The sequence below is a fragment of the Oncorhynchus gorbuscha genome, linkage group LG09, assembly GCF_021184085.1.
Source record: "Oncorhynchus gorbuscha isolate QuinsamMale2020 ecotype Even-year linkage group LG09, OgorEven_v1.0, whole genome shotgun sequence".
In the NCBI taxonomy this organism is placed as follows: domain Eukaryota; kingdom Metazoa; phylum Chordata; class Actinopteri; order Salmoniformes; family Salmonidae; genus Oncorhynchus; species Oncorhynchus gorbuscha.
The window spans coordinates 57,774,748-57,832,767 of NC_060181.1; the positions used below are offsets into that span (position 1 = coordinate 57,774,748).

The 58,020-nt window shown below is 42.3% G+C and overlaps 2 protein-coding genes across 2 annotated transcripts; one reads left to right on the plus strand and one right to left on the minus strand.

Annotated features, from left to right (window-relative positions):
- The first annotated feature begins 29,550 nt into the window (after positions 1 to 29,550).
- On the plus strand, positions 29,551 to 44,294 carry LOC124043817 (polypeptide N-acetylgalactosaminyltransferase 5-like). Its single transcript, XM_046362809.1, has 10 exons — positions 29,551 to 31,238; positions 31,376 to 31,542; positions 31,878 to 31,997; positions 32,160 to 32,295; positions 33,604 to 33,723; positions 36,366 to 36,483; positions 40,188 to 40,517; positions 41,058 to 41,138; positions 42,674 to 42,826; positions 43,205 to 44,294. The coding sequence occupies exons 1-10, from the start codon at positions 30,097 to 30,099 to the stop codon at positions 43,343 to 43,345; spliced, it is 2,508 nt and encodes an 835-aa protein (XP_046218765.1). The 5' UTR covers positions 29,551 to 30,096; the 3' UTR covers positions 43,346 to 44,294.
- A 5,682-nt stretch (positions 44,295 to 49,976) lies between these two features.
- Positions 49,977 to 55,767, minus strand: LOC124042877 (cytohesin-interacting protein-like). The gene is made up of 8 exons (XM_046361012.1): positions 55,204 to 55,767; positions 54,620 to 54,669; positions 54,356 to 54,410; positions 54,142 to 54,244; positions 52,375 to 52,468; positions 51,994 to 52,060; positions 51,586 to 51,652; positions 49,977 to 51,357 (listed from the first exon to the last, which is right to left on the minus strand). Exons 1-8 carry the CDS (start codon positions 55,534 to 55,536, stop codon positions 50,903 to 50,905), a joined length of 1,224 nt encoding a protein of 407 aa, XP_046216968.1. The 5' UTR covers positions 55,537 to 55,767; the 3' UTR covers positions 49,977 to 50,902.
- Positions 55,768 to 58,020: the final 2,253 nt, after the last annotated feature.

Below are 58,020 nucleotides of genomic sequence, written 5' to 3' on the forward strand. Positions count from 1 at the left end.
TGTCAGCAACAGGTGTGGCTGAAATAGCCATAATTTTCTATATATAGTGTATGTAATAAATATAAGAACAGTATATACAAGGATAATTGATGGTGATAATAAATAGTGGGATACTTGACGCATTTTTAAAAAAAGGTTAAAATGTTTGTCGTTGCATTTCAACATGTCCATTTAAAAACAGGGATTATAAAGAAGGATTAATTGAGCCATTGTAATGTATAAATAAGACAATACTGGTTTATTGAACAATTGTAAGAGCTTTGTAATTTGAGAGAAGATATTTTGTGCCTTTGTGAAACATTATATTTTGTACATCTGTAAATGCTTGAAGAATTTATTTTAAAAAGCACTCATTACAAGTGACTTAAAGCCAAATCTACATCTCTGTGTAATTTATATCTATGTTTCTGTAACGGTTCTCTTGTGGTGAAGGAGAGTTGGACCAAAATGCAGCATGTAGATTGCGATCCATGTTTATTCAACTAACGTAACACGAATCTAAATACAAACACTACAAAACAATAAACGTAACGAAAACCGAAACAGCCTAATACTGGTGCACATACACACATAACAAGGACATCAAGACACTAAGGACAATCACCCACGAAACACGCAAAGAATATGGCTGCCTAAATATGGTTCCCAATCAGAGACAACGATAAACACCTGCCTCTGATTGAGAACCACTTCAGACAGCCATAGACTTAACTAGAACACCCCACTAAGCTACAATCCCAATACCAACACACCACATACAAAAACCCCATGCCACACCCTGGCCTGACCAAATAAATGAAGATAAACACAAAATACCTCGACCAGGGCGTGACAGTTTCTCCCTTTCAAGGGTATAACACAAGCAGGTCAGATCTGCTGGCTATCCTCCCACCAGCAAAAGAAATGTGTAGGTAACTGCCAAAATAATGGAAACACTTGAGTAAATAAGGGATACAAAGTATATTAAAAGCAGGTGCTTCCACACAGGTGTGATTCCTGAGTTATTTAAGCAATTAAAATCCCAGGATGATTATGGTAATGTGTAAAAATGCTGGGCCGGGCCAATATTTTGGTCATAATTTGGCTACCATGTCTATGCCCCTATAGGATGTCAATGCCCCCATCCACAGGGCACGAATGGTCACTGAATGATTTGATGAGCATGAAAACGAAGTAAACCATATGCAACAGCCGTCTCAGATTTCCAACCAATTGAAAAACGTATGGAGATTCTGGAGCGTGATTCTGGAGTCGCACCTGAGAGAGTGTTTTCCACCACCATCAACAAAACAACAAATGATGGAATTTCTCGTGGTGGAATGATGTCGCATCCCTCCAGTAGAGTTCCAGACACTCTTAGAGTCTATGCCCAGGTGCATTGAAGCTGTTCTGGCTTGTGGTGGCCCAATGCCCTACTAAGACACTTTATGTTGGTGTTTCCTTTATTTTGGCAGTTACCTGTATATATCTAGCTTCACATTCATAGTACCACTGTTTGGCTTCATGTGGATCTCTACTATCGAGTATTGTTGACATTACGGCTAAACAGTCGCAGAAGGATCTTGTGAGAAAGAAAGTAGGACGGCGACGCACGTCAAATTGGCCTGGCATTTTCAGGGGTTTTCAGTGGAAATGTAACAAATAATTATCCAGAAGAAATCAATAATATTAGAAGACAAAAAAACCCTATGGAAGAAGAAAAGAGAGCTAGAGAACTGGCACAACGCTAGCACATCCCGAATTTGCCTAAACGGCTGCAATGGGAGGTTGAGCTGTGCATGAAATGCAATTGCGAATGGATGCAGTGAAAGGGGAGGACTGAGGAGGGAAGGCATGAATGTAATTAAAGTGTCTGACACTTTTATACTGGGTAATGGGAGTCCAGGGCCGGGCTATTCCCACACGTGCTCCCCTCGTAGTATGAAGTGCATTTTAATATCACCCCCTACACAACTACTTAAATGCCACTCTCATGGCCTTCATAGAGAGGTAATATTGATGTGTAAATGGGATAAATACCAACATCCAAGGGTTTAAGGGATATAGTAAATAAACATGACCTAATACATAACAGACATAAAACCTCTGGAGCGTCCGCGGCGTCTCAAGCAGGCCAGAGGTAGGACTGCCTCACATCACAACGCCATCCCAAGGCTTATATGAAGATTATGAAACCCAATGAGCTAAATGCTTATCTTAAAAGAGCCACATGAACATGGGAACGAAATACAACGCTCTATATTCAAATATGTATTTGAATATTCATCTTAATAATATCAGGTAATAAGAATGAGGATCTTTCACGTTGTACATTCACCAAATTGTGTTTCTTTCTGTTTTAGACTGTGTACGTTATGATCCCAAAGCATATCCTAACATACATGGACATTGCAATGTATTTTATGAACCTTATTGGTTTTCATAACATTGAGGCAGTCGGATAAAAAAAAAGAAGGCAATTCACCTCTCCTCTGGCATTTTCCATCTCTCCTATGACTTTGCTGGATTAGGGATAGCTAGGGGACCAAAGTACAGGATCTCTTTGTAAATCCAAGCACGTACATCTGGCCATGCATAGTGTCCCTCCTGAGAGTTCTTTCAAACTTGCATGAAGTAATTTAAGGTGCTGTCTGAGTTATGATAAACACAACATTTTTTTAAATATTTCTAACACAACTGCAGGTTACATTCCAGCATCAAGCTGGATCATGCAACTCTATAAAATCACAAATATGTTTTAACTGTAGTAGATTAACATAGGATGGTTTATACCTTGCAATAAAACATACCCGAAAACATGGGGCTGTGCACAAAAGCAGTTGACAGTTCAAATAAAGACCTGCAAATACACTCTCTTTAAAAGGATAGGGTGTACTGACACTAGCAAAGAGTCTGGTTAGGAATCTTAGTGCATTGGGTGAAAAAGTGGATTTAAAAAAAAAAAAATTCCGATAGGCAACCTGGTCTCAGAGCATTCCATATTATTCTGTACGTAAATCGGGACATTCCATTTAGTGTGATATGTTACGTTTCGTATGGTTACATAAGACAGATGGTTACTTAAGGCAAAAACGAAAGGAGGGTTAGTTGGTGGGGTGGATTTGGTAGGCATATAATCTGATTGTCGAGCAACCCAAAGGATGTGTGTTCAAATCTCATCACGAACAACTTTAGCATTTTAGCTAATTAGGAATTTTTCAGCTATTTACAACTTTTTTGCTACTTTGCAACTACTTAGCATGTTAGCCCTTTTAGCTAACCCGTCACCTAACCCTAACGTTAACCCTTTAACCTAACTCCTAAACTTAACCCTAATCCCTAACCCCTAAACCATAGTTTAGGTAATTTTTGCCAGCTAGTTAGAATCTGTAACATATCATATGTCTGCAAATTCATAAACATATTGTGCGTTTTGCACATTCGTAACATATTGTACGTTTACAAATTCATAACAAATCATACAAATTGTAATTCGTAACATATCATAAGAAATGGGTGACGGACATCCACAGACTAATACGTACCATACAAAATGCAACATATCATACTAAATGGAGCGCACGAAATGCTCTGAGAGCAGGTTGCGAAAGGGGCTTCTGTTCTGAACATAGTCAGCCTCAGTTAGATAATGAAGACGTCATTAAGAGAAACGATACGCTGAAATCTTTCTCAACCACCCAGGTCGTACAATTTAACCTGTAATAAATAATCTGGCATCATTGGGAGATGGCATCTCATAATGGCAAATGAAATATGCTGGTAGGATAGGTTCAATAAATCGTGATACTCCTATGGTTGCCTCGGGCTAGTACAATTTGTAACTACAGTGCTCTCTGTCAGGAAAGGCAGATCTCTGTGCCATCATAAAATCTAAATGGGCACTAATTAGGCAAGCCTTCCCTCTCTCAGACTTACTATTTCTATTGACATTTTCGGCAGCGCTCCCTCCCCTCCCCTCCCCTCCCCTCCCCCACAACCCCATAAGTCACGAGATGAGAAGAAGGAGTCCCAGGATTGTCGGGGAACCAGAAAGCTGTTATAAGGAAGTTCAACTCTGAGATAATGACCACGTTTTCCCTCAGATTGCAGGAGTGTTTCTTCTGTGTTGGACCCCCTGTTCACCATCACTGCACTTCATGCATCTGTGGTGGGGTCATTTGTTACATAAAAACTAATGCCATAATTAGTTACATTATGCCAGCTAAATTATGCATGGCTAAATTATGCATATCCAACATCTACAATTTTGGGGAAGGGAATCCATCACAGTTCACATTGTTCATTCATGTGTCTCTATTAAGCAAATCAGGCCTAGTAACTATGAGAGGGGGTTCCTGGAAATGTTGGTGACATGTTGGATAACGCAACTTGCCGATTGGTTTACAACTAATTCACTTTAATCTGTCTCGTGTGACTGCAGTCAGAGATCCACTAAGAAGACTGGGTTTCTTCCCTTGTCAGTGGTTTCCTTTATATCGCTACGTACGTAGCCTTTCCCATAGGGAACATAGAAGGGGAAGGCGTCAGCTAAATATATATGCATCCCTCGCTGGTTGAAATTAATAAAACTGTGACGTGTGCTCGGCACAGGCCTGCTTGTTGAACATATGCTGAAAGCACGGCTAAGCTATGTGGCTCAGAGTCAAGTATTCCCACCAACTGCAGTCTTTCGCTACCTGACAGTGGAAAAGCTCTATTCCCCTGGTATCCAGGGCACAAATGGAGAAATATTATTGAAATGATTATCTGCATCAAGACTCAGATTTGGGCTGACATTTCGACGGCTCTGTATAATCCGAGGGGTTGTCTAGGAGAGGGGGAGAGAGGGCGGAGAGGGGGTTTGCCGGTAAGCCTTGGCGGGATGATTAATGAAGCTGGAATACTGGGTGGACCCAGCCCACCTCCACCCAGACCCAGGGGCCAAGGCCCGCATATCAAATTGGCCCTGCACGCTCGTCTCCCTCAGGGAGATAGGGCCACTGATGATCCCCTAGCACAGTCCAAACACAGTCCAAGCCACCAAACAGGCGTACTGTATAGGCTCCTACTGATCTACTCCACTCACTGTGTGGCTGCTGCTGGAGGGGAGGGCTACACACTACACAGTAGACCAACATAACCACACCTGCCTGACACCACATTCCTGCAGTCCATCATTATCAATCGTGATCATGTGTTCAGATCGCTGCAAGATCTTCATGTATGGTTAATGTGTATGTGGTGTATTTTATCATAACGGGGCTATGAAATATGAGCAGGGCACGTTACCGTCACATTCTGTCTGTGAGACCAACATACGCTGTGCCGTGGTTTCGTCTACAGCTGTACATTAGTCATATGTGGAATAGACAACGGCTGGACTGCGGTTTTAACTAATCAGCAGTCCGGATTATATCCACCCGTTGTATAAAGGAACACAGTGGGCGTGTTTCTACAGTTTAAGGGTCAAAAGTCATCCGGTCCCTTCATAGAGTGTGCCCGTGCAAAATGGAGAACATAAGGGAACGGTGTACTACGTGTAGTCACTTAATATATGGTGTTGGTCTGCTCTGCATGTACAGTGTGGAGGTCCCCAGTGCTTTACATCATTGTGCCAGCCATGTCCAAGCTCTCCCACAGGCCCTTAGGCGTGATGGATGGGACTGTGAAAAGCCTCTTAGGACGCCCATAATCGGATAACAGTAAACTGACTTCTAGACCATGTGGAAAAACACTGTGTTGCCATGTACTGTAGCCCTTGAATGAACACAGCCCAGTATAGAGCCAAGTAATTCAAGAAAGGGGAGTCTCGCTGCGTCGATGATTAGTCATTGACGATGTCGCTTTGTTCAAAGTGTAGCGTAGTTAATAAGTGAGAGGGGAGAACAATGGAGGGAAAGCGTGTCAAGTGATGTGCAACACTGGCGTGGGGATTTCTAAATAGTGTAAATGATTACGTGTTTACCTATTGTGATCAAGCTAGAGATACTGAAGCACTCTCTTCTTCTTCCCTGAGAAGAAGAGCAGAGAGCATGATTTAGGGTGAGGCTTACCTCTCCCTAACCCTCTTCTTCTTCCCTGAGAAGAAGAGCAGAGAGCATGATTCATTGCAAGCTCACAGGTTTTACAGCTTCAAGAGTAAATCAACTGGTAAGAAGTGCTAACTCGCTAAAATATAAACTAATTTTAGGCCCCCAGATATTAAAATATAATCCATCTTCTTCCTCCACGGGGAAACCTAATTAGAAAATGTGACTGGCATAAGGGAGAAGAGGTGGGAGAACAGTTGGATTAGGTTCAGGAGCAGAAAATCAGAGCTTCCTACTAAATCTCTGGATTTCTAGAATCAAGTAAATGCTCCATATGACTTTATGTTCTAAGAAATTAGATACCTCTACAAAAAGGCAACATCTATAAACAATTGATATGGATTTTTCTCTTCTCTCACAATACAAAAAAAAAACACAACAATGTTTGTAACAAAAAAATACAAATACTGTACAAACGAGCAATGTACTGCATGTTTATGCCCTCAGAAGCAATACTAGACTCTAGTGGTGAACATGATGATGCATGATGTCCCACATGCAATTCAATATACGTTTTCTCCCAGAGAAATATTTATACCACTGTATCTTTTCCTGTACAGGGTTTTATTTGAATATCTGCCTGCGTGGCGCTAGTCTCCTTCTAATACCTGCAACCGATACACAACAATAGTTGCCTGAGGCTGAGAGGCTGGCTACCTGACTGTGGTTCAGCCTGCCTGCGTTCAGCTCTTGTGTTCTTCATATGCATTTGACCTTATGCGGTAAAACGTCCACAGCCTATTGTACATTGCAATTTATACCCCTGAGGAACAGTTCAAAACAGTGCCGGTCACACCAGTTCAACTCTGAGGGAACCTTCTAGTCAGATGAATGTCTGATTCTAGACGTACAGCAAATGCAGAGAAGAAGAAGAAGAAGAAAACGTCTTCTTTTTACACAATCCTGCACAACACAGATCAGTGGCTGGTGGAGACATGGTAGAGGTTGAAACGTGTGTAAGTGTGAATGATCCTTGTCAGAGTGCTGTGTAAACATACCGGCGCAGACTGCACATGCAACAGAGTGGTGAGAGTCCGTGCCAGCGTCAGGCAAGCTCTCTATGTCCCCGAGGAGAATCCCATGGGAGATCCACCATGGGTCCGTCTGAGTGGTGACAGTTTAGAGGCAATAAGCTTGATGTGGCCCGAAATAACACAGCAAAGTAAAATGGCGTTGGGGAAGGGAGTGTGTTCTATTCCTGGTACTTTTGAAAAACGGCGGAGCCAACAAGTCCCACTGGGCACACACTGGTCGAATCAACGTTGTTTTCACGTCACCTCAATGAACGTAGGTTGGACCAACGTGGAACAGACGTGGAATTGACGTCTGTGTTTAGTGGGGTGTCACTCTGGTACTCTGGTTCCATCGAAAGGGGGGGCCCGAAGCTTAGGTGATGTCATTTTTCTTTTCTTTTATGTGGGGGGGGGGGGGTGAACTCCCCTTATTATTAATGGAAACGTGAAGTCTTTTCAGTTTTGGGGTTTCTCTCGATCACCTCTGCAAGCATCTCAGAAGGATGTAATTTAGTTGAGAGTGGCAATTTATCTTTGGCAGACCCGGTTCTGTTAACCCTTTCACTGTAGGATATGTCTCCTTAATCCATTAAGATGAGCACATTTCCAGGTATTTTAGTCCTATAATAGCTACCGAATTGCTAGCCTGCTGAGTGTCCATTTGGCTACTCTAAAAAAAATATCATCGCAATGCCTTTCTCCTAGCTGTAATTACCCAGGAACACTCAGGAGAGAAAGGAATACGTTTTATATGGATAAAGACCTGTTTCTAACATCATGGGAAAAGAAGAATTTAAATAGTGGTGCATTGATCCAAATTATGTCAATAGTTTGAAGAGTCATTTCTTTACTTTACTTGACTATATTTACTGCCAAAAATGTAGTAAAAAAAAAAACAAATTTGGAAAGTATTGGAAGCGAACAGATCTACTTATTATGTCATTTCAGTATAGTTTCTCACACGTATTGTTAACATTTCCCCTATCATTTACTTTGGCAAAGCAAGCTTTTGTAACTTCAAATTGATATCAGACAATATTGACAAATTCATCCAATCAGATATATTTCTAATCTGTTCAGAAAATATTTTTTAACACATTTTGCCACTATTCTCTTTTAGGAGGCACATATGTAGTGATGGATTTTTATTTTGTCTTTAAAAGCTATTCCTAAATCGAGTTACTTTGACGGTTGACTGTCATGCTATGTCTCTAGTGCAGTTGTTGTAATCCTGTCTGTATGGCAGATTTCTGGGCCAGTTTGGAGAAGTGTGTGCTGCTGGGGAAATCTGTGGCCAGTCTATCAGGGTACAGTGGAGGGTCAAGCAGTAGATGGCTCATTTGGAATTCAGCACTGCAACATTGCCATCTTTTGGCCAGCCGCTGTAATCTAGGCTCCCAGGTATACTGGTGGAGATGATGCTTACATCCACACAGATGTCTGGGGAATGCTTTTGTTAAGGGATAAATGGAACAAATACACTGTTTGGGTATATTTGTTTAGTCTATTTGTTAATACTAATTTATGTCTCTTGTAAAAAACATAAACTGAGAAGACAAAAAATAGTTTCTGATCAAATAAAATCTTCATAAAATATACAGTACATACCGGTATATATTTTTCGAAATACTACAATAGGTTACATATAAACATACTCCCGTTCCAATTTAATTTCACACATCAAAGACAACACTGTAAGATGGAGGCTTGTGTGCAATACGACTATTGTTAATTGTCTTGTAGAACTGAATAACAAGTCAAATTCTCAAAATGTATGTATTGAACATATCATAACAAATGCTCATATTCTTCACCTCAACCTACCATATAACCTGTTAAACAGTCGCTTTTACTGCAGGGTTTGTATAAACACAAATAGCCTGCCAAGCACTCATTGGATGCATCCTTTGCTCCTCGTCAGGTGAGAACACAGCAAATGTGTAGCTGACAAAACGTGAGTGAGTGAAGGAGAATACTTGTCCTCTATCGGAATACTTGGATGAAAAGCATATGCTGCCCCATTTTCCCACGGTGGTGTATGGGACATCAGGGATAAGAAAATGTATCCGCTCTGACAGAGTGACAATTCATCCTTCCGTCCCTCTAAATGACATGTCACATTTTCTGATGACTTTATTGTGCGCCCTGTCAGTGCACTTCATCTGTGTGTCAGTCAAGCCCAGGCTGTCCACACCACCTCCAAAGGACTGCTTATACCCACTCTTTTAATGACATTAGATTTGGTGTAATGTAATTCAGCAAAGCCAGATATTATCTTTTATTTGCATCATTCAGTTGCTGATACATGGTCGGGTGTCCGCGTGCTAGGGCGATAGAGAGCTGGTCATTTCCCCATCCATTTCCAGCAAGATGACAGATGTCAAGATGGCTATTATTTAGGCTGTTTCTTTTTTTTTATCAGAGCCAGACATGATGTCTCACTTTACTCCAGCCAGCCTTAGGGTGCCTTGAGTCTCTCCCTCTATTCCCATTTCACATCTACAAGGTGATTTTGTTATTTGTTTATCGGTGAACTATAAACAAGGTTTCCTAATTTGTTACTAACACAGAGGGCAATTTCAGTCGTGACACTAAAGTGCTCAAAGAAAATTACTAGTGAACAATACATGCTCAGATGTTCGTAAACTAAGTCTCAGATATCTCAGACCTGGTTATTTCCTACCAGTAAGAGGCAAACGGTATCATAGCGATTCTCTTTCGAGAGATAATTCAAAACGTTCTACGGTGACCAACATACGTGTTACTAAGAAGCCTCGGATGATTCCACCTGTCCTGCCACTTTCTCCATCTATGATACTTTAATAGTACCCAGACCACAAACAAAATGATTCAAATTCTCTCTGCGTTATGTTTAGTTGACATGTCATTCTGAGTGAGTAAGCGAGCGCACCAGCCTGCAAGCATCAAAAGGTAACCAACATCATTTTTTTATATATTTTTTTTACTGACAATGCACTTTCTCCCATCAGAGCTCCAGCTCCTAATTAAATGTATTTAGCATCATAAATATTCCAGGGGGACAAGTTGACACAGTGAATTAATGCATCGCCTTGATACAAGAGCCTCTCGGTTACTGGCTGTGCTGAGAATGTGAGAGCTGCATCATGCCCCACTGCAAGGTAAATGGTACTGAAGGGGTGTCTTATTTTTTCTCCGGAAAGACTTTGTTTCACTGCAAAACTGGTTCAAATGACATCTTTTCAACGAGCTTTGCTCACTGGGGCTCGCAGTGGACGACGCATAAATCTTTAAGGAGAAATCTCAAAACTTGATAGGCAGAGAGTACTATAGCTGTGAACATTTACCATTGACTATTTATTCCCGCCCGAGGACATCCCTGAGGAACAGTAGGAAGAGGTGCTCTTCTTTAATATCATGTTTAACACATTGCCTGCTGTATCCCAATTGGGTTTGTGACTCACTTATTTCAGATGACTTTATAAGTCACAAGGAAACTCTTCAGACATGGCAGTGAGTGATATATCAACACTCACAGAGATGCTGATCGGGTAGAGAGGTTATCGAGAGACGGTGGGTGGACAGGCATGTCCAACATTCAGTGTGTCTTAGTGCTGCAACTTACTCTCCCAAACAGGGCCATGTTAACTCAAGGTCTATACTGGCCTCTCAGCTCCACTCTCCATCTTTTGATCTTTAGTGGAAAGGAAGTGACTGGGAGCAAACTGTCCAGGCGGAGCGTTCAGCCAGTCTCAGCCAAGCAGGGTAAGCCCATCCAGGCTGTCACCCAAGCCCTAGTACTCCAGCCTTACCTCACCTTGCTGCTACATTCAGAATGGAGAATTCAGAATTCTCCACCCCCATCGCCATAATGCCTCCCGCAAGCCCCTTAGGAGGACAGACAGACTGGGGGATTTTGGATGACTTCCTAGGGCTTGAAGCCCTTCCCAAGTTTTTGCCCTTGAAGAGGACGATGCTTCACAGCTTATTTGTTGTGCATTTTCTGTGGCTGACTGGTGTGTCGAAGCGTGCAAGTCTGCTTCCCCCCTCCACCATAACAAACAGGTATGGCTGCCAAACAGAGCTGAAGGGGTAGAGGACCGAATGATACATTATTATGTTCCATTTGAATTCCGGATATTTTTCTCATTTTCACAACTCTCGCTGCCTGGGAATCTGCACGGAGATCAATTCCCCTCCTCAACACTTGTAATTGCAATTTGTGAGAGCTGAACTAATTTTACGACACAGGACACCTGTATTCATCTCCATGTTAATCGAAAACAGGAAGTATAAATCCCAATTCTCTAGCAGCCAATGTCACTTGAGATGTTCCTTGAGGGAGTGGGCTGTCCTCTGCATTAAAACATCAGTGCTCTCCCCTCGCCTCTCCCTGTAGAGCTCTTGAGCTTTTGAGTCCAAATCAGAAATGATAATTATGAACGTCACCACATCTACATCCCTACGTTTGACACTTGTAATATCCATATACTGCATGCCATTGCACATTTAAGTTCCACCCGTAAAGGTGTTCTCTCTGCTGAGTTATAGTATCCGGTTGAGCCATCGCGGAATACAACAAGCTCCTGTGAGCCTCATTTAACCGTAGAACAGAGTGCTATGAGTGATAGCCTCATTTAACCGTAGAACAGAGTGCTATGAGTGATAGCCTCATTTAACCGTAGAACAGAGTGCTATGAGTGATAGCCTCATTTAACCGTAGAACAGAGTGCTATGAGTGATAGCCTCATTTAACCGTAGAACAGAGTGCTATGAGTGATAGCCTCATTTAACCGTAGAACAGAGTGCTATGAGTGATAGCCTCATTTAACCGTAGAACAGAGTGCTATGAGTGATAGCCTCATTTAACCGTAGAACAGAGTGCTATGAGTGATAGCCTCATTTAACCGTAGAACAGAGTGCTATGAGTGATAGCCTCATTTAACCGTAGAACAGAGTGCTATGAGTGATAGCCTCATTTGGATTAAGCACAACCACATTGTCCTGAAATATCCCAAGAAAAGAGAAGAAACTTACCTACCACACTTGGAAGCCACCCGAGTAGCGGACAGCTTTTTCAAATACAGTCAAACACTACAGAGTCTGTATAAGAGAACATCCTTCAGTAGCTATAACGCCACAAACAACACAACACATGTTCCATTAATCAATGCAGACCTAATAACGCAACTTGAAAAAAATGCAGCGCTTTCCAAATCAATGAGTGTAAAAGGGCCGACTGTGAAAACTCCTGCAGGTTGCAGCGTTCCTCGGTGTGTGTCATTTCACTGTGAACGGGAATGCTAAGACAGAGGCAGTGTTAGGTCAGACGCTACAAAGCCCAGGACGTTGTAGGTGGGCCATGCCGCCTCATTAGAAACAACACGAGCCCTGCTATAATGAACTTAAGACAACGCTAATTAACGTACGAGAATGAAGGCAATGGTTTTACTTCTTTTTTTCTTTTTTTAAGTTCATGGCGCTGAGCCTGCTTGTATGGACAGCGTTTAAGCCACCTTAATCCATTTGTGATGCCGAGCCCGACCCGGAGTGGCGCCGAGCAGTTCAGGGGGTGCAGCTCCCCAGCACTGCTGATACATTCACCTGTGACAACCCTTTATGGGCCGATAAAGTAAGGGAAGTCTCTCAAGGAGCGACGGCACAGTGACTTGGCTGCGGGAGTCCCCGAGGACCAGGTGTCAGTGTTGTCTATCAGAAGGCTGAAAGGAGAAAAGGGACGTGTTACTGGGCTCTATTGTGCCACAGTTGTCACTGACTGATCGGGTCCATTTAGCTGCCTTTCACAGTGAATGAAACCACCCGAATAGATGAAAGCGAGACAGGCCTCCCCGACAAACAAGGAGCCGCGGAATATTCATGGAGGATCTGCACGGGAAAGATTAATGTATTAGAAATTAAAATGGGGCCCGGACGTATGATCTTGCTCTAACACTTGGCCAGACCTGTGTCACCCGTCGCTAGCTGCCTGAAGTCGGCACACAGCGCTGCCAAGGTGGAGAGGAATCATTAAGTACCCTGCCATTGTGTGAGCAGAATAATCAAACTTCACCCTCCTATTCTTCCCAGCCACGCCGACAATGAATAATTCCGGAGCCATTTGCAATGTTAACGGCACCTATCTGGGCCATCCGTGGCTTTATGATAAGAGCTCCAAATATGCATTTCAACAGTCTGAACAGAAGCTGGTTCAGCGGTATTTCAAAGGACACCTGTCAGTCAACTGAAAGACCTGTCAGTCTCTGTCATGCACCGGTGCCAGGGAAATGGTCGAAAAGATCATCTGTACTCTCTCTCTCTCTTTCTCCCCCTCTTCTCTTTCAGATTGTAACAGTTACATTTGCAAAAGAGTGACAAGTGATTTACAGTGGAAAATAGATTTTGTTTAAACTGAAAAAAAAGTTTATTCTCTTAGGTATGCTTATTCTTTGCTGGTTTACAACTGTATCAAATATACTATCATAAATGTGATCTGGGCTACACTGAATGTCATTATGCTTGATACTATGAACACCAGGGCGGGCTTTCGGAGCTCCTACGTGTGAGACGCTGACTATGAACTGTATATGTGTTGATCAAAAACATGTTTATATCTCTGAGACTTACTGAACGTTTTACTATTCTAACCTGTGTTGACTCTACAGGACAGATCACGAGCAGGAAGTAGGTCATGCCAAACATAGAAGTAATTACATCAGTATGCTGAGAAAAAAAAACAATAACATTTCAGTTTTGTTGAGTGAAAATTCGGGCAAAAATGTTGTCAAATGCAGTTTCAAAACACGCCTCCAGGTCAACAGTGCCCTGTACATCACTGGAGCCAAGCTTCCTGCCAACCAGGACCTCTACTAGGCGGTGTCAGAGGAAGGCCTGAGAAATTGTCAACGACTCCAGTCACCGAAGTCATAGACTCTCATAGACTCTCTGCTATCACACTGCAAGCGGTACCTGAGCGCCAAGTCCAGGCCCAAAAGGCTCCTTAACAGCTTCTAACACCAAGCCATAAGACTGCTGAACAATTAATCAAATGACTATCTGGATTATTTGCATTGACCCCCCCCCCCTTTGTTTTTGCACTGCTGCTACTCGCTGTTTATTATCTATCACTTCAGTCCTACATGTACAAATTACCTCAACTAACCTTTACCCCCGCACATTGACTCGGTACCAGTCCCCCTGTATATAGCCTCGTTATTGTTATTTTATTGTCTAACTTTGTTTTACTTTAGTTTATTTAGTAGAAAATGTTCTTAACTATCTTTTTATAACACTACATTGTTGGTTAAGGGCTTGTAAGTAAGCATTTCACAGTAAGGTCTACATCTTGTATTCGGTGCATGTGACAAATATAATGTGATTTGAACACTTCTTGACTCCTACTGTAGAACTGAGAATGTCTACATTTTCCTGATCCAAATCTTTGAGAAGGCCACAACATCATTTAAGGGGTGTTTCTGCCTACTCTGGGGGCTCTACTGGACAGGGGCACTGCAGTTCCTGTGTTCAAATCTAGACTGACAAACGACCTTACTGTCTATAGCACTAAATAAATGATCTTTTGCCTTGTCTTGATGGTACGATATGGTACAATATAGCCTAAGTGGCAAGTAACTATGGCTGAAGCTGTTTGTTCATGTAGGCCAATCATTTGTTAAGCACGAGTAACTTGTGTGCCACTAGCTGCCACTGGCATTTACAGTCCAATGCAGAGGAGGATGTATGTTTAGACCTCAGCATGCAGACTGGACTGGGCCTGCTCCCAGTTCCCTATAGGCACTCCATGGGCCAGGACACCCTCCATCCGCCACATCCTACAGCACATCTATTACCTAGAAGGCTCTTTATCAGGGCCAAGAAATAAAGATATTGTTAATTATGTTACAATGTTAAAATGACATTGTTAGGGTGACGCACAGACGTGCAAATACACATACCATTGTATGGATGCAGGACATACTTGTTTGCTTTGTTAACTCGTGGGAAGTGCCTAAAGTGGCTTGAGAAAGAAAAGCATCATTTTACCCCAAAATAAAATAATAAATATGCATTATCCAAGATATTGTAAGCTCATTCCAGACTGATAAATGGCCTAACCAATCACAGCCCGGATAGGGACCATAACAAACAAAATGTCAAGATCAAATGCTGAACTATATTAAAAGTCAGTGAAGCAGTGCCTCAGTTTGCCTACTGGAACACAACCAATGACCAGTGTCATTTTAGGTCATCTACCACAAGAATATGCAGAGCTTTGTGAAACAGTAGTGAAAGAGGCTGAATACCCATCTGCTTACCCCTCCAAAATTCCTAGTTGTTTTCCAGCAAATTGGTCAATCTTCGAACAGGACGAACACAGATTTTGTGAATTTTGGACACTCCTTTCTCTCACATAGTTTCCACACCATGTCCCTCCTCTTAACAATCTTCTCATTGTGACACAGGATGACATGGTTCAACAAGTGACTCAGTCCATGAATGTTCACTTTCATTTCAGACTCCAGTAGGCCGGCATAATCACTGATATTGAGCCATGACTCACGTTTCCTGCTCTGTGTTGTGGTGTTTTTTGTTCTCTTTGCTTTTTTTTTGTCCTTTTCATTGCCTGAAAATGGCTCGCAACCAGGCTTTCAACGTGAAACTAGCTAACATCGCCGCAGATAATCAAACTGCCACGTGATTAAGGCTTTACAAAAACGCTAAACATTTTGGTTGTGAACAAAGAAACATAATAACGAAACAAAACAAAGATATATGTTCAGATATTACAACGTCTTACTGCCGGTGTAAACCAAACTAACTGAATATGAGAACAAAAGCAAATTGGTTCTCATCTTCTGTTCTTTTATTAGGCATTTTTCTACACAAATGAATGTCAATAGATGTGCCTGTACTACATCTTTCTTACAAATTATTCAGTGGCTTCCGTTTCGCCATTGTGGAAGTCAACAGGAACAGCATATACCTGAGTGACAAATGAGTGTGTAATTGGGTCCTCTGGGAAAATAATTCAGCTTAACTACTGGAAATAACGTGTAAATTCAATACATTTCCTAATGAGCTAATTTGAGTTTGCTGCAATTATATTGGCTAGTCTGGGTACAGAGAGACATTCTGCGGCCGAGTTAAGGTAAATTAAACCACAGCCCTGTTGTATTCATTAAAATTAGCATATGGACCTGTCAACACTTCTCGGAGGTGCGTTGTAACAATGCCATTTAGCCCCACATCAAGCCATGCCATTGGAATGAATGCATGTGGTGGGTAAATGCTTCCCTACCCCCAGCGACAGGGAGGACTGGGACTGGCAAGCATGGCTCTGACGCACAAAAGACCAAGCCTTTTTACAGCCAGGCCCTGGCTCCTGACCAGAGGCCATCCACATCAACACAACTTACACTCCACCATTGCTCTGAGCTACTGTCTCCTTCTGCTCCATGCTACGGCTGCTTTCCCGTTCCCCAAACAACACACAAACAGCTAGAGAGAGGCAGAGGGTGAAGGAGGAAGGGAGGGTAGGAGGGAAGGAGAGCCCTGAGTGTGTTGTCAAGCACAATGTGATTTTCATATTGTTATTCAAAGCTTTTGCTATTGTCTTGGGATCGATTGTTTTTTTCACATTTTGTGGTGTTACAGTCTGAATTTAAAATTGATTCAATTTAGATTTTTGTCACCATTTTTGTCATACACAATACCCCATAATGTCAAAGTGGAATGATGTTTTTAGGCATTTTTACAAGTTAATAAAAAATGAAAAAGCTGAAATGTCTTGAGTCAAAATGTATTCAACCCCTTTTTTAAAGGCAAGCCTAAATAAGTTCAGGAGTAAAATATTTTTGGCCTGAATACAAAGTGTTATGTTATGCATCATGTTATGGGTATTATTGTAATTGTTAAGGACAGGGGAGTTTTTCAGGATAAAAATAAATGGAATGGAGCTGAGCACAGGCAAAATCCTAGAATAAAAACGGGTTCAGTCTGGTTTCACCTTTCAGCAGGACAGTGACCTAAAACACAAGGCCAAATCTACACTGGGGTTGCTTACCAAGAGGACAGTGATTATTCCTGAGTGGACGAGTTACAGTTTTGACTTGAATCAACTTGAATATCTATGGCAAGACCTGAAAATGGTCTATCGATGATCAACAACCAATTTGACAGAGCTTGAATAATTTTGAAAATAATAAATGGGCAAATGTTTCACAATCCAGGTGTGGAAAGCTCTTAGTGACTTACCCAGAAAGACTCATATCTGTAATCGCTGCCAAAGGTGCTTCTACAAAGTATTGACTCAGGGGTGTGAGTACCTACGTAAATGAGATATTTCTGTAGTTCATTTTCAATAAATTAGCAAAAAAAACATGTTTTCACTATTGTATGTAGATGGGTGAGAAAATAAATACATTTTTAAAGAACATTTAAAATACAGGCTGTAACAACAAATTGTGGAATAAGTCAAGGGGTATGAATACTTTCTGAAGGCACTGTAGCCAATACAGGCTTGACAGTTTTAAGCAGGTACAACATTTGGGAATATATATATATATATATTTATTTTGACAAAATATGACTATCCAAACATGCCAGAATAAAAAGAAAAGAGCGCTTTTGTTGTTGTTGTTTTTGTTGTTTTTCATCTTTACGTTTGAACCCTCTAGTGAAAACAGGTATTGTTACTCAGCGGAGCACAGCAGGCCTTGGTTTCATTGTTCTGCCAGGGTTTTAAAACAGGCTGCTAGTTATCAATACAACACAGACTATTCCAGTCATTCAGCTGTGCCTCTCGATACACTTCAGAACCTCGCATGCTGAACAGCCAGCCATGATCTCACACAATTGGGCATCTTCACTGACAGATCCTTTCCTTCCAGATGGATTCATTTTTTTTTGTTATCTGTTTCAAATGGATTGGCCAGGCCCGTGCCTAAGCTCTGGGCTTCCTTCGGCTCGCATATTATCTGACTGAACACTATTTCAATTAATTAAATCCCATTAGAGAATGTGCCGTTCTATATATTGATAGCTACTCTGGATTAAGACCTAATTAACCCTGCGATTTGCTTGTGACAGCAGAAATGGAGCGTCTGAATTCAGCCCTATAGAGGGGGGGGGGGGGGGGGGACAGGCCATGAAGAAGAAGACCATCCCTCCCTTCGTCACTACCTCGGCTGATCTCCCCACTCCGACTACTTGGAGCAGAAGAGCAAATGTAAAGGCCTTGGGCAGGCTTTGATATTTCAGCTGTTCGTCTGCTATGACCTGGACTATGTCTAACAGACCTAGACTAGAGGTCAATGGGAATCAGAGGAGAAGGGATGGGAGAAAGAAAAAATGAAGGAACAAAAGAAACGAAAGACAGAAAGACAGAGGCCCGTGTCCGAATATCCATACTTGCATTCTAAATAGTAGACATTTTAGGTATGCGAAAATATTTATTTTATAGTCTGTGAAATTTAGAAAATCGAGGATGCTTTAAATGCCAGGATGCTATGCTAATTTGATTTTCATCTTGTAGGAACGGCGTGTTTGACAACAACTGATAATCAGCTGATAATGAGAAAAGGTGACACAAAAATATATATATTTTTTCTGCATAAGCATACCTCTTGAGCTGTCTGCATCCTCCTGACTGGTGGTTATTTTATTTTAAGAATCTTAATATGCTTCTCTGCATCTCTGCTAAAACCTGGGGGAAAGATGGAACGTGAGTCTTATTCAGTACATTTAGTCATTCCTTGCTTTTCTAAAGTCAACCTTGCCAGCAGGCATGCCAGCTAAGATACTGTTACCTGCCAAAATGATGGAAACACTTGAGTAAATGAGGGATACAAAGTATATTGAAAGCAGGTGCTGAGTTAATTAAGCAATTAACATCCCATCATGCTTAGGGTCATGTGTTGTTTTGGCTACCATGAATATTCCCCCATAGGATGCCAATGCCCCCATCCACAGGACACGAGTGGTCACTGAATGGTTTGATGAACATGAAAACGATGTAAGCCTGGGCAGTTTCAGTCACCAGATCTCAACCCATTTGAACACTTATGGGAGATTCTGGAGTGGCGCCTGAGACAGCGTTTCCCTCCACCGTCAATGTTGGAATTTCTCGTGGATGAATGATGCCGCATCCCTTCAATAGAGTTCCATACACTTGTAGAATCCATGCCAAGGTGCATTGAAGCTGTTCTGGCTCGGTGGCCCAACACCCTATCGGTGTTTCCCTTATTTTGGCAGTTACACATAGTTAGACAAGCTAGCTCCTCTAACTTGATTGATATCCTGAAATGGCTTCTTTGTATCTCGTTATGAGGTCGGGAGACTGGGAACCAATCTGGGCTAGCTAAAGCTTACTTCATAAAATTGCTAGGTGGCTAGTAGCATTACAGAGAAACAACAACAACAAACATGTTTTATTTTACAGGACAAATCTGAGGGGGCACGTGCCCCTGTGCCTCTTATGGGCATGACGCCTCTGGCAGGGATCAACGCAATTAAACAAGAGATGACACATTCTCAGGATGGTGGAGCCTAGTATGTTGATATTTCTTGCCTACCGTATTCGTTTTACCAAACAGTATGCTTGAAATTGTATGCAGTATGGTTTGTAAACAGCATGTAGAAATAAAAGAGAAAGAAAGAACAAACAAATGAAAGAAAGAAAGAAAGAACAACCAAAGAAAGAATGTTGAAGATACCCTCCTCCCTCTCTCACTAGTCGCACCCCTGTGACGGCAGCATCGGGAGAGATTTAGGAGACACAGGACGCATAGCGGCCTCATTACGGACACCTTTGTCCAGTATTGTGTTCTATTACCTCTCCCTCCCCCGCATTAAAACCATTAGAAGCACCTTCATCCTGCCACAGTCCGTATTGGAACATTACATATGCACACCTCTGTAGGACAGCGCTTTAATGAGGTTGAAGGGAGACTAATAGAGTTTCTTCTGTCCCCTTTTTATGACATAAAGTATGGGCAATAATGAGCTGGGGGAGTGGAGACAGGGAAACAGCTCCCCTCTTCCCCGAGTCAAAGCCAACGTTTATGAGAAGGCTACAAGTCTGGCACAACGAGAAAACTGAGGGTCTGAAAACATTGTGAATACCGATAAATAAAAGGTTGAGAATGTTTTCGAAAATGTTCACCTGCCCTGTACAAATGATACACAGAATTATTTAGAGTAGGGTGGGTACATGCTACTCACTCAAAGTGGTCAAGGGCTAATCCTCAAAATTCGGCTTAGTGTTCAAGCTCAACGATTTCAAAAGACCAGTGAAAGTAAAACTTTGAGTGTGAGTGTGAGTGTGAGGTCAGAGCCAGTATGCAGTGTGGTGACCGGCAGGGGACGTTAAAACGGACTGTAGCCCAGATACAACAGCTCCCTCTGCAGTCTCACCCCCTCTGATTGAAAATATGCAATAGAGACACATATGCCATGTACAATATTTTCCAGTTCATTTAAAAAAATAGTATCAATAATAAATAGATAGCTCAAGATCTATTGTCTCATAAAATCGGTGGCCAGAACAATGATAATACCAAAGCACACTATAAGGTTAGCAGTTAAAGAATAGAGCATAGGGCAAAACCGCAGCAGTGGGATTGTATAAATCCCTACATGACATACAATTCTAGTCAACAATCCTACAACTGTACATAAAGTGAAATGGGATGTACATCCATGGGACCAATCTTATTCCTGATGGAGAATCCAACAGCGTTTTAACTCTGCTACTTCACACGACCGCTTACAATGCTTTTCTGAAAACATTTTTTTCTTCTTATCATTTGAAGTAATACAGCTAAGCTCAAATTTCTCTCCTCCCTTCAAGCGCAAAATACAAAAAGGCCTAGGCTGCCACTACCTGATTCAATCATGTGTGCCACAATGTATACCCATGGGCTACAGGGCGACTTGTATTTTAATTAATCATGTGATACCCTTTTCTCAATGGCTAGGTCTGTGGTGTTCTGAGCTGCCTGTTCTTTTTTTCCTTCTTCTTGTAAACACTTTGAAGAAAGCAAAAAAATATGCCAGGAAGCACATTCTCCCTCATGCAAATTGTATGTGATCCACATTTTAACACCTTGTGCCCCGACTCTTTTGTGACTAAAAGACGTATCAGCAAACCGGAAGTCGTTTCTTTAACAACAAATTGTGTTAGCCTGTAAACCAACAACGGCGATGAATGAAAATGCAAAAAGGTACATTTGTCGAACAATATGCAGGCATTCAGCGGCAAAGCCCATGGAAATGTTCCGGGGGAGGAAGAGGAGGGCGAGAAGAAGAAGTAGAAGGAGCAGAAGAAGAACAAGAATAATGGAAGGACCTCAAGGAAGGATTTTTTTTTTAAAGCAAGAAAAATAAGGGTGGTGGAGGACAAAAGGCCTAAGTACAGTACATGCCATGTACTACATGGTGTGACTAACTTCCTGTTTGAGGCTATTACCACAGAGACTTGGCTGTGGGTGCCAAGATTTGAGGAATAACAAGCACAGTGAAGGGTGAAAAAGCACGCTCGTGTGGAGAAGCTGACCCGGGAAGGAGCTCCGGGGGAACCCTGGGGTTTTGGGAGATGGGGTGCATTCAACCTTTCTCTCTCTTTCTCCAGACCCACAACTGATGTGACTTGTTTTACTGCTGAAGGAATGACTCATTTCATATCCTCTTATCAATGCACGTGTGATAATGGGAAAATATGCAGTCACCCTACGAGTACAAAACGATACAGACAAGGCGTTAAGACAGCGTGTGAAAATAGATGACGTTCTGTAACTTGAATACAGGTATTTGACTTTGAACATGGCATGCTCTCCTGCTCTCCACATGAAATATCAAACATTCTGTTCCTTTACAGACCATTATCTGTTGAAGGATGCAGTTTTAACATAGAAACAGAGCTTGTGTTATAATTCATTCGGATGAGAAATTCTAAATGATTTTTGAAATCGTTCTTATTTTCAACCCAATCTGTGACAAAACATTTTCATTGCCTTGGATGAGCACGGCTCCCAGAGAATCTAACGTGATTATTCCTGCCCTGGGAGAAGGGCTGTCTCCCTGCGCTCTGTCAAAAGGTCAATTATGGCCCCAAACCGCCATGCAGTGACACTGACCTGGAAAGAGTACTGATGACCCCACATCCAGGGGCCCCAAAGAGTTGATCATCTAACATGCACGCTGCCTGCAGCCATGGAAATCTGACATTTGTCCTTATTCAAATGAACACAAACAATATGCATCTCAGGCCTTTCCCTAACCTGTGCCAAACACAAGACATGAATGAGGACCAGCAATCTGTTTCGCAGATGTCCTCCATACATGTTCTAGTCTTTCCCTCCGAATGAAACCAACCCATGCAATCACACTGATACAGAACGATACATGGTGCCCGTTTTTACACTTTCGATAAAAGGTTCTAGGTGGATTTGCTTACATCAGACAATGTTATGAGCAGGATTGAATAAGTATTGAGTGCAACGTTATTTTTCACGTTAATGTGGTAGCCTATAATATACTACTAATGGAATGCACACTTGCAAGCACAGCACTCTCACGCTGTGGTGGGCTAAGTATTGTACAGTACCACATTTAGCTGGTAATAACGAAACAGATATAGCACAGAGTGCTGGTGCCATAATACAGGTTTATACACAGTACATTCCCTCTGAATTGCGTTTGCCCGGAGCATTACCTTCCACTGTAAATGTTTATCCATGTAGACTTTCCATCTCATGCTGTTTGGTCTCTGTGCTGAAGGTAAAGGGGCGGCTGATGACCGTATGACACAGAGCAAGGGCTCTCATGTCTTCGGGGCGTTTCACCGAGCATGATCATGGAAATGCAGAAACATGGAGCAGACGGTAAAAGGTTGAGCACGGGACCCATATTTCTCCGGGCACGTCAGTTAATTTCCTTTCCTTTTTGTTCCACATCACTTTTCTATTACGCTTTGGCCACATTGGCAACATCGTACAAATCATTATTTTGCTCACAAAATCTAATCATTACCCTCAAACGGAAAAATGGATAGCCAGTGAGGGGAATGTGGGGGGGGGTTGTTCTTTTTCACATTCTAATTCACATCACAAGGAACCCAAAAGAAACACATATATCAGATTGGTTTGGCGCCTTTCGCCCGCAGCGATGCAGCACACACTGATATTAGTTTTAAATACAGATTGCTGGCAATGACACAGCAGAGGGGTCCCTGTCTGGTACACAAACCACAGCCAGGATTGCTTCACATAGCCGCCTCTCTGTAAGTGAGGCACCTTCAATCAAAAAGCTCAAATAAATGTCGTTCTTTGGCTCTGTCAACCGTAAACTGTTATTGATCCCAACCAATTAAATTGGTTCACGCTGATCGATCAAACACATTATCTGTTTTTTTTCTTCTCTTCAGTCTATTACCAGCAAGTGGAAACTCAAGAGGCATCAATAAATACAGCCGGGTCACCCAGGATAGATTCTCTATGCAGCCAGAGGCCTGTAAAAACAGTAGACCAAACCTAAGCACTTGTACTTAAAAGGTAATGGACCTGTATCGTGACTAAACGTTAAGTGCCTGAGGTAAGATACAGGACGGAGCTTTGTGGCACCTCCAAGGTCTGCTAGCAGACACTTGTATTTGTTTGTCTCTTTTTGCCCCTGCTAATATCTAACTCCCCCCCCCCCTTGTGTAAGCCTTCCAGCTGGCATGCTGCTGTGCTTGGCAGGTTGGGGGGAACATGAGAATTAAACCTATATCGCACCAGCTACCAGTTCTCAAATATCAGCGGAGTCCAGCACTTCACAGGGGACTAGCAGGAGGAAAGCATGTCAAACGGCATAAACAACCAGCTCATCCTCACAGAGCTTCAAGAAAAAAAAAGTTTTCAGAAGAAAGTTTTCATCCTTCACAGGCATTTGTCAAAGATGGATTACATAGATGTAAGCATCGGACCACAACTCATATTTGTGCACTAATTTGTGGACCAACGGGATGACTACGGGTACAGTTGTGGGAAAGGCACAAGGCAGGACAGGTTTTGGTTTCTCCAAAATAGGAGGAGGGGGGGGGGACAGCTACTCCCCATAATTCCTGTCACTAACAGGTTTTCCCATTTCATAATTTCAATACTAACATCCTGAACTGCTAGAGTTGAACCACTGCCAGGTCTATTACACTGACCAGACAGGGAGAAGCGTGATGTCGTACTGTAACCCCACTAAAGCAGCCTTCTCAACTATTGGGTGTTCCCCAGCCCCCCTTTCAGTACAACCATGGCTCACGGCCCAGAAATGCATTCATTCCCTTCCCTTCTAAACAAACAGAAGCCATTAAACCCAAATATCAGAAGTATCAAAGTCATTCATACAGTACTAGTAAAACTCAGAGGTTGAAGAGGAAATTCATAGAGTAAAAAACACGATTCAGTTGACATTCTTATGAAATTCCATTAGGCTATTCTTTGTGATCATGACCTTAAATGCCTGAATGAGCTTAAAGACAGATCCAGATACCGTAAACAGAGATACAGACTAAACCACAGGAAATGACACGTTTAGTTGACGTGACCGCACAGAAGGTGCATTTGCCTGATGCTCGAGAAGAGCTGCGGGTCTAATTATTCAACCCTTTGGAATAAGTCCAATGTTCTCGATACTGACTGTAACCCCTTTATGACTGTCTAGGTCCATGGAAATGAAACCCTTTCACCTCCAGTGTGTCGTGTTAAAGTCAACCCGAAACTAGTTTCAGTTTTGGCCATTTCCTCTGAATACCATGAGAAGAATGACAGCTTGTCCACAAACGAAAGGGAGACTTCTAGAAATAAGACTATCCGCCCCTCCACTGTGATAGAGCACGGCTGATAAGTCTTTTATTATGGAAATTCATTTTAAACAGTGTAAAATGTGGGAGGCTCAGTTTTTTTGCCCATGTTTCTCCCACTATCACTCCAGCTATTGATAAGATGTCTAAATGTATTGCAGAATAATTCTGCAGGAAAAGAGATAAAAGGTTGCTGAATAAAATATGAGGTGAAGGCTGTAAATTGTAGCAATGCATATCATTTCATTCAAATGTAGGACGCAATTACCATCTGCTACACTCATCAGTTCCCTCCTTTATGACTTAATTATATGTTTAATGCTATCAGATCAAGGAAAGGGCAAAACAGATGAACGAGGGAGAAGAGAGAAGATTCCGCAGCAAGACAAAAGGCAGATGAAAAGTAACATAAAGGATAGAATTGATTTCATTTACCGGGAAATAGAAAAAGCTCATTTAGATACAATGTTCCCTCATCCTCTTTGCCATTGTGAGATAATAAAGAAGCGTGTTTGCCAAAAGGTCTGGTAGAAATGGAACAGAAAGAGTCAAGTTCCTCAAAACCAGATCGGCCCGCATTCATTTCTAAAGTACTGTGACTTTGTGACATTTTTTGAAAACGTTGTTGTGTGATCACGGACAAGAACCAATCTCTAATTGACATCAGTGCGGGATTTACGTAAAAGTCAATCCCGCACAATGTGTACCTTCAATTAACTCTCTCACTGATGGAAACCCAGTCTACACAACCTTATACGATACACATCATTAATAACAGTATTGATGGTGCACTGTCCATATATTCAAGCAGATCATATCTTTTCACCTGCGTTTTATATCGCATGACATAACACTATGTGTTTCTGCATATGTACCAAGATGTTCAAATAAACTTCACCAAAGCCAGACCGCGAAATCATAATGAAATTGACTAAAACTTTATTTGGATGCATGTGTAGTCCAAATGGCTGAGGGGTATGTGGCTGCCTGGCCAGTGTCATCCCAGGTGCCAGCGGGCTCCATCTCCTAACTGTGTACCTTTGGCCAGAACTCATTACAGCCTGACATTTAGGACTCGCTGCCCATGCCAAGTCAGCCCACTGGATTGAGACAAATGATGTAGTTATTTTTTTATGTCACACATTAACTCACGTCCAGTGGGAGCCAAATCTGTATCACCTTCATATCAACTGGTGAAGGGATATGGATTTGACCATGGTGTTTATGCTCCTTGCTTCCTTCTTGCTGGATGATGTGCGTGAGGTTTTGTTCACCAATGCAGAATAATTATGTTACCCTCTCATCCTCATATACACATCCATGGGTCATGCATGGTGTTCATAAAGTTCTGGTAGAGAGTCAACAAAACATTCAACCTCTATGGTGTGGTTTCCCAGACACAGAGAAAATCTAGTCATGGACTACAAAGCAACCTCAGTAGAGAATCTTCATTGAAAATGAAGGATTAGGCTTTATCGGTGTTGGGAAGCCGACCCTAAGAGTGGTAAATGCCTATTGTTATGTGACAAACCCCATAGTGTCTGTTAATAAAGTTCATCATCATAATTTACCTATCTTGTATAGTTACTAATCTTTGATAGAAGGCAACTAAATATTCCACACAAATATTTAAAAAAATATATATGACTGACAAGTTGCTCAACTTTACCTGGGTAGAATGCAGCGATGTTCCCTGTGCTGTTCTGTCCCCACAAATGCTGAGAAGAAATGAAAAAGAGACAGAAGAAAGAGTGAATCAATAAGAATACATTTCATTGTTTCACCCCTGACAGCATATTCTATCTGATCTTTAACTACATCTTAATTGAAGCATAATGATAACGAATAGTTTTGGACTATTCTATTCCAGATTATGAAATGAGTCAAACTATTCACATCAAGAGAAATGCCTGAGATGAGAGAATGAGACAGATCTATTTGAAGAAGAAAAAAATTGTTTGAGTATTTCTGTGGGTAACAATGAGATTATGCTTTAAATGTATCAAATCATGTTTGGAACTTATTCTCTTTCAATCTTAGGAAATGTCCAATGAATGGTAGGGGTTTGATTTTGGACTACTAGACCAAAGGAAAGGACATGAAGAGAACAAAAGCTCCATCTTGTGGTGTGAAAGGAAATGGAACTTCAGAACAAGCAAATACATTCCTAGGTACTCTACACTACAGCACTGTGCTATACTATACTATACTATACTATACTATACTATACTATACTATACTATACTATACTATACTATACTATACTATACTATACTATACTATAGTAAACCTCTCATAATATAACCATTAGAATTCAATAAGGTAACAAATACTAGATGCAGGCAAGACATTGGTTAATATCAAGAATCTGTGAGATGGAGTACCAGAAAACATATTGGTTTGAAATATCATTCAAACCAATGATACGGTTTTGGGGGAAACAAATACAATGATACTGAATAGCAAATTAATGAGACAAATTAAGTGGGAATTAAATATCCCCTGGGGAGCAAACAATATATCATATGTAGTGGACCCTTGTCTTGTGAATGATATGGCAGACAATATTCTACCTGGTTGAAGGCCTAGTTTCATCATTATGGTACCTTTGGTGATTGAGATGTCCATAGATGAGAGGGTCTATGACACAGGGTGTGTCTCAAACGGCACCCTATTACCTATATAGTGCACTACTTTTGACCAGAGCCCTATGTGCCCTGGTCAAAAACTAAAGTGAATGCTGTAAAGGGAATAGGATGCCATTTGAGACACAGACATAGTGTCCCTTACAGAGATTTGATGGACTAGAGATCTAGGGATGCTCCATGACAATTGAGTAGCAGGACTATATTGCTATGTTATATGAAATGCTTAATTGCTGATTAAAGCTAGACAACCTCTGTATGTGTAAACATAGTATGCAGGAGATTTACAATATATTGAGTTTACAGCCATTGAGTGAACTATCAGTGCTTAGTTAAGAGCTAAACTGAAAACTTTAATTGAGTCTGGCTCATTTATCTGACTTGTACATTGTTAGGGGAATTGTAGATAATAGACCATTAAATTAAGCTGAAGTAAAAACCCAGTTGATGCATGTGCCATGGATATTTTTCACACAAATGGAAAATATGTTCCAAAAAGAAAAAAGGGAAGTAATTGATTTCAAATTAATTGTGCAAAGGTCTCCCTGATGGGTACCATCTGTCAAAACAAGCTGTACATTCAGCAAATCTAATCGTAATTAATTAAATGGCTAACAAATTACATACATCATAGTTAACACTGGGAGAAACTACCGCAGGAAATGTTATGAAACAAATTAGCTTTAAGAATTAAAGAAAATTACATCACATAACTAAATATTACACTCATTTCCGCCAGCCATATTTCTTAATGAATTCCGTAATTAATTTAATTCACACATTGTGCATAATTTGGCACTGAAAATGTCAGTGGGTCAGACTTAACCACCATTCTTGCTGGCTGTCGGTTCCAAAGAGAGACATATTAGCAAAACATGACCTCTTATGTAAATGACAGAGACCGAATGTTGTCATTTTAATTCCAAGGTCTGATTAGCATGTCCTAAAGATATCCTACAACTACATGTTGTCCATTTTACACGTGCCCGTGTCAAATTAAGAGCTTCAATTGTCAGTCATGTTTTTTTTTCATAATCCCTCTCAATTTCAAAAGAAAATGGCTACCGGTAAACAAGGACAATATACAGCATATTGAGAATTCAGTACCTATCCCTATAACACAACATATGATGTAGATTTATTCACCTTAAACCAAAAAGCTGATCTATCCACTCAATAAGCGCTGCATGTTTGTGGGTGCCACAATAGATAAATGATATTGAATACATGAATAACTTGTCCAATGAATAGGATATATAAACTGACACATGCATTGTGAGGCTTCAGGGCTTTCCTGAGGCCAATCATTTAGCCAAGCCACTAATGAAAGCCCATGTACTGTGGCTAAGGGCAGCCACCAGGAGAGACAACACAACATCCACCCCGCCTGCCTGCCTCCCACTCTCGCTCTCTCTAAGTGTTGGGGGGCACTTAATGGTCTGGATGGAGCCAACAGGGCTCCCAAGAGATGACTGCTGATGAAGTGAAAACCTGTTGTGTCCTCTCTTAATCACTGGCTAATGGCTATTGCAATACAGCTTTTATGACGCTCGTGTGTGTGTGTGTGTGTGTGTGTGTGTGTGTGTGTGTGTGTGTGTGTGTGTGTGTGTGTGTGTGTGTGTGTGTGTGTGTGTGTGTGTGTGTGTGTGTGTGTGTGTGTGTGTGTGTGTGTGTGTGTGTGTGTGTGTGTGTGTGTGTGTGTCACTGAGTGACAAACACTCAGTTGAACGTTTTACCTCAATTGTGAATGTACGCATTGCAGACACCAAAGTAAGCGACACACCTGTACTGGTTACACCGGTTATGCTTGATTTACCCTATTATCACCATATTGACACGTCACACTTTGCTATAATTTCAAAGTTTAAAAAACGGATGTGCAAAGGTCCATTACTGACCCCAAAAAACTGTCGGGGGAAAGAAAAAAAAAAGAAAAATCAGTTTTTGTTCAGGCCTACACTGTGCGACGCATCATGCCTTCTTTTGTTTACATTAGACAGGCCACATCCACTTTCACGCCACCTTCGACGTACCCTAAAACGGTTTGCATAAAATGAAGCTGTCTATCCAGTCACTGTGTGTGCGTTCAACGTTGAAATATGTCGTTGATGGGCGCTACCTCCACGACAGAACAGGGCGCAAATGTGTCAAAGAACTCAAATGGATGTCTGTGGTTTTGCATTCTCCTCAATGGAATATGATATTTTCCTTTCTCATTCAAAGACATTAGGTGAAGGCAAGTAAGTGAACAACAAATTGCAAGATAATTGCCTGTGTACTTCCATATTAGTGGGCAGCGCATGATACACATTGTACCGATCAGGGAAGTAAATGGGCAACGCGGAGGTAAGTTTTATTGATACATGCATTGCGTTTCGCTAAAAAAAATCAAAATAGTTCAACAAACTGTTGTTTGGCCAAAACCGTGTGGAATGCCACGCAGGCAATAGCCTACTAAAACTGCCCCAAAGTAAAGAGAAGTTGAACGGGGAGGGGGAGAAGTATGACTCGTGCATGCATTAATAAGATACTGTGACCTTGTATTTCCAGACGTACTGAAAATGAAGGCTGTAAGGAAATACTTTAGGGGTAGTGGGAGGGCACTTGCATTTGTTTTCATAGCATCTGTCATTTGGCTACTGTTTGATATGGTAGCACTTCGCATGTCAATGAATGATGTTAACAGCCAACTTCTGAAAGAAAGTGTAGCGAAGGAAAGGCTGACTGTCACACCGCAGGCCACGGAGCGTACACAGTTAGACTTAGACCTGGACGAGGCAGGTAAAGGTCCACTCCAGAATGAAAAGAAAGTCCTTGAAGTGGGCAGAAAGCGAGGACCTGCTGCCAAAAAGGCCCCACAGTTGAAGGACAAAGTCAATTCACATGAGCAACCAGGGGGGAATGCCCAACCAAAGTCAGAACAAGGAAATTATGTCATTTTTATGCCTAACCAAATCGAAACGGTGAATCTTGTCACAGGACAGTTGAGTGTGCCTTTGAATACGAAAACGCCCGTCAAAGATCCTTTGCCTGTCAAAGACCTGTCAAAAAAGGCAGTGGACTTGATGCTAAATGTGGTGAAGTCCGAGGATGAGAAAGTGGCAGTGCTTTCGAACTTCACCAAAGTGCCACCTGGTGTTCAAGAAGGAAAACATGTGGAAACATTGACCTCAAAAAAGACAGAGAAAGCAGAGGAAAATATAGACCTAATGCAAAAAGCCAAAGCAAAAATGTACCAAAAGAAGAATACGAGAGTCCGAGATCCACTGGAGCCTGGCATACAAGAAAGCTTTATAAAATACAAAGTTGCCGTGGACCGCACAGTTAAATCTGTCAAAAAGGATGTACTGAAAGGAAAGGAGGTGGTCGTCAATAATAAGGACAAACGGATCAATGTCGTTGATAAAGGTAAGCCGTATGCCTTAAAGGAGACCGTACTTCCTAGAGCAAAGTTTAAACGTCAACCAGGAGTTCCCACAAACTCCACAGACATTCGAGACACAGGCGTTCACAAAGTGCTGGCATTAGACATGACCGAAGCCCCCAGAGATGCCGACGCAATTGGGCAATTTGGGAAAGCAGCCATGGTGCCCAGTGACAAAGAGCAGGAGGTGAGGAACCGGTGGAATGAGGGCCATTTCAACGTGTACCTGAGTGACCAGATCCCTGTGGACCGAGCCATCCCAGACACCAGACCGCAGACGTGAGTCACACTCTGGCCTTGACCACATCATGCATAGTCACGTATTCCCACACTTGTATTCCTCATACAGACCCCCATATAGTGATATAGTACAGTTAGCATTAGATAACCTCTCTTGTTACTGTGTTGTTCTCCAGGTGTTCTGAGAGTGTGGTCCATGATGACTTGCCCACCACCAGTGTGATCTTCTGCTTTGTGGATGAGGTATGGTCCACTTTGCTCCGGTCCGTCCACAGTGTCCTCAATCGCTCTCCACCACACCTTCTCAAAGAGATCATCCTGGTGGATGACTTTAGTTCCAAAGGTAAGAGGGAGGAGGAGCTTTCCTGGTAAACAGTAGAGGATGGGTTCAGAGTTTTTCCCTGCCGTCTGTTGTGTCCAGGGAAATTCTGGGCCCAACGGAAGACAATTTCATGACTCTAGGACCAAGAAAATGTGTTCAAACTAGCTACTGAAGTTTTGTAAATGTATATTCTTAATTGTAGAATATGGATTTTTTTTTTGCAATATACCGTAAAGTTACAGATTTGGAGATCTACAGACAGCAACGATAGCTTTATAAATAGGGCCTGGAGTTTTTCTTGGGCAGGTCACATAGTCTGAATGAACCTGGGGCCCTAAACACATCTACTCTTTCAGAATATCTCAAGAACCACCTGGATGTGTACATGTCCCAGTTTCCCAAAGTGCGGATCGTCCGTCTGAAGGAGAGGCAGGGCCTGATCCGAGCTAGGCTGGCAGGAGCCGCCATTGCCAAAGGTAACCAACCACATCCTGCTATGTCTTATGACCACTCTCGCATACATTATATGCTGTTTAAACTAAATATTAAATGCAAAGAAATCTCAGTCTTGTCCTCCCGTACATGTGGCAGTCAAAGGGTTTGTCTGTCTTCAGTGGTTTGTTTGCATTTCCCTTCAGGTGATGTTTTGACTTTTCTTGACTCGCATATTGAATGCAACGTGGGCTGGTTGGAACCTCTGCTGGAGAGAGTGTACATAGACAGGAGGAAAGTGGCCTGCCCAGTCATCGACGTCATCAGTGACAAGGACATGAGGTAATGTATCATTACCATAATACTAAATGCTTGCGTCTCAAATGGTACATTTCCTGTATACTGTCCATTTGAAAAGTATTCAGACCCATTTGACTTTATATAGACAGGTGTGTGTGCCTTTCCAAATCATGGCCAATCAATTGAATTTACCACAGGTGGACTTCAATCAAGTTGTAGAAACATCTCAAGGATGATCAATGGAAACGAGATGGACCTGAGCTCATTTTTGAGTCTCTTAGAAACGGGTCTGAATACTTACACTACCGGTCAAGAGAACACCTACTCATTCAAGGGTTTTTATTTCATTTTGACTATTTTCTACATTGTAGAATAATAGTGAAGACATCAACTATGAAAAAACACATATGGAATCATGTAATAACCCAGAAGGTGTTAAACAAATCAAAATATATTTTATATATAGCCACCCTTTGGCTTGAGAAGTGTTATTTCAAACTTTTGATTTCTTCACTATTATTCTACAATGTAGAAAATAAAGAAAAACCCTTTAATGTATAGGTGTTCTAAAACATTTGACCGGTACTGTATGTAGATAAGGTATACCTGTTATTATTTTGTATAAATTTGCACTACTACTAAACTACTACTACTTTAAAAGCTGTAGCTATCAATTGTCCTGTTAGCAATCGCCCATATTAGCGTACTTATTTCATTTCAAACTTCACATTTCTCTAGTGTAGGCTACTTTATCGGACTTATCAGTAACATTTTCTCAAGAAGTGATTATTTCGGTCGGTGTTACATTTTGGTTTATCGCCCCAGCTCTAATTTCAGAGTTATTATTCAACCTTATTGTCAAGGAGTTAGACCCCCCAAATTTGGTCTGTCAGTATCTTCTGGGGGCACAATGTCTCTTTATTTACCTAGACTGGGCCGTTCTGGCTCGGACACTGCTTACTTATCTGACTATATCCCTAGAGTTGCAAAATGTCTGATAACATTGCGGCAATGGAAGCTTTATGTGTTACCTACAAATCCTACATCATTAGAAATATTACATTCACAGCTATCCATCTGATACATTTTCTGAATATTTGAGTCAACGGCCTTCTGACTTCTAGGGTTCATGTTGGACTTACCTGTATACATTGCTGTGAAAAGAAACCCCGACGACCAGAATTGTATCAACTTGTTTTTATGCAGCCAGGTTTGATGCAACATCCTGTTTACTGGATGTTGTTGATTATATGTGATTCGTCGGCGCTATCTTGAGTTTCGCACATTTCATTACCTCACGCATTGTTAATCCAGGAATGTAATATTTGTTTAATGATATTCTGTTTACAGCTATGCGTTGGTTGACAACTTCCAAAGAGGGGTATTCAAATGGCCCTTGGTGTTTTGGTGGCGCAGGTTATCAGAGGACGTCATTAAGAAGAATCACATGAAGGCTTCAGATCCCATCAGGTAGTTCTGGATTTCATTAGGTCCCTCATTACTGTATGTTTACAAACACGGCAAATTGGCTAGTGTTTATTTTTCCTTCAGTGTAGCATTTCTAGTGTTGATTCAGGGTGTTAAATTAACTCTAAGAGTGAGAATTACACATCACTCTGCAAGCCAACGTAATGGGATTTGCTGGCCTGTAAAGCAGGAGGTTCCTAACACCACTGTTAGGGTAAAACATGGCTTTCAAAGTAAGTAATTTTCACTGGGCACACACTGGTTGAATCAATGTTATTTCCACATCATTTCAATGAAACTACGTTGAACCAACATGGAATTGAAGTTGAATTGACTTCTACGCCCAGTGGGTTATGATATATGTCATGTATTGTCATAAACAGTTGCATGATAACATAGGAGGAACGGTAGGAACTCACTTGGTGAAGTCCCCAGGATTGAAAACTGGCTAATTAAAAAAAATCTAAATGTATTGGTCACATACGCAGATAAGTTTCTAGCTTCAACAGTGCTCCCTCTTCCTCCCTTTATCTTTCACCCCCTCCACTTCCCTTCTAATTCACCAAGTTACTCTCACTTTAACTAAACTAGACAGGGCTTTCACTCTTGTGCCTAATAGGTACACAAGAATACGCACAACAATCCAAAAATAAAAAAATATCAGAACGAGCGATGTCATAGTCCGGAATATACACTACCGTTCAAAGGTTTGCGGTCACTTAGAAATGTACTTGTTTTTGAAAGAAAAGCCCTTTTTTTTCCATTTAAAATAACATCAAATTGATCAGAAATATAGTGTAAACATTGTTAATATTGCAGCTGGAAATGGCATTTTCATTTTTTTTTTTTATTATGGAATATCTACATAGGCATACAGAGACCCATTACTCCTGTGTTCCAATGGCATGTTGTGTTAGCTAATCCAAGTTAATAATTTTAAACGGCTAATTGATCATTAGAAAACCATTTTGCTATTATGTTAGCACAGCTCAAAACTGTTGTGCTGATTTAAAGAAGCAATAAAACTGTCTGCCTTTAGAGTAGTTGAGTATCTGGAGCATCAGCATTTGTGAGTTCGATTACAGGCTCAAAATGGCCAGAAACAAAGACCTTTCTTCTGAAACCCGTCAGTCTATTCTTGTTCTGAGAAATGAAGGCTATTCCATGTGAGAAATTGCCAAGAAACTGAGGATCTCGTACAACGCTGTGTACTACTCCATTCACAGAACAGGCAATCTGGCTCTAATCAGAATAGAAAGAGAAGTGGGAGGCCCTGGTGCACAACTGAGCAAGAAGACATGTACATTAGCGTGACTCGTTTGAGAAACAGACGCCTCACAAGTCCTTAACTGGCAGCTTCATTAAATGGTACCCGCAAACATCCGTCTCAAAGTCAACAGTGAAGAGGCGACTCCGGGATGCTGGCCTTCTTGGCAGAGTTCCAATGTCTGTTCTTTTGCCCATCTTAATCTTTTATTTTTATTGGCCAGTCTGAGTTATGGCTTTTTCTTTGAAACTCTGCAAACTTAACATTGTCACTAACCAGGTTTCCATCCAAACTGTTTGTGTGTAAAGTGCATGATGGATAAACAAATGTCATGCCAGGCCTGATGGAAACAACATTTTTGGGTAAATGTTGGAAAAATACGCTAGACAAGGTAGGCTCTCTATGTATTTGTAAAAGGAATGATGGGAGATGTCGTTGGAAACGCTTTTATGTGCAAATATTGTTATAATAACCATAATATTGAAGTAAACATGGAGTCATGTGATGACAATGTTGTGTGGTCCTCCCACTATGACTCATTGGGAAAGCATGCAAGTTATTTAACTACAGATTAACTTCACAGTGCAAGGTGATGAGCTTGATGCTCCTTTCCAGTAAATATTGAGGGTGTTATTGTGGTGACATGATGATCGATGCTTGGCTGCCATTTGACTAATAAATTGAATCTGTCTCTTTTGCCCATAATAATCTCTCTCATATGTGCTCTCTAGCCAACCATATATATATTTTTTTAATTTGGTACATGGGAATTTTAACCGCAAGAGGTATTTTTTTATGTGCACTACGCCATCACGCACAGCCTTTATCTGCAAGTCAATTTGATGGAAACGCATCTGTGGTGGGAAAATGAGCATATTGTTTTTATGCAGATTTTTGGGAATATTTGCATGAAACCTAGCTAGTGTTGATTTAACACTGGATAATTTGTTTTGTAGTAACAGTTGCGGATTAGTTCAAGTACATAAGTATTGAGGCCCTCTTCTAATACTTTGGAAATTCATCCTTCATTCCTCGTTTCCTCCAGTTAATCATCGATCTATACACGATTGGATAGGTCAATGCTAGTTTACGCCAACCTAATTACTTTCACCAATCAGTTGAGGTCAGCGACTGCTTCAAGGAAAGGAGGAAGGAAGGATGCAGGATGGAAGTATTCCAACAGGGCCAAGTTTTGACTCATCCGAATTACTCTTAAGTTAATAAGACCAAGGAGGAATGTTGTGTTTTGAGAGAAACTGAGTAATTCAATCTCCAGGAAATCTCAACAGAAAAGGTTTCGCAGCAAAACAAATGGTACTTATTGCATAAGTTCAGGTTACTCCCTCCCTTGTGTATGACTGTGTACTTTGTTTCTCAGGTGTCCCATCATGGCAGGAGGACTTTTCTCCATCGATAAGAAGTACTTCTATGAACTGGGCTCTTATGATCCTGGCTTGGATGTATGGGGTGGAGAGAACATGGAGATCTCTTTTAAGGTCAGTGACTCATTTCTTCTGGGTTTTATTTATTTATTTATTTATAGAGATTGAACTATTTGCAGGTTTTGTTATTCTTCAACCTGTTCCAGGAATACACACTTAACTACGCTCATGATCAAGGCCACCTCTTAAATTTACATTTACATTTACATTTACATTTAAGTCATTTAGCAGACGCTCTTATCCAGAGCGACTTACAAATTGGTGCATTCACCTTATGACATCCAGTGGGACAGTCACTTAACAATAGTGCATCTAAAACTTAGGGGGGGTGGGGTGAGAGGGATTACTTAACCTATCCTAGGTATTCCTTAAAGAGGTGGGGTTTCAGGTGTCTCCGGAAGGTGGTGATTGACTCCGCTGTCCTGGCGTCGTGAGGGAGTTTGTTCCACCATTGGGGGGCCAGGGCAGCGAACAGTTTTGACTGGGCTGAGCGGGAGCTGTACTTCCTCAGTGGTAGGGAGGCGAGCAGGCCAGAGGTGGATGAACGCAGTGCCCTTGTTTGGGTGTAGGGCCTGATCAGAGCCTGGAGGTACTGAGGTGCCGTTCCCCTCACAGCTCCGTAGGCAAGCACCATGGTCTTGTAGCGGATGCGAGCTTCAACTGGAAGCCAGTGGAGAGAACGGAGGAGCGGGGTGACGTGAGAGAACTTGGGAAGGTTGAACACCAGACGGGCTGCGGCGTTCTGGATGAGTTGAAGGGGTTTAATGGCACAGGCAGGGAGCCCAGCCAACAGCGAGTTGCAGTAATCCAGACGGGAGATGACAAGTGCCTGGATTAGGACCTGCGCCGCTTCCTGTGTGAGGCAGGGTCGTACTCTGCGGATGTTGTAGAGCATGAACCTTTGATGTTAGTTGAGAACGACAGGGTGTTGTCCAGGATCACGCCAAGGTTCTTGGCGCTCTGGGAGGAGGACACAATGGAGTTGTCGACCGTGATGGCGAGATCATGGAACGGGCAGTCCTTCCCCGGGAGGAAGAGCAGCTCCGTCTTGCCGAGGTTCAGCTTGAGGTGGTGATCCGTCATCCACACTGATATGTCAGCCAGACATGCAGAGATGCGATCACCTGGTCATCAGAAGGGGGAAAGGAGAAGATTAATTGTGTGTCGTCTGCATAGCAATGATAAGAGAGACCATGTGAGGTTATGACAGAGCCAAGTGACTTGGTGTATAGCGAGAATAGGAGAGGGCCAAGAACAGAGCCCTGGGGGACACCAGTGGTGAGAGCGCGTGGTGAGGAGACAGATTCTCGCCACGCCACCTGGTAGGAGCGACCTGTCAGGTAGGACGCAATCCAAGCGTGGGCCGCGCCGGAGATGCCCAACTCGGAGAGGGTGGAGAGGAGGATCTGATGGTTCACAGTATCGAAGGCAGCCGATAGATCTAGAAGGATGAGAGCAGAGGAGAGAGAGTTAGCTTTAGCAGTGCGGAGCGCCTCCGTGATACAGAGGAGAGCAGTCTCAGTTGAATGACTAGTCTTGAAACCTGACTGATTTGGATCAAGAAGGTCATTCAGAGAGAGATAGCGGGAGAGCTGGCCAAGGACGGCACGTTCAAGAGTTTTGGAGAGAAAAGAAAGAAGGGATACTGGTCTGTAATTGTTGACATCGGAGGGATCGAGTGTAGGTTTTTTCAGAAGGGGTGCAACTCTCGCTCTCTTGAAGACGGAAGGGACGTAGCCAACGGTCAGGGATGAGTTGATGAGCGAGGTGAGGTAAGGGAGAAGGTCTCCGGAAATGGTCTGGAGAAGAGAGGAGGGGATAGGGTCAAGCGGGCAGGTTGTTGGGCGGCCGGCCGTCACAAGACGCGAGATTTCATCTGGAGAGAGAGGGGAAAAGAGGTCAGAGCACAGGGTAGGGCAGTGTGAGCAGAACCAGCGGTGTCGTTTGACTTAGCAAACGAGGATCGGATGTCGTCGACCTTCTTTTCAAAATGGTTGACGAAGTCATCTGCAGAGAGGGAGGAGGGGGGAGGGGGCGGAGGATTCAGGAGGGAGGAGAAGGTGGCAAAGAGCTTCCTAGGGTTAGAGGCAGATGCTTGGAATTTAGCGTGGTAGAAAGTGGCTTTAGCAGCAGAGACAGAGGAGGAAAATGTAGAGAGGAGGGAGTGAAAGGATGCCAGGTCCGCAGGGAGGCGAGTTTTCCTCCATTTCCGCTCGGCTGCCCGGAGCCCTGTTCTGTGAGCTCGCAATGAGTCATCGAGCCACGGAGCGGGAGGGGAGGACCGAGCCGGCCTGGAGGATAGGGGACATAGAGAGTCAAGGGATGCAGAGAGGGAGGAGAGGAGGGTTGAGGAGGCAGAATCAGGAGACAGGTGGGAGAAGGTTTGAGCGGAGGGAAGAGATGATAGGATGGAAGAGGAGAGAGTAGCGGGGGAGAGAGAGCGAAGGTTGGGACGGCGCGATACCATCCGAGTAGGGGCAGTGTGGGAGGTGTTGGATGAGAGCGAGAGGGAAAAGGATACAAGGCAGTGGTCGGAGACTTGGAGGGGAGTTGCAGTGAGGTTAGTGGAAGAACAGCATCTAGTAAAGATGAGGTCGAGCGTATTGCCTGCCTTGTGAGTAGGGGGAAGGTGAGAGGGTGAGGTCAAAAGAGGAGAGGAGTGGAAAGAAGGAGGCAGAGAGGAAAGAGTCAAAGGTAGACGTGGGGAGGTTAAAGTCGCCCAGAACTGTGAGAGGTGAGCCGTCCTCAGGAAAGGAGCTTATCAAGGCATCAAGCTCATTGATGAACTCTCCGAGGGAACCTGGAGGGCGATAAATGATAAGGATGTTAAGCTTGAAAGGGCTAGTAACTGTGACAGCATGGAATTCAAAGGAGGCGATAGACAGATGGGTAAGGGGAGAAAGAGAGAATGACCACTTGGGAGAGATGAGGATCCCGGTGCCACCACCCCGCTGACCAGATGCTCTCGGGGTGTGCGAGAACACGTGGGCGGACGAAGAGAGAGCAGTCGGAGTAGCAGTGTTGTCTGTGGTGATCCATGTTTCCGTCAGTGCCAAGAAGTCGAGGGACTGGAGGGAGGCATAGGCTGAGATGAACTCTGCCTTGTTGACCGCAGATTGGCAGTTCCAGAGGCTACCGGAGACCTGGAACTCCACGTGGGTCGTGCGCGCTGGGACCACCAGAGTAGGGTGGCCGCGGCCACGCGGTGAGGAGCGTTTGTATGGTCTGTGCAGAGAGGAGAGAACAGGGATAAACAGACACATAGTTGACAGGCTACAGAAGAGGCTACGCTAATGCAAAGGAGATTGAATGACAAGTGGACTACACGTCTCGAATGTTCAGAAAGTTAAGCTACGTAGCAAGAATCTTATTGACTAAAATGATTAAAATGATACAGTACTGCTGAAGTAGGCCAGCTGGCAGTGGGTGCGTTGTTGACACTACACTAATCAAGTCATTCCGTTGAGTGTAATAGTTTCTGCAGTGTTGCTATTCGGGGGCTAGCAGGCTAGCTAGCAGTGTTGTTTACGTTACGTTGCGTTAAAAGAACGACAATAGATGGCTAGCGAACCTAGAAAATCGCTCTAGACTACACAATTATCTTTGATACAAGGACGGCTATGTAGCTAGCTAAGTAGCTAGCTACCCTATACCCTATGTAGTGCACTACTTTTGACCAGAGCCCGATGAGCAATAGGGTGCCGCGTGTGACTTCGATCAAATGTTCTGATCACATCCTACTTGTGTTGTTTTTGCAGATTTGGATGTGTGGAGGTGAGATCGAGATCATCCCATGTTCCAGAGTGGGCCATATTTTCCGAGGCGCCAACCCATACAAGTTCCCCAAGGACAGGCAGAAGACGGTCGAGCGTAACCTGGCCAGGGTGGCAGAGGTGTGGCTGGATGAGTACAAGGACCTGTTCTACGGCCATGGATACTACCATCTGCTGGATAGGAGTGTCATCGACATTGGCAACCTCACAGACCAGATCGAGCTCCGGAAGAAGCTCAAGTGCAAGAGCTTCAAATGGTACCTGGATAATGTGTACCCAGACATGGTTGCTCCATTGGTCAAAGCTGAGGGGCTAGTAGGTGTACTTTTTATTATAAAAATAATTGATTTGATATTTATAGCACTTTTCCAGATGCTCAAAACCTTTATGCAGTTTATTCCTGTGGTTTATAAATTTATTTGAAATTCTTAAAATCATTGTCTCTACTGAATTAGTAGGAATCCAGTTTTTGCTTTTAGGCTGTTTATCTTAGAATATATTGCATTTTGGTGCTATTTTTCTGGCAAACAATTGTTACTCTTAGTTTATTTTCCCGTTAACTTATCCCGCATCTCGATGCTGACAGACAATTGTACTTTTTTTATGAGAGGGGGATGTTTACTTGTCTGCTCTCAATACCTCTGCAACACAGAGATTCCAATTGTCCTCTTATCTGAACAAAATAGTGACTGGATTGTGACAGTTGTCTGTCAGGATCTGTTGAAGGCTCAGAATGGAAAGAAATGAAATGCTTTTCTACTGTCAATAGTGCAGTGACGATGCCTACGTAAACTACTGGTATGACTGCTCAACGCAATGACATGAAATGTTATACCTGTGATCCTCCTTTGCTAGGTTTTCAATCGTGGAGTAAGAAAATGCCTCGCTCTGCAGAAAGGCTCCCTTGCCTTTGAGATATGTGATCTCAGCAAGCTGGTAAATACTCCTAAATTCCCCATTTGAAATGAACGGCTGTCTTATGACTATAACCCACTATGGAATCCCTGTTGAGTTCAACACACACCCAAGCGGCATTGAAAACCCCATTGTTATCATGAAGCCTAATTATACAGTGCCAGTTAAAAGTTTGGACACATCTACTCATTCAAGGGTTTTTCTTTATTTTTACTGTTTTCTACATTGTAGAATAATAGTGAACACATATGGAATCATATAGTATCCAAATATATTTTGCATTCAAAGTAGCCACCATTTGCCTTGCACACTCTTGGCATTCCCTCAACCAGCTTCATGAGGTAGTCACCTGGACTGCATTTCAATTAACGGGTGTGCCTTGTTAATTTGTGGAATTTTTTTTCCTTAATGTGTTTGAGCCAATCAGCTGTGTTGTGACAAGGTAGTGGTGGTATACAGAAGATAGACCTATTTGGTAAAATACCAATTCCATATTGTGGCACGAACAGCTCAAATAAGAGAAGAGAAACGACAGTCCATCATTACTTCAAGACATGAAGGTCAGTCAATCTGGGGAAATTTAAAAAAATGTTAACGTTTCTTCAAGTGCAATCACAAACACCATCAAGCGTTGTGATGAAACTGGCTCTCATGAGGACCGCCACAGGAAAGACCGAGAGTTACCTCTGCTGCAGAAGATAAGTTCATTAGTTACCAGGTTCAGAAACTGCAGCCAAAATAAAAGCTTCACTAAGTTTAAGTAACAGACACATCTCAACATCAATTGTTCAGAGAAGAATCAGGCCTTCATGGTCAAATTGCTGCAAAGAAACCACTACTAAAGGACACCAATAATAAGAAGAGACTTTCTTTGGCCAAGATACACAAACAATGGACATTAGACCAGTAGAAATCTGTCCTTTGGTCTGATGAGTCCAAATTTGAGATTTTTTCTTCCAACCGCTGTGTCTTTGTGAGATGCAGAGTAGGTGAACGGTAGGCTGTGTAAGGGCTATTTGACCAAGAAGGAGAGTGATGGAGTGCTGCATCAGATGACCTGGCCTCCACAATCACCCAACCTCAACCCAATTGAGATGGTTTGGGATGAGTTGGACCGCAGTGAAGGAAAAGCAGCCAGCAAGTGCTCAGCATATGTGGGATCTTCTTCAAGACTGTTGGAAAAACATTCCTCATGAAGCTGGTTGAGAGAATGCCAAGAGTGTGCAAAGCTGTCAAGGCAAAGGGTGACTACTTTGCAGAATCTGAAATATAAAATATATTTGGATTTGTTTAACATTTTCGGTTACTACATGATTCCTCATGTTTCATAGTTTTGATGTCTTCGCTATTCAACAATGTAAAAAATAAAGAAAAACCCTTGAATGAGTAGGTGTCTTCAAACTTTTGACTGATACTGTATGTCTGGCATCACAAATTGCACCATATTCCCTAGATATTGCGCTACCCTATGGGTCTCGGTCAAAAGCAGTGCACTATATAGGTAATGGTGCCATTTGGGACACATCTTAACTATCCCCTCTGTCCCTAAACCTCAGAATCAGCACTTCAATTACACCTGGATGAGGCACGTTCGCCAGAAAGATGTCTGTCTCACTGCTCAGGACAAAGGTAGCAGCCTGGCTATGCAGCCGTGCGACAACACCAAGCCACAGCTACGCTGGCTCCACAAGGCCTCCAACTCTGCTCTGGTAGGTTCGCTTTACAGTGGGCCTTTACCTCCTCTACTAGAGTTCTCTGGATATCGATTTTTGTGACGAATAGTTGTTATTCTTATGCCAAGCTACTGTCAGCAACTAGCATACATAAGATGTACAGTGTGCTTGAAGGTTGGAGTGAAGAGGAATTTCAGCAACTCTTGGAGGATAGTGGATGTTGATTTTAAATTGCTTCTTTATTGTTAAAACCATCGCATTTTTGGTCCTTAGCCTCGTCAGGGTTTGCACCTCAATTCGCAACACCTTGGTTGGAGAGCGAGGTAGCAGCAGTGCTCCTTTGCTGATTGAAAGTTAACATTTATGTGCATCGTGGTGCTTATTGTACTATTTCCCTGTGTCGTCTTTGTTCAGGTGGAGCACCTCGTTACGGAGCTTGCTTCCCAGCGTTTGTGTCTTGAGGCTGGGGCTCTGGGTGACCGCATGCAGATGAAGAGGTGTGAGCCTACCAGTCCCTACCAGAAGTGGCAGTTCACACACTACCATGCTGAATGACGGGAGTACAGGGCTACAGCACTATTCATGCATTAGTGATCAACACTCCAGTACTTGACTGTGCTGTGTGTGTTTTGGATGTGGTCTGTTGCAATAGGAATACGCATGGTGTTGGTTTGAGGGTGGTGTTGGGATGTGCAATGTTTTTTAAATCATGATCAACTTTTGAATTTTGCATGACTTATGAGGCCCCGGAAATGATTTGAAAGGGCAGCTATTAGACAATGTAATCAGTGTTTTCGGATGCATTGTTTACTGGAGTTGCACTTTTTATTGAGCTCTTTGGTTTTACACTGTATGTTCATCAGCTTTGCAAAAACAAATGTTCTCTAAAGAGCCGTTGCATATCGACTATTTTTCTACAGATGTTCTCTATATTGTAGCTCTCGGTTTGACCACACAATTTACAATATTTCTTACTGTTTCAGTGCCAAATGGCTGGATATATTATGCCACTTTTCCATTATTCATGTAAATACATATTTTCTGTCCATGTATCATTTTCACTGTTTGAAATACCATTTTATGTACAAATTGAAATTCATGCAGTGTGCATGAGCCTGTGTAGACATTACATATCACAGATAGCTTTGCTAAAGACATTTATTTTTATGAGATTATAAAGAATTGCATTGTATTATGTGAGGTTATGACTCAGCTCCGGGTTGACGTTTCCCATAAGGTACCAATCTAGGTTCAACTTCCCTTCCCCCAATCCTAACCTCAACGATTAGTGGGGGGAAATGCAAAACTGACCCAAGATAGGTGTCTACGGGCCACTTCACCCTACACCTTATGTCTCACTTAAGATAATAAGAGCTGCTTCTTTATTACTATATGGTTATAGGTTTGGTACATACTGTATGTATCTTTCTCTAACACTAGAGGGGACTGTTGTTGATAAAATGATATTCTTTCTCCTTTTTCTGAATAGATATTAAAAATGATCATTTAATGTGGGTTTCTATTTCCAATTTTTTCAACAAATATTTCACGAGAACCTATAGGCCTACACTTTTTCACTGTTCTTATGGAAATATTATGGCATGGAACGGTATGGCTGTTACAGAGAGCTTTAGGGGTTAACTTTAGTAGTTGATCTTATGGCCTAACGGGAACTATATACATTTAAATAGCAGAACTTCTTGGGTTGATCACCTTAAAATAAAAATTGCGGTGGGTTTTAAGATGCTTACATTCATACTTCCAGTGCTTACCAAACTGAATTGAAATCTATACAGGCCAGGTTCCTTGGGAAAGTATTCAGACCGCTTGACTTTTTCCGCATTTTGTTACGTTACAATTACCCCATAATGACAAAGCGAAAACAGGTTTTTAGAAATGGTTGCACATTTTTTTTTTTTAAAGCACCTTAATTACAAACCTATTCAGACCCTTTGCTATGAGACTTGAAATTAAGCTATGGTGTTTCCTTGATGTGTCTACAACTTGATTGGAGTCCACCTGTGGTAAAGTCAATTGATTGGACATGATTTGGAAAGGCACACACCTGTCTATATAAGGTCCCACAAAAACCAAGCCATGAGGTCGAAGAAATTATCTGTAGAACTCCAATACAGGATTGTATCTGGGGAAGGGTACCAAAATATTTATGCAGCATTGAAGGTCCCCAAGAACACAGTGGCTTTCATAAATGGAAGAAGTTTGGAACCAACCAGACTCTTCCTAGAGCTGGCTGCCCGGCCAAACTGAGCAATCGGGAGAGAAGGGCCTTGGTCAGGGAGGTAACCAAAAACCCGATGGTCACTGACAGAGCTCTAGACTTCCTCTGTGGAGATGGGAGAATTCCAGAAGGACAACAATCTCTGAAGCACTCCAGCAATCAGGCCTTTATGGTAGAGTGGCCAGACAGGAAGTCACTCACTTCCAACAGGACAATGACCCTAAGCACACAGCCAAGACAACGCAGGAGTGGCTTTGGGACAAGTCTTTGAATGTCCTTGAGTGGCCCAGCCAGAGCACGGACTTGAACCTGATCGAACATCTCTGGAGAGACCTGAAAATAGCTGTGCAGCGACGCACCCCATCCAACCTGACAGAGCTTGAGAGGATCTGCAGAGAAGAATGGGATAAACTCCCCAAATACAGGTGTGCAAAGCCTGTAGCGTCATACCCAAGAAGACTCAAGGCTGTAATCGCTGCCAAAGGTGCTTCAACAAAGTACTGAGTGAAGGGTCTGAATACTTATGTAAATGTCATATTTCAGGTTTTTATTTTGAATAAATTAGCAAATATTTCAAAAAAAAAAATCTTTATCACTATGGGTTATTGTGTGAAGATTCATGAGTGTAAAAAAAATGGTAATACATTTTAGAATGAGACTATAACGTAACAAAATGTGGAAAAAGCCAAGAGGTCTGAATACTTTTCCGAAGGCACTGTAAATCTGCTTGTAGGATTATTATGTCCCCAAGCCTCTTATTTGTTTTTGATCTACTAATCAAATACCTGCCTTACATAATTACATGTTTCCCACTGTTATTTTCAATTGAAGTGACTTAATTCTGGGGATTATATTATTACCATACTTCTGTGCATATTGAGCTCTTATCAGTGGTCATTCCAAGTCGGTGGGAACTTAGACTTTTTACATGTCAAACATTCATTTGGCTTGAGTAGGGACATAGCATTACAGTAAAACGTCAACATTTGAGATATAATACACAGTCTTTTAAGATTGTGTATTAGACAGATTAACAACCCCCCAACAATAGGTGATCGTTATGCCAGTTTGCATAGTGACTGGTTTAGCATGCCCCTCAGTCCACATCCAGCTCCTTGTAGTTGAAGTAAAGCTGCAGTATAGCCTACTTCAAGGAAACAGACAAATAGAATGTTCTAGATTCTTCATCATGGACTCAAACTCGTCAATCTTTTGGCGAGTGTTACCTTTTGCGTGTCTTCCTGTAGGAGACAATGCTATATTTGGAGCTGATGTTGTAGTTGGAGAATTTCTTATGAGGGGTTCGGCCAGACTTCTGTCCTCATGAAGACTGGGAACTGTTACCTTGACAGGCCAGGGAATCTTGGGAACCTTTGTCTGTCCTCCACCTCATCCCGACTCTCACTGTTGGGCTGTTGGGCTGTTGGGCATTCCCCTCCACCCCATCCACTTCCAGGCCCAGTGGAGGAGCAATGATCTCCTCTGTGTCGACCATGTTTTTGTTTGTTTGTTCAAAATAGTTTTTTTGGAAACGCTCATTCTCGGTCCACGTTATCCTGTTTGATTGTAAGAGAGATTTACCATCCTGCATTTGAATCAATGATACGATGCCAGTTTGTCTTTTTTATGCTTGTGTGCTTGTAGTTCTTCGAGTGTGTGGCCAATAAATGCCTCTGTCTGCGCGGCTTGAACAAGTGAACTGATTGTAACGATGCTTCAGTTTAAACCCTCCTGAGTGACCACCTTCTCCCTGTGACATTCTGAGGCTAGATTGACATTCTACTGTTGATATAGTCAAAAAGCAGGGTAAGCTACAGAGTAGAGTTTATTCCTATAGAGACCCCATCCACATGTTGCATGTTTAAAAGTCCAATGCAGCCGTTTTTATCTCAAAGTCAAATAGTTTCTGGGTAACAATGAAGTACATTTACATTTACATTTAAGTCATTTAGCAGACGCTCTTATCCAGAGCGACTTACAAATTGGTGCATTCACCTTATGACATCCAGTGGAACAGCCACTTTACAATAGTGCATCTAAATATTTTAAGGGAGGGGGGGTGAGAAGGATTACTTTATCCTATCCTAAGTATTCCTTAAAGAGGTGGGGTTTCAGGTGTCTCCAGAAGGTGGTGATTGACTCCGCTGTCCTGGCGTCGTGAGGGAGTTTGTTCCACCATTGGGGAGCCAGAGCAGCGAACAGTTTTGACTGGCCTGAGCGGGAACTGTACTTCCTCAGTGGTAGGGAGGCGAGCAGGCCAGAGGTGGATGAACGCAGTGCCCTTGTTTGGGTGTAGGGCCTGATCAGAGCCTGGAGGTACTGAGGTGCCGTTCCCCTCACAGCTCCGTAGGCAAGCACCATGGTCTTGTAGCGGATGCGAGCTTCAACTGGAAGCCAGTGGAGAGAGCGGAGTACCGTAATGTAATTGTTTTCAATTAAATTTGTCCAATTTTTTTTTTTTAAATAGCATCTTAGAAAATAGCAATTTTGCTTGGACTGTCTGTGTGGTCTGAGTGGGAAGGGGAAAATTAGTTATCATTGGCAGAGAGGTTTGTAACTCCCTTCCTTATTGGTCTATTGTGACTCCCTCCCACCAAAATAGGCTGACATTTCAGGCAGTCTTTTCAAACAGCTCTTACACTATAATGTTCACAGTATATCCCAACCTCAGAATGCAAAGAGTGTGCAAAGCTGTCATCAAGGCAAAGGGTAGCTACTTCGAAGAGTCTCAAATATAAAATATATTTACATTTGTTTAACACTTTTTTGGTTACTACATGATTCCATGTGTTATTTCATATTTTTGATGTCTTCACTATTCTACAATGTAGAAAATAGTATAAATAAAGAAAAACCCTTGAATGAGTAGGTGTGTCCAAACTCCTGACTGATACTGAAAGGGTGTCCAAGAATGTGGACACCCTTTCTAATGAGTGTATTTGGCTATTTCAGCCAAATCCGTTGCTGACAGATTTTTCAAATCGAGTACACAGCCATGCAATCTGCATAGACAAACATTGACAGTAGAATGGCCTTACTGAAGAGCTCATTGAGCTCATTGACTGAAGAGCCACCTTTCCAACAAGTCAGTTCGTCAAATTTCTGCCCTGCTCGAGCTACCCCGGTCAACTGTAAGTAACGTTATTGTGAAGTGGAAATATCTATTAGCAACAACGTAGTAGGCCACACGAGACAGTTTTTTTAGCTTGCGTAAAATGGTCTGTCTTCAGTTGCAACACTCATTACCTATTGTAGTTCCAAATTGTTTCTGGAAGCAACATCAGCACAAGAACTGTTTGTCATGAGCTTCATGAAATGGGTTTCCATGGCCGAGCAGCCGCACACAAACCTACAATCACCATGTGCAATGCCAAGAGTCGGCTGGAATTTTGTAAAGCTCGCTGACATTGGACTACGCAGCAGTGGAAACGTGTTCTATGAGGTGATGAATCACGCTTCGTCATCTGGCAGTCCGAGGAACAAATCTGGGTTTGGGGGATGCCAGGAGAACACTACCTGCTCCAATGCATATTGCTAACTGTAAAGTTTGGTGGAGGAGGAATAATGGTCTGGGGCTGTTTTTCCTTGTTTGGGCTAGGCCCTTAATTCCAGTGAAGGAAAATCTTAATGCTACAGCATACAATGACATTCTAGACAATTACGTCCTTACAACTTTGTGATATATAATATAATAATAAATAGTATAAAATTAAGAAAGACCCTTATCGAAACAGTGCAAATCAGCTGTCAGCTCAACTGGTTTTAATACACCAATGGTAACATGATGGGAGAGTAGTCAGGATTGAGGGAAAGATGAACAGAGCAATGTACAGAGAGGTCCTTGATGAAAACCTGCTCCAGAGCACTCAGGACCCCAGACTGGAGCGAAGTTTCACCTTCCAACAGGACAATGGACCTAAGCACACAGCCCAGACAACGCAGGAGTGGCTTCGGGCTAAGTCTCTGAATGTTCTTGAGTGGCCCAGCCAGAGCCCAAACTTGAACCCAATCAAACATCTCTGGAGAGACCTGAAAATAGCTGTGCAGCGACGCTCCCCATCCAACCTGACAGAGCTTGAGAGGATCCGCAGAAAAGAATGAGAGTAACGCCCGAAATACAGGTGTGCCAATCTTGTAGCGTCAAACCCAAGAAGATTGAGGCTGTAATCGCTGCCAAAAGTGCTTCAACAAAGTATTGAGTAAAGGCTCTGAATACTTATGTAAATGTATATATAATGTGCAGTTTTTTGTTAATGTGCAAACATTAAAAAAAAAACGTTTTTGCTTTGTCATTAGAGGGTATTATGTGTAGACTGATGAGGGGGAGAAAACTATTTCATCCATTTTAGAATAAGGCTGGAAAGTAACTAAATGTGAAAAAATTCAAGGGCTATGAATACTTTACGAATGCACTGTATATTGCTCCAGCCATTATCATGAGCCCGTCCTCCCCAATTTAGGTGCCACCAACCTCCTGTGAGTGCAATGTTGTCTCTTGCTGCGGAGTCCCCAGTCTTGAGGTTCTAATTCAAGTTTTAAAAAAATTTATATCCATTTGAGTCTCAAGTCAGACGTGGGTCAAAGTCATGTGACGTTTGTGCTGCCTATTCTTTAATTTAAGTTATGTTTATGCTGCCTACCCTTTCATTTAAGTTACGTTTATGCTGCCTACCCTTTCATTTAAGTTACGTTTATGCTGCCTACCCTTTCATTTAAGTTACGTTTATGCTGCCTACCCTTTCATGTAAGTTACTTTTATGCTGCCTACCCTTTCATGTAAGTTATTTTTATGCTACCTACCCTTTCATTTAAGTTACTTTTATGCTACCTAACCTTTCATGTAAGTTACTTTTATGCTACCTAACCTTTCATGTAAGTTACTTTTATGCTACCTAACCTTTCATTTAAGCAACAGAAGTAGGCAATATGAGAGTATGAGATAGAGAATATGTAACGAGTGACAGTTTATTTGTGCATTTTTTACAGGTCACTTGTGTTCAGAGAATTTCAAAACATATTTGCTTTGAACCTTAATAAAAGCAGCAATATGAAGACAGCAAGCATAAAACAAATTACATTACACGACACTCCAAGTTACTGAAAAATGTCCTGAATTACAGGAAACTTCAGACGTGTAGTTTATCAAGACAGAAAGTTGTAGATACATAAGCAAGCCAAATGTGGCAATGGGAACAGAAATAGTGAAGAACGTAGCACCTTCTCTGCCCACATCCTGTTTTGAACTGTGCAGTTAACCACGTAGCTAAGAACTCACACTTTTTTACGTGACAAAACTGCCAGACATGCTGTCCAATAACTTGTTTGATCACATGTAAATATGCAACGCATACATGTCTTAAGTTATATACAAGCAAAATGTTTAATTGAGGAAGATCGAGCCTTTTCATTCATAGTCTCTTTTAGTTATCACCCTACATCCAATGGTCACAATTTTAGAAATGGCAAGCACAATCTTTGTTTCATTGGCTGCACACACATGAACTGAGTTCTTGCGTTCCTTATTACAAATAACTGCATTCTTTATTACAAAGAAGTGTTACAATTTTAAGAATTGACGCTGTTTCCTCTAGGATTTTGGTCAAGAACAAATCCTCTGAAAACGGTTGTGTGAAAGTGCAACACCAAAGCAAGTCCATCATGCACACAGTATCAGTAGATAACTGAAGGCTTTTTTTCCAAAGGGAGAATGCTTGCTTCCTCCTAATGCTTCTCATGTCCATAATGCTCATATAGTACGTGTCTCTTCCCGAGTCCAGGTATGGTATCCATATTAGGACTGTCTCAGCGAGAAATGTTTGTATTGAACGTCAAATCACACAAAGACGTACTGTAGTGTTCGTTCATAGCTCAGTTCAGGTGTCCTCCTCCTCCACTGAGTGGTTGAATCCAGGGATGAACTTCAGGATGTGTTTGCGGACGCTGGCTCTTCTGGCCTTCCTGGGGAGAGTCCCAAACAGGGAGGAGACTCTGGAGGCATCCCATGTGGGGGAGGGGGAGGAGAGGGAACTACTGCGGCTGGACAGGCTACCGCTGCGGGTACGGCTGAGGCTGGCTGGGGGCCTGAGGGGCCCCTCCTCGGTGAAGTCACTGGAGAAGAAGCAACTATCGTCTGGACTGGCCACACTGCAGGGGCTCGGGGAGCCCAGGTCGCCAAACACACTGGCCAGGTCACTGTCCTCCGTCATCCCACTCTGGCAGCTACTGTCACTGGAGAAGCGGTGGCCGCGGTGGCCACTGTGTCCTGACAGAGACATTGGAGACATCAGGGAGTCCATAGAGGGGTGTAGAGAACTGTCATTCAGGTTACCTTGAGACAAGAGAAGAGTAGTTAGTTGACAGTGTGAACTTATTCAATCACAGTATTCATGTGCATTATAAAGGATGTGGTTGATAGACAGGATTTTTCTCCCCAGTTCATTTCTCATAATGATGTTCAACAAAGCTCATTAATAGACAGATCAGCGACTCGTCATTTTCACATCAGCTAATGAGAAAGGAAGTTCTGCGGGTTTCAAAGCTGGGCAAAACCCCTCACCTCGCGTAAGACATTTTTCCTGTAATGTGAGCGCTTGCAACTCCACCCTTTTCTCTCTCAGGCTTTGCTGTGTGGACAAAGACGTAGAATGACGATTAGACTCGGTTGACTCGGAGGTCAGCCATACAGTACTTAACATGACCTGTATAATGACGTGTTACCCTGTGACCCAATTCATCTATGTAGGGTCAGTGATGAAATTGTGTTGAGCATACATATATCTATACTGAACCTGTTTCAATACTGTGCTACCGTTGTTCTGTCATGTGTGCTTAGTTGTGCTGTGCTGGGTGGGGTTATGTGGTTGGCTACAGCACAGAGCACACCACCCATATTTTCCACTGTAAGGTCTTATTCAACTAGGGTGTGTTATTGAAGCCAAACATTCGCCCTGTAAGAGAGACACACCTTGAGCAAGCTCATCTTCTTCTTCAGTTCAATCCTCTTCACCACTGTCCCACACACCGTCTCCATCCTGAGATTACACAGGGACTAAATGAGCACAAGCAGCCATAGTTTCTATAAGGTGCGCTAATTCTGACCATGTCCCATAGGGCACTTTATAGTGCACTACTTTGACCAGGGCCCATAGAGCTCTGTTCAAAAGTTGTGCACAATATTGGGAATAGGGTGCCATTTGAGATGCTCCCAAACAAATGTCACAAATAATTCTGACACCGTGATACAATATCAAGGTTCATCAGAATGTTTCTATGCTCAATGTTTTTCTCATTCTTTAGAGTTAGACAGTAACCCTTTGGCTTGGGTCTCATTGCAGGTCTTACTCACCGTAATAGGTTGTTGGATTCTCGAATCAGGTCAACGATGCCCTGATGGCTTGACCCCTCAATGCTGACCCCATTGATGGTGACGATAACATCACCTATGTGAACAGAGCAAGGGGAAGAGGGACAGAGTGAGCAAGAGAGAGAGAGAGATAGAGAGAGAAAGAGAGACAGAGAGAAGAGCATATGAGAGATAGACAGAGAGAGAAAGAGAAGTCAGGCCTTTGCGTTGTTGGCCTTTCTCTGTGTGAAAGTTCCATGTATTGTAATGGGTGTAACGTGGACATCTCTCTGATTCAATCAGATCAATCGTTAATCACCCGCATAGCTGATATTGTGGCAGTGGCAGAGGTGTAACTGCGTTGGAGCTGTCAAATCGGTGAGCAGCTGCTCTTGATCATTGTCACGAAGCCACACCCATCCCACTCGCATTAGAAGTCCAGAACGAGAAAGTGTTGGCTAAATAATAATGACGCTCAAATTGAAAAATCATAAAACTATTAATTTCTACCAGCCTAATCGAGGTGTACTGTAGATCACATCTCACATTTCAGTGTTCGAACTTGTAAACAAGGCTGCATGGGATTTCTCATAATGCGACCCCGTGCAGCCAATGGCAATGTCCACTTTAAGTATAATGACAGGAACCGCTTGTGGATTTGACAGCCCGACACCACCAGAACAAACGCTACAGTGAGGGGAAAAAAGTATTTGATCCCCTGCTGATTTTGTACGTTTGCCCACTGAAAAAGAAATGATCAGTCTATAATTTTAATGGTAAACTTTTTTGAACAGTGAGAGACAAAATAACACCAAAAATATCCAGAAAAACGCATGTCAAAAATGTTATAAATTGATTTGCATTTTAATGAGGGAAATAAGTGTTTGACCCCCTCTCAATCAGAAAGATTTCTGTCTCCCAGGTGTCTTTTATAAGGGTAATGAGCTGAGATTAGGAGCACACTCTTAAAGGGAGTGCTCCTAATCTCAGTTTGTTACCTGTATAAAAGACACCTGTCCACAGAAGCAATCAATCAGATTCCAAACTCTCCACCATGGCCAAGACCAAAGAGCTCTCCAAGGATGTCAGGGGCAAGATTGTAGACCTACACAAGGCTGGAATGGGCTACAAGACCATCGCCATGCAGCTTGGTGAGAAGGTGACAATGACCCAAAACACACGGCCCAGGCAACAGAGGTGTGGCTCAAGAAGAAGCACATTAAGGTCCTGGAGTGGCCTAGCCAGTCTCCAGACCTTAATCCCATGGAAAATCTGTGGAGGGAGCTGAAGGTTCGAGTTACCAAACTTCAGCCTCAAAACCTTAATGACTTGGAGAAGATCTGCAAAGAGGAGTGGGACAAAATCCCTCCAGAGATGTGTGCAAACCTGGTGGCCAACTACAAGAAACGTCTGACCTCTGTGATTGCCAACAAGGGTTTTGCCAACAAGGATTTTGCCACCAAGTGCTAAGTCATGTTTTGCAGAGGGGTCAAATACTTATTTCCCTCATTAAAATGCAAATCAATTTATAACATTTTTGACATGCGTTTTTCTGGATTTTTTTGTTGTTATTCTGTCTCTCACAGTTCAAATAAACCTACCATTAAAATTATAGACGGATCATTTCTTTGTCAGTGGGAAAACGTACAAAATCAGCAGGGGATTGAATACTTTTTTCCCCACACTGTATGCGGATGTCAGCTAAAGCAGATCTGTTTGAATAAAGCGCTGAGTTTGGGCCACAGAGGAAGTAGGAGGTGGGTGTCTCACCGGCGGTCAGACCTGCACTCTCAGCTGAGCTGTCCTCCTGCACCTTGCACACAAACGTGCACATCTCCACCGCCATGCTTTTCTTCAGCTGCATGCCATACGTCTAGAACAAGAGGAATCATACTTCTGTCACTAGGCAGTACTGATAGCGCAGATAAATATTTATTGAAAATGTATTTTGCATTCCTTGTAAAAAACTGATTAAATGTCTTACCTGAATTTCAAATCCAAAAGTCTCATTGTCTTGCTTTTGCAACATAATGGTAGTCCTATGTGCAGGCAGAATTCAGTTACACACTTGTCATAACTTGAGTCATTAAACATAATTGTGTTTGTATCATAGTATTAACAGTCAATAAAATTTCAATCAAATGTATTTATAAAGCCCTTCTTACATCAGCTTTACAGCAACCCAGCCTAAAACCCCAAAGAGCAGGCAAACAGTGCACTATAAAAATGACAAAGGGCTTGTATTTACCTCTGAGGGTCAGTGTAATCCACTAAGGAGTTTGAGCGGGCTCTGTTGGACTGGAAAGTCAAAAATATATTTGTATACATTTTCATACATTTTTTTAAAAATTCACCTTTATTTAACCAGGTAGGCAAGTTGAGAACAAGTTCTCATTTACAATTGCGACCTGGCGATTTCACAACAGTGAAAATAACTATTCTGATTATAAATTCATTTCATGTAAAATAAACAATATTTAGACCAGTCTCTTCATATTCTTGGTAAATAATGTGACAAAATATGTTAATTTATCTTAAACACAGTGTGTTTCCAGGTACACTTTTTCTGCGAGTGAACTAGTCTGTCTCATGTAAAACAAAAATATTACAATTGTCAAACAGCTTTTTGTCTTTGTAAGGGCTCCGTTTTGTTTTGGTAAGTCTTCATGTATTCCTCTCGGATGCCACTGAAACGGTTTCATATACTATCTACAAACATCAATGACCTCTAAGAATAACAAACTGTGTGCAGCTTATAGGTCACATGACTGAAATGATACACAGTAAAACTGTTCCATCTTTTCCTGTTTCTTTCCAAGGTTTCTCACTCACCTGTTGCCAGCCACTTGGCAGAGTCCCGGGAGTAGCCCCCCCATTCTGACTGGTTTTGTTATGGGGTTCCTTCAGGGAGCGCTGATACCACAGACGACCCTTCTTCCTCAGAGAGCCCTCCATAATGTAACTGTCCTGCCTGCTCTGTCGCAGGAGCCTGTTGAGGTTCGTGGTGGATTGCATGGTTGAGTGGAGCGCTCTCTCTTCACAGCACCATATTGCAGCTCTGCTACAGATAGTTCCGTACAGTAACACTGCATGTGTCGTATGTGGTGTGTCCCTGCCCTGCTGTGCTGCTGAAAGCAAATGTGTCAAAGCGGAAATCCACACCATGTGACTATGGCGAACCTGTGTTCGTCAATCACAGCCCTGTGCTCACTTTTTTTCCTTATATTTCTTGTGAACTGTTTGTCTGCTCTGCTGCGGCCGGGAAAAGGAATCTGCTTACGTTTTTCTTTTCTTTTCAAACATCCCCCTTTTCTTTGTTCAGTCTGTGCGATTCGATTTATGGTCTGTCAGAAATCAGCAATGCATGAAAAACTACCACCTCTATGGTCGTGTCTAGCATCACCTGCTTCCCCTTACTCCAGTTTCTGTTTTCTGAACGGGTTCGAGTCAACCTGAGCCTCTCTGGTCCACCGAGCAAAGAGCTTTGTCTTGTGAGGACAGACAAAAGCAGGCTTTCGCTCGGGGCTAGAGACTTGCTTTACAAACACACGGCATGGGTCAATGGCTAGAAGCCACCAGAGGTGGTTGGATCAAAGAGGAAATCACACACAGGCCAATGGTCACGGATAAAAACAAAGTCGGATGTGCTAAAGAAGACTCTCACAGGACATATAAAAAAATACTATTTTCCTAATTAATTTTCTAAGATAAAGAACAATATGTTTTAGATGATTATACAGTACCTTTCCTGTTGCATTCATTCAAATACACCAAAATGTATGATGCGTTTGGGATACAAAACCAATTAAAATTGGTCAAATAGAAACATCAGAATGTCCCACACCTAAAGCCTGTCTTTGTGACACTGTCCCAAATGGCACTGTATTCCCTATATAGTGCACCACTTTTGACCAGAGCCCTATAGGTTGCCATTTGGGACCAGCCCTCACGAAACAGAATGGTTAACGGCAGTGTTGCCTCACTCTAATCCTATCTGGCCCATTGAACCTGCGTGACCCATGGCAGAGCCAGCTACCAAGCTTCCACGGGACTGTCAGGCCAGTAGATTTTCCCCTCCACTGTAACACTGTGTACAGACAAGGAATGTGCACCAAATGACACACTATTCGCTATACAGTGGCATTCGGGAATGTATTCAGACCCCTTGACCTTTTCCATATTTTGTTACGTTACAACCTTATTCTAAAATGGATTAAATAAAACATTTTACTCATGAATCTACACACAAGCCTCCAGAATTGTGCAAAATGTATACAAAAAAAAACACAGACATATCATATTTACATAAGTATTTAGGATCTTTACTTGGTACTTTGTTGAAGCACCTTTGGCAGCGATTACAGCCTCAGTTCGATCGGGTCAAGTGAGGGCTCTGGCTGGGCCACTCAAGGACATTCAAAGACTTGTCCCGAAGCCACTTCTGTGTTGTCTTGGCTGTGTGCTTAGGGTCGTTGTCCTGTTGGAAGAAGAACCTTTGCCCCAGTCAGGTCCTGAGAGCTCTGGAGCAAGTTTTCATCAAGGATCTCTCTGTATAGTGCTCTGTTCATCTTTTCCCCTCGATCCTGACTAGTCTCCCAGTCCCTGCCGCTGAAAAACATTCCCACAGCATGCTGCCACCACCATGCTTCCCTGTAGGGATGGTGCCAGGGTTCTTCCAGACGTGATGCTTGGCGTTCAGGCCAAAGAGTTCAATGTTGGTTTCATCAGACCAGAGAAACTTGTTTCTCATGGTCTGAGAGTCCTTTAGTTGCCTTTTGGCAAACTCCAAGCAGGCTGTCATGTGCCTTTTACTGAGGAGTGGCTTCCATCTGGCCACTCTACCATAAAGGCCTGATTGGTGGAGGGCTGCAAATATGGCTGTCTTTCTGGAATGTTCTCCCATCTCCACAGAGGAACTTTGAAGCTCTGTCAGAGTGACTATCGGGCTCTTGGTCACCTCCCCTGACCAAGGCCCTTCTCCACCGATTGCTCTGAAGAATTCTAGGAAGAATCTAGGTGGCTCCAAACTACTTCCATTTAAGAATGGTGGAGGACACTGTGTTCTTGGGGAACTTCAATGCTGCAGAAATGTTTTGGTACCCTTCCCCATATCTGTGCCTCAACACAATCCTGTCTCGGAGCTCTACGGACAATTTCTTTGAACTCATGGCTTGGTTTTTGCTCTGACATGCACTGTCAACTGTGGGACCTTATATAGACAGGTGTGTGCCTTTCCAAATCATGTCCAATCAATTGAATTTACCACAGGTGGACTCCAAATCAAGAAGTAGAAACATTTCAAGGATGACCAATGGAAACAGGATGCACCTGAGCTAACTTTCAAGTCTCATAGCAAAGGGTCTGAATACTTATGTAATTAAAAGGTATAATTTTTATATTTTTAATAAATTATTATTATTTTTAAATCTAAAAACCTGTTTTTTCTTTGTCATTATGGGATATTATGTGTAGATTGATGAGGAAACATTTATATTGAATCCATTTTAGAATAAGACTGTAACGTAACAAAATGTGGAAAAGGGGTCTGAATACTTTTTGAATGCACTTTCGGGCTCTGGTCAAGTTGTGAAATATGTAGGGAATAGGGTGGCATTTGGAACAAATGGCTCAACTAGAAATGTAATTCTG

Coding starts and splice junctions, on each gene's coding strand:
- LOC124043817 (XM_046362809.1), top strand. CDS start 30,097: ATGAAGGCTGTAAGGAAATACTTTAGGGGTAGTGGGAGGGCACTTGCA. Junction 31,239..31,375: donor CCAGACACCAGACCGCAGAC/GTGAGTCACACT, acceptor GTTGTTCTCCAG/GTGTTCTGAGAGTGTGGTCC. Junction 42,827..43,204: donor AGGCCTCCAACTCTGCTCTG/GTAGGTTCGCTT, acceptor GTCTTTGTTCAG/GTGGAGCACCTCGTTACGGA.
- LOC124042877 (XM_046361012.1), bottom strand. CDS start 55,536: ATGGTGTGGATTTCCGCTTTGACACATTTGCTTTCAGCAGCACAGCAG. Junction 54,411..54,619: donor GATTACACTGACCCTCAGAG/GTAAATACAAGC, acceptor GCCTGCACATAG/GACTACCATTATGTTGCAAA. Junction 51,358..51,585: donor GGAAAAATGTCTTACGCGAG/GTGAGGGGTTTT, acceptor TCTTGTCTCAAG/GTAACCTGAATGACAGTTCT.